Here is a 72089-nt window from a genome sequence, read left to right as displayed (position 1 = left end):
TAGGCGTCCGGCAGCTCATGATAGCAATAGGCGTCGGGCAGCTCATGATAGCAATAGGCGTCCGGCAGCTCATGATAGCAATAGGTGTCGGGCAGCTCATGAAAGCAATAGGGGTCAGGCAGCTCATGATAGCAATAGGCGTCGGGCAGCTCATGTTAGCATTAGGCGTCAGGCAGCTCATAATAGCAATAGGCGTCAGGCAGCTCATGATAGCAATAGGCGTCGGGCAGCTCATGATAGCATTAGGCGTCGGGCAGCTCATGATAGCATTAGGCGTCGGGCAGCTCATGAAAGCAATAGGCGTCAGGCAGCTCATGATAGCATTAGGCGTCAGGCAGCTCATGATAGCAATAGGCGTCAGGCAGCTCATGATAGCAATAGGCGTCGGGCAGCTCATGATAGCAATAGGCGTCGGGCAGCTCATGATAGCATTAGGCGTCAGGCAGCTCATGATAGCAATAGGCGTCAGGCAGCTCATGAAAGTAATAGGCGTCGGGCAGCTCATGATAGCAATAGGCGTCGGGCAGCTCATGATAGCATTAGGCGTCGGGCAGCTCATGAAAGCAATAGGCGTCGGGCAGCTCATGATAGCAATAGGCGTCGGGCAGCTCATGATAGCAATAGGCGTCAGGCAGCTCATGATAGCATTAGGCGTCGGGCAGCTCATGATAGCATTAGGCGTCGGGCAGCTCATGATAGCAATAGGCGTCGGGCAGCTCATGATAGCAATAGGCGTCGGGCAGCTCATGATAGCAATAGGCGTCAGGCAGCTCATGAAAGCAATAGGCGTCGGGCAGCTCATGATAGCAATAGGCGTCGGGCAGCTCATGATAGCAATAGGCGTCAGGCAGCTCATGATAGCAATAGGCGTCAGGCAGCTCATGATAGCAATAGGCGTCGGGCAGCTCATGATAGCAATAGGCGTCAGGCAGCTCATGATAGCAATAGGCGTCGGGCAGCTCATGATAGCATTAGGCGTCTGGAACCTCATGATAGCAATAGGCGTCGGGCAGCTCATGATAGCAATAGGCGTCGGGCAGCTCATGATAGCAATAGGCTTCGGGCAGCTCATGATAGCATTAGGCGTCTGGAACCTCATGATAGCAATAGGCGTCGGGCAGCTCATGATAGCAATAGGCGTCCGGCAGCTCATGAAAGCAATAGGCGTCGGGCAGCTCATGATAGCAATAGGCGTCCGGCAGCTCATGATAGCAATAGGCGTCCGGCAGCTCATGATAGCAATAGGCGTCCGGCAGCTCATGAAAGCAATAGGCTTCGGGCAGCTCGTGATAGCAATAGGCGTCGGGCAGCTCATGATAGCAATAGGCGTCCGGCAGCTCATGATAGCAATAGGCGTCAGGCAGCTCATGAAAGCAATAGGCGTCGGGCAGCTCATGATAGCAATAGGCGTCTGGAACCTCATGATAGCAATAGGCGTCGGGCAGCTCATGATAGCAATAGGCGTCGGGCAGCTCATGATAGCAATAGGCGTCGGGTAGCTCATGATAGCAATAGGCGTCCGGCAGCTCATGAAAGCAATAGGCGTCGGGCAGCTCATGATAGCAATAGGCGTCTGGAACCTCATGATAGCAATAGGCGTCGGGCAGCTCATGAAAGCAATAGGCGTCGGGCAGCTCATGAAAGCAATAGGCGTCGGGCAGCTCATGATAGCAATCGGCGTCCGGCAGCTCATGAAAGCAATAGGCGTCGGGCAGCTCATGATAGCAATAGGCGTCTTGAACCTCATGATAGCAATAGGCGTCGGGCAGCTCATGATACCAATAGGCTTCAGGCAGCTCATGATAGCAATAGGCGTCGGGTAGCTCAGGATAGCAATAGGCGTCGGGCAGCTCATGATAACTGCATTGTGCTTCTTATTCTGCCTGAATTCAATCTCGCGTGTGCTAGTAAATGTTTGGATATCATTGCAGGGAATTCACATGGAATTTATTGTGACACAAAAAATAAACAAGAGGGCCATGGGCCCTAAGGCGCTCACCTGAGACCCAAAGGAACTAAACTATTCTGGGAAGGTGGAGTTCAAAATAACAAGGGCTGTTTGTAAAACATGCATGCCTCCCTATATGGGCTATAAGTTGTAGTAGCAGCCATTTTGTGAATACGTTTTTTGTCACTGTGAATGGTGGTGATGGTGGTGATGGTGGTGGTGGTGGTGGTGGTGGTGGTGGTGGTGGTGGTGGTGGTGGTGGTGGTGGTGGCAGAAGAAATAGTAGTAGTAGTAGTAGTAGTAGTAGTAGTAGTAGTAGTAGTAGTAGAAGTAGTAGTAGTAGTAGTAGAAGTAGTAGTAGAAGTAGTAGTAGTAGTAGTAGTAGTAGTAGTAGTAGTAGTAGTAGTAGTAGTAGTAGTAGAGCAGTAGTAGAAGTAGTAGTAGTAGTAGTAGTAGTAGTAGTAGTAGTAGTAGTAGTAGTAGTAGAGCAGTAGTAGTAGTAGTAGTAGTAGTAGTAGTAGTAGTAGTAGTAGTAGTAGTAGCAGTAGAAGTAGTAGTAGTAGTAGTAGTAGTAGTAGTAGTAGAAGTAGTAGTAGTAGTAGTAGCAGCAGCAGCAGCAGCAGCAGCAGTAGTAGTAGTAGTAGTAGTAGTAGTAGTAGTAGTAGTATGCATTACAAAAATGCAGTTAGCCTTACATTTGGTAAAATTTAAATATATTACAAGGGAGGCAAATCTGTAACAATAAATTTAAACTTATTGCATTTGTTTCCCCTGTAGTGTATTACCTCCCCTGTCCTGCTTATATTTATATTAATTAACAAAAATAAACATTAACACAATATTTAACATACAAATTATACAAAAAATCTCATATTCTGATAATATTTTTACTGATTCACTGTATTTTACTAAAAGGATGATGTTTCATTGGACTGATAATTATAGATTTAGGATTACAGACCAGTTGCTTCAGTAATATTGTTCAGAGTGTGCCCTGTTGGCTGCGTATGCATTCTTAAATTATCATCCAAATGAAAGTTTTCACAAAATAGGCAAAAACGAATAAACATGCAAAGTTCAACGAGCTCCTGCGGCCATGTTTTTTGACGAATCAAATTTCTTTGAACAACTTTTTCAGGGGAGCCTTCAAAGGTCATCCCTGTGAATTTTTTTGAAAATCTGATGAGCCGTTTCTGAGAAGAAGATTTTTTAAGGTTTTTACCATATATGGTCATGGCGGCCATCTTGGTTATGTGATCAAATTTTTTTTAACAATTCTTTTGTCCCATGACCTAGGGATGATCCACATGAAATTTAGTTGAAATTGGCTCAATGGTTTAGTAGAAGAAGATGTTTACAAATTGTTTACAGACAGACGGACGGACGGACTCCGGACGCTGAGTGATCACAATAGCTCACCCCGAGCTATCGCTCAGGTGAGCTAAAAATGAGTATTTTGTATCTCGTTAAATCTTTATCATACCACATCTAGAGTTGACATTTTGGCTATTGCTAAAAGGATCACTGATTTGTTTATGGGTCACCTTAATTTTGAGAAACATTCGTTGCTTTTGAGTATTTATGTAGCTTTAATAAGCCTTCCACTTGTCCTAAATATTCAGCAAAAAACAAGCTAATCAAGAAAACTTAAAGGGGCCGTCCAACAGATAAAGCTTCATGTGACGCGAAACAATATTTTGGGAGACTACGACGATTGCTTATATACTAGTACTCGAGTAGCTAACTTGTCGAATCCACCCAGGGGACTGGCTGTGGAGTGCGCGGTCGTTATCATTCCGGGCCCCGGTCCATTTGGTTAGGTATTTTGTTGTTTTGTCTTTATCACTTTCCTGTTCAGTGGGCTTGCGTCGATCTTATCGGCGCCCGTCGTCTTTCCGTGACTTTGCATATATATGTATTTATATATTTATATATATATATATATATTATATATATATATTATATATATATAATATGTATATATGTGAAAAGATCTTAATTTCCGTTTCTCATTTGTTACATATTCTCAATGAACGAAGGCTGTGTTTTTCTGAATCATAAAATTGAAAGCAGTGAATGTGTTTCTGATTTTAGAACGATATAGTACATGTAAAGCACTTTACATACATGTACATGACAACAAACAAATACAATGTTGAACAAATGATACACATATTACCGGTTTCAAAATGTCTTAAATTAAAAATCTATATCTTGCACGACTCATACATCGCTCAGGTGAAAATTAATATAAAACATAACTACGTAGCGACTTTCAATTAAGAATGCATCTTAAAACGAACACTATGCATAATGCTCAAATAGTGTGCGGTCAACTTTTAGATTGTTACAAAATAACTGATACCAGAGGTTTCAATATAGCAATAGGTGTCGGGCAGCTCATGATAGCAATAGGCGTCGGGCAGCTCATGATAGCATTAGGCGTCGGGCAGCTCATGATAGCAATAGGCGTCAGGCAGCTCATGATAGCAATAGGCGTCAGGCAGCTCATGATAGCATTAGGCGTCGGGCAGCGCATGATAGCAATAGGTGTCTGGCAGCTCATGATAACAATAGGCGTCGGGCAGCTCATGATAGCATTAGGCGTCAGGCAGCTCATGATAGCAATAGGCGTCAGGCAGCTCATGATAGCAATAGGCGTCGGGCAGCGCATGATAGCAATAGGCGTCAGGCAGCTCATGATAGCAATAGGCGTCGGGCAGCGCATGATAGCATTAGGTGTCGGGCAGCTCATGATAGCATTAGGCGTCGGGCAGCTCATGATAGCATTAGGCGTCGGGCAGCTCATGATAGCAATAGGTGTCGGGCAGCTCATGATAGCAATAGGCGTCGGGCAGCTCATGATAGCAATAGGCATCAGGCAGCTCATGATAGCATTAGGCGTCGGGCAGCTCATGATAGCATTAGGCGTCGGGCAGCTCATGAAAGCAATAGGCGTCAGGCAGCTCATGATAGCATTAGGCGTCGGGCAGATCATGATAGCATTAGGCGTCGGGCAGCTCATGATAGCATTAGGCGTCTGGAACCTCATGATAGCAATAGGCGTCCGGCAGCTCATGAAAGCAATAGGCGTCGGGCAGCTCATGATAGCAATAGGCGTCGGGCAGCTCATGATAGCAATAGGCGTCCGGCAGCTCATGAAAGCAATAGGCGTCGGGCAGCTCATGATAGCAATAGGTTTCGGGCAGCTCATGATAGCATTAGGCGTCGGGCAGCTCATGATAGCAATAGGCGTCGGGCAGCTCATGATAGCATTAGGCGTCTGGAAGCTCATGATAGCATTAGGCGTCCGGCAGCTCATGATAGCAATAGGCGTCGGGCACCTCATGATAGCAATAGGCGTCAGGCAGCTCATGAAAGCAATAGGCGTCGGGCAGCTCATGATAGCAAAAGGCGTCAGGCAGCTCATGATAGCAATAGGCATCAGGCAGCTCATGAAAGCAATAGGCGTCGGGCAGCTCATGATAGCAATAGGCGTCAGGCAGCTCATGAAAGCAATAGTCGTCGGGCAGCTCATGATAGCAATAGGCGTCAGGCAGCTCATGATAGCAATAGGCGTCAGGCAGCTCATGATAGCAATAGGCGTCAGGCAGCTCATGATAGCAATAGGCGTCGGGCAGCTCATGATAGCAATAGGCGTTGGGCAGCTCATGATAGCAATAGGCGTTGGGCAGCTCATGAAAGCAATAGGCGTTGGGCAGCTCATGATAGCAATAGGCGTCGGGCAGCTCATGATAGCAATAGGCGTCGGGCAGCTCATGATAGCAATAGGCGTCGGGCAGCTCATGATAGCAATAGGCGTCAGGCAGCTCATGATAGCAATAGGCGTCAGGCAGCTCATGATAGCAATAGGCGTTGGGCAGCTCATGAAAGCAATAGGCGTTGGGCAGCTCATGATAGCAATAGGCGTCAGGCAGCTCATGATAGCAATAGGCGTCAGGCAGCTCATGATAGCAATAGGCGTCAGGCAGCTCATGATAGCAATAGGCGTTGGGCAGCTCATGATAGCAATAGGCGTTGGGCAGCTCATGAAAGCAATAGGCGTTGGGCAGCTCATGATAGCAATAGGCGTCAGGCAGCTCATGATAGCAATAGGCGTCGGGCAGCTCATGAAAGCAATAGGCGTCAGGCAGCTCATGAAAGCAATAGGCGTCAGGCAGCTCATGATAGCAATAGGCGCCGGGCAGCTCGTGATAGCATTAGGCGTCGGGCAGCTCATAGTAGCAATAGGCGTCCGGCAGCTCATGATAGCAATAGGCGTCGGGCAGCTCATGAAAGCAATAGGCGTCAGGCAGCTCATGATAGCAATAGGCGTCGGGCAGCTCATGAAAGCAATAGGCGTCAGGCAGCTCATGATAGCAATAGGCGTCAGGAAGCTCATGATAGCAATAGGCGCCGGGCAGCTCATGATAACAATAGGCGTCGGGCAGCTCATGATAGCAATAGGCGTCGGGCAGCTTATGATAGCAATAGGCGTCTGGAACCTCATGATAGCAATAGGCGTCAGGCAGCTCATGATAGCATTAGGCGTCGGGCAGCTCATGATAGCAATAGGCGTCAGGCAGCTCATGATAGCAATAGGCGTCAGGCAGCTCATGATAGCAATAGGCGTCAGGCAGCTCATGATAGCATTAGGCGTCCGGCAGCTCATGATAGCAATAGGCGTCGGGCAGCTCATGATAGCAATAGGCGTCCGGCAGCTCATGATAGCAATAGGTGTCGGGCAGCTCATGAAAGCAATAGGGGTCAGGCAGCTCATGATAGCAATAGGCGTCGGGCAGCTCATGTTAGCATTAGGCGTCAGGCAGCTCATAATAGCAATAGGCGTCAGGCAGCTCATGATAGCAATAGGCGTCGGGCAGCTCATGATAGCATTAGGCGTCGGGCAGCTCATGATAGCATTAGGCGTCGGGCAGCTCATGAAAGCAATAGGCGTCAGGCAGCTCATGATAGCATTAGGCGTCAGGCAGCTCATGATAGCAATAGGCGTCAGGCAGCTCATGATAGCAATAGGCGTCGGGCAGCTCATGATAGCAATAGGCGTCGGGCAGCTCATGATAGCATTAGGCGTCAGGCAGCTCATGATAGCAATAGGCGTCAGGCAGCTCATGAAAGTAATAGGCGTCGGGCAGCTCATGATAGCAATAGGCGTCGGGCAGCTCATGATAGCATTAGGCGTCGGGCAGCTCATGAAAGCAATAGGCGTCGGGCAGCTCATGATAGCAATAGGCGTCGGGCAGCTCATGATAGCAATAGGCGTCAGGCAGCTCATGATAGCATTAGGCGTCGGGCAGCTCATGATAGCATTAGGCGTCGGGCAGCTCATGATAGCAATAGGCGTCGGGCAGCTCATGATAGCAATAGGCGTCGGGCAGCTCATGATAGCAATAGGCGTCAGGCAGCTCATGAAAGCAATAGGCGTCGGGCAGCTCATGATAGCAATAGGCGTCGGGCAGCTCATGATAGCAATAGGCGTCAGGCAGCTCATGATAGCAATAGGCGTCAGGCAGCTCATGATAGCAATAGGCGTCGGGCAGCTCATGATAGCAATAGGCGTCAGGCAGCTCATGATAGCAATAGGCGTCGGGCAGCTCATGATAGCATTAGGCGTCTGGAACCTCATGATAGCAATAGGCGTCGGGCAGCTCATGATAGCAATAGGCGTCGGGCAGCTCATGATAGCAATAGGCTTCGGGCAGCTCATGATAGCATTAGGCGTCTGGAACCTCATGATAGCAATAGGCGTCGGGCAGCTCATGATAGCAATAGGCGTCCGGCAGCTCATGAAAGCAATAGGCGTCGGGCAGCTCATGATAGCAATAGGCGTCCGGCAGCTCATGATAGCAATAGGCGTCCGGCAGCTCATGATAGCAATAGGCGTCCGGCAGCTCATGAAAGCAATAGGCTTCGGGCAGCTCGTGATAGCAATAGGCGTCGGGCAGCTCATGATAGCAATAGGCGTCCGGCAGCTCATGATAGCAATAGGCGTCAGGCAGCTCATGAAAGCAATAGGCGTCGGGCAGCTCATGATAGCAATAGGCGTCTGGAACCTCATGATAGCAATAGGCGTCGGGCAGCTCATGATAGCAATAGGCGTCGGGCAGCTCATGATAGCAATAGGCGTCGGGTAGCTCATGATAGCAATAGGCGTCCGGCAGCTCATGAAAGCAATAGGCGTCGGGCAGCTCATGATAGCAATAGGCGTCTGGAACCTCATGATAGCAATAGGCGTCGGGCAGCTCATGATAGCAATAGGCGTCGGGCAGCTCATGAAAGCAATAGGCGTCGGGCAGCTCATGATAGCAATCGGCGTCCGGCAGCTCATGAAAGCAATAGGCGTCGGGCAGCTCATGATAGCAATAGGCGTCTTGAACCTCATGATAGCAATAGGCGTCGGGCAGCTCATGATACCAATAGGCTTCAGGCAGCTCATGATAGCAATAGGCGTCGGGTAGCTCAGGATAGCAATAGGCGTCGGGCAGCTCATGATAACTGCATTGTGCTTCTTATTCTGCCTGAATTCAATCTCGCGTGTGCTAGTAAATGTTTGGATATCATTGCAGGGAATTCACATGGAATTTATTGTGACACAAAAAATAAACAAGAGGGCCATGGGCCCTAAGGCGCTCACCTGAGACCCAAAGGAACTAAACTATTCTGGGAAGGTGGAGTTCAAAATAACAAGGGCTGTTTGTAAAACATGCATGCCTCCCTATATGGGCTATAAGTTGTAGTAGCAGCCATTTTGTGAATACGTTTTTTGTCACTGTGAATGGTGGTGATGGTGGTGATGGTGGTGGTGGTGGTGGTGGTGGTGGTGGTGGTGGTGGTGGTGGTGGTGGTGGTGGCAGAAGAAATAGTAGTAGTAGTAGTAGTAGTAGTAGTAGTAGTAGTAGTAGTAGTAGAAGTAGTAGTAGTAGTAGTAGAAGTAGTAGTAGAAGTAGTAGTAGTAGTAGTAGTAGTAGTAGTAGTAGTAGTAGTAGTAGTAGTAGTAGTAGTAGAGCAGTAGTAGAAGTAGTAGTAGTAGTAGTAGTAGTAGTAGTAGTAGTAGTAGTAGTAGTAGTAGAGCAGTAGTAGTAGTAGTAGTAGTAGTAGTAGTAGTAGTAGTAGTAGTAGTAGTAGCAGTAGAAGTAGTAGTAGTAGTAGTAGTAGTAGTAGTAGTAGAAGTAGTAGTAGTAGTAGTAGCAGCAGCAGCAGCAGCAGCAGCAGTAGTAGTAGTAGTAGTAGTAGTAGTAGTAGTAGTATGCATTACAAAAATGCAGTTAGCCTTACATTTGGTAAAATTTAAATATATTACAAGGGAGGCAAATCTGTAACAATAAATTTAAACTTATTGCATTTGTTTCCCCTGTAGTGTATTACCTCCCCTGTCCTGCTTATATTTATATTAATTAACAAAAATAAACATTAACACAATATTTAACATACAAATTATACAAAAAATCTCATATTCTGATAATATTTTTACTGATTCACTGTATTTTACTAAAAGGATGATGTTTCATTGGACTGATAATTATAGATTTAGGATTACAGACCAGTTGCTTCAGTAATATTGTTCAGAGTGTGCCCTGTTGGCTGCGTATGCATTCTTAAATTATCATCCAAATGAAAGTTTTCACAAAATAGGCAAAAACGAATAAACATGCAAAGTTCAACGAGCTCCTGCGGCCATGTTTTTTGACGAATCAAATTTCTTTGAACAACTTTTTCAGGGGAGCCTTCAAAGGTCATCCCTGTGAATTTTTTTGAAAATCTGATGAGCCGTTTCTGAGAAGAAGATTTTTTAAGGTTTTTACCATATATGGTCATGGCGGCCATCTTGGTTATGTGATCAAATTTTTTTTAACAATTCTTTTGTCCCATGACCTAGGGATGATCCACATGAAATTTAGTTGAAATTGGCTCAATGGTTTAGTAGAAGAAGATGTTTACAAATTGTTTACAGACAGACGGACGGACGGACTCCGGACGCTGAGTGATCACAATAGCTCACCCCGAGCTATCGCTCAGGTGAGCTAAAAATGAGTATTTTGTATCTCGTTAAATCTTTATCATACCACATCTAGAGTTGACATTTTGGCTATTGCTAAAAGGATCACTGATTTGTTTATGGGTCACCTTAATTTTGAGAAACATTCGTTGCTTTTGAGTATTTATGTAGCTTTAATAAGCCTTCCACTTGTCCTAAATATTCAGCAAAAAACAAGCTAATCAAGAAAACTTAAAGGGGCCGTCCAACAGATAAAGCTTCATGTGACGCGAAACAATATTTTGGGAGACTACGACGATTGCTTATATACTAGTACTCGAGTAGCTAACTTGTCGAATCCACCCAGGGGACTGGCTGTGGAGTGCGCGGTCGTTATCATTCCGGGCCCCGGTCCATTTGGTTAGGTATTTTGTTGTTTTGTCTTTATCACTTTCCTGTTCAGTGGGCTTGCGTCGATCTTATCGGCGCCCGTCGTCTTTCCGTGACTTTGCAGCTAATCGTATGTCAATGCGGAGGCTGGGTTTTAGAATGTATCGATTTTTCTCGAACAATAACCCACCCATGTACCTTTAAAAATGAATAATATATTCTTTATTTCCTCCGATATCGAAGATTCGAACAACATAGTTATACAATTATCACAAATAATCACAAGGCATGTTTAACAAAGCAAGGGTGGCATGATTTACAAAACATGTAATCATGAGTAAATATACATAATAAAAACTTAATGATATCATTTCACCTGTTGTTAAGTTTACAATATCACATACCAAAGTCGAAAGCGAAAGTTGGTGTATTATTTGTTAACTTATAAAGCTATTTTCTCATAAGAAGTTATTTATCTAATACCAAATAGTAGGTAAATAAACATCAAGTATTCGATTACCCCACTATTTTACTGTTATTGATAACATAATATACTTTACCTTAAACGAAAACGAAAATTTACGCTAAAATTAGGTTATCAATAATATATTGACAATTTTATCCTGTCAATTTCATGCCATTACAAAGAAACATTAAAGTCGATTTCAAGCGAATGTATCATAATCAAGTTAAAACAAATCACATATAAGTTTGAGTAAAACGAAATTCCTAAAGAGGTCATCTTCATTTACTGTTAGTGCAAGACACACTAGATGTCTACTCATTGCCATTACTGGAAGAATCATAATTTGCATAAATTTGCAGTGCCCAGTCACTTTGTACAATTCAACAATAAGATTTATATTTCATCGATACAATCTGTTATTTCAATACACGCGAAATCAGGATTTGATTTTAATGGAAATGACGAACATTCGATTTGCATAACTAGTTTTATTTGCATGGTTTAACTAATATGTCTACAGTAGATATAATTTGTCGGTCACACTTAATTTATTGAAGCCATACTAAATAGCCACTGAATGACGTAAACAGACTACCCCAGATACTATCATCTGCACGGTAAACATTTAGAACCGCAGCTTCATCCCCAGCATTCATCTTTATGACAGCAGTCTGACTGCCCTGATCGTGTCCATTGGCACCTTGGCAGTACATGCGCGTGACGGGGTTTCCGTTATGAACAATTTCAGCAAGGACCTCCTTCCCATTTGGGAAACACATAATGGACGACGAGAAGACGTAAACGCCGGATTGTGGAGCAATGAAGACACCGTGATTTTGATGGTACCCGCCTCCGTCATTTGTAAGAACCTGCTCGAAGATGATGTTCTGATTAATGCCAACATGCTCTTGGTGAGCTACTTTCATTGCAGAAAACGCAACAGTCCCTTCTGCAACAAATCTTTTTTGTTTCGATTGAAGTACTGAAACAAAAGTATAATAGCATCAAACATCAGTTGTGAAATATACTAAAGGATTTTAATCAGTCAACTTTCACTAACATTTATTTTGTAATTTTCATATTTCATTAATAGTCTGAGGCTAAGAAACACAAAATATTTAAACAAAAGCTATGTACATTTACACAGATAATATGGAGTTAAACTAAATTTGAAACGAACATTCGTATGCTTTATTGAAACGTAATAGTAGATGTAAAATACAAATATCAAAAGTTACCAGCAATATCAACCGCAGCAGAGTAACTATCATCTTTACCACTCCGGTTGGGTGATGCTGCATATTCGTTCACGAGCGTGGCGATTTTTCTGTCATAGGCAGACAGAGTCTTTTCGTATTCATTTGTTGTGGTGGTTGCGTCAGGCAGTATCTTGTCGGTTTTAAGCGCGACTTTGTCTGCATACAGTTTCTTTATAATATCATCTTGTCGTCTGTTACATAAAGCATTTTTTCGTTCAAGCGAAGCGACTCTTTTGTCGGACAATATCTTGTATTTTTCTAATTCGGCGATTCTTTTTTGTGACAACTTATTTTCCGTTTCAAGATAAGCTTGTTTTTCTTCGAGCACGGAAAGCCTGGCAAGCAGTGATTGAAAATCCTCATCTGTTACGGCTTCAACGTGTATAAACACAAATAAAAACCAACATGCCGAAATTGACAATATTGTCTTCATTTTGGAAATGAACGCGTTCTTCGAGAATGCCAACGTTTTCACCTCTACAATATGTCAGGCAGATAGCATATCTCTTTGTTCTGACATAATTTTAACACGAAAAACGTGTGTCCATAGTTGTTCACTAGTTTCTGTATCGTTTAACCGCATCGATAACGTATATAGGAGCATAATTTAGTATAGCAGTTTGAGTCCAATAAACATGTTAACCGCTATCTTTCCATTTCTGATGCCCTGTTGACAGATGATAGGATCTAAAACGACTTTTTTGGATATGGAACGGGGCTGATGGCTTGGTCAATTGCACAAGAAACGCTTATACACGTACGTAAGCCACAGCGCGTAGTGCATAGTCACTATTTCAATGTGTTTACTAGTAAGTCTAACGGCGCACGTGTTCTCTGCGACCAACGTTCGCAGCAACAACATAGGCAGGCAATAATAGAACTACCTGGGCCCCACTGAATGTGACCAATCGTATCTATGTCTGCTCTATTGCGATTGCTACTATCAATCGGTTATCAGCGAAAGCAACCATTTCGTGTACCTTTATGGGGTATCCTTTTGAATAATCTGCCGGAATTCCTGATAAAAAGTATAATTTACTATTGCAGTTGGATTATCTAGCACTTGAGTGACATTTTGAACAAGTGAGTTGTTTTCGGACGAGATTTATAAAATTTGGCGTCGGAAACTTTATGTAGAAATTAATAAAACACAATCGGTTATACCAAAGACCTATCAATATACGTTAATGTATATTGATAGGTCGTTGGTTATACTAAAAACAAAATGTACTTGACAGCAACACTATTCTATCTTTGTTTAGGATATGTTTAACAAGAAATATCTTTTAAAATTATATACGCCGTTGTTGGTTGGTGTTGGTTAAAGATTATCAGTTATTTCAATGAGATCAATGATCGCGAATGTGAGTCTTGACATGCGCAGTTCTTTGCAGCATTGCACCGACATCAATTACGGAGTGTTGCACCAGTGTTTGTGACTTATTTCTCAGTATAAGATACTTTTGATAATGTATCTATACATAAATATTACGTGAAAATGAAATAAAAACAAAGAACTGTAACCGGGCAAACGCGAATCATTATAAATGTTTCAAATATTTATACGCACGTTCTTCGAAAAGACCTATTTAGTGGTTTGCCTAACGCAGCTATTTGACTCGAGTATTTATATGATCGTGAATATTAGCGATCATTCTTAATATATTGGTTTATTGAATAAGTGTTATCAAAATTGACATGTGTGCATGCAATTTATTGAATGCGTAAATATCTTCCCTGAAGAGAATTCTGGTCCAAGAATAATTATCGTTTCGCCTTAGTAAAAGTAAAAGCGATAAAACTAAGATGTAACTGTAAAGAGAAGCTGACAACGCAGTGACTAGGATACCGTGCGAGATGGAATATTCATAAACAGGCTGCAGGATCACGTGACTTTGTGGGGTTCACAATTAAACGTTAATGGATGTAAACAGACCGGTAAAATCATTTTTTCTTAAGAATATCAACTAGTGCATAAAGATAGATTTTATGCTGCTTATGGCAATGTGAAATACATCAGAATTACTTTATTTAATAACACTGTGTTCTTGTTCAAAAATGCATTGTGTACTGCACGATTATACTTCATGCAACGTGATTTTTTGCACCGATTTCAGACGTATCCAATGATATATTCGTGTACTTTGCTATTTCGCTCAGTTTTGATATTTTTCACAAAAACGAAAATTCCATTTATTTATTTAGGCCTACTAGCGGGATTTTTGTTCAATATTTCATAAGACAATAAAAAAGGTCTACAAGTCAAAACCTAGGTTAGACAGCTATGCCGAAAAACGTACGGAAACTATTGATTCAATACATCCTAAGCGGTGTATAAAATGCTGCATGTATGGATGCAAACAAATAAAAAATCTGCGGTGTGTATCGCCATGATAATTTATAAGTGTATTGTTTAAATTAGAGAAAGTAAATAAAACGACCGACGGTTCATGCAAACATTATATTATGTTATTTTGAGGTCTACCTTGTAAGCCTACTAAATATTTACTATTACTGTTACTGCAACTTCAACTACCAAAGTCACTAAATACAGGTTATTCATATTAAAGTATAAACTTGCAATTGTCTTTCTTTTACCTTTGGACATTCTCTCTCTCTCTCTCTCTCTCTCTCTCTCTCTCTCTCTCTCTATATATATATATATATATATATATATATGAACCGCGGTCTGTAAAAAGGGGGCTTAATGCCTGTGCGTATCAGGGACGACACTCTCAGCTTCTATGATATTTTTCGTCTAATGAAAGTCTTTTTAAGCAAAAATCCACATGCATTAAGCCCCTTTTTCACAGAGCACGCCCCATATATATGTATTTATATATTTATATATATATATATATATTATATATATATTATATATATATATAATATGTATATATGTGAAAAGATCTTAATTTCCGTTTCTCATTTGTTACATATTCTCAATGAACGAAGGCTGTGTTTTTCTGAATCATAAAATTGAAAGCAGTGAATGTGTTTCTGATTTTAGAACGATATAGTACATGTAAAGCACTTTACATACATGTACATGACAACAAACAAATACAATGTTGAACAAATGATACACATATTACCGGTTTCAAAATGTCTTAAATTAAAAATCTATATCTTGCACGACTCATACATCGCTCAGGTGAAAATTAATATAAAACATAACTACGTAGCGACTTTCAATTAAGAATGCATCTTAAAACGAACACTATGCATAATGCTCAAATAGTGTGCGGTCAACTTTTAGATTGTTACAAAATAACTGATACCAGAGGTTTCAATATTTATGTAACATGTAGCAGTTTGATTTGAACATTTATAAAACAATTTACAAAATTGAACTATGCTTGTTAGCAGATGTATAATTTAATTTATACTTTTATATTATCAACCTTAGATCTAAAATTGACACCAAAGATGTATATTGGTATGAAGGGAGGGTAACAAAAGGAATATAGAGAAGCAAAGATATTTTGTAGAAATTCAGGATCTCCCACTTTGACGTCAAAGACAAATATGCTTGGCACATATAAAATGGTCAAATCCAGATGGAAACTAAATCTAACAAGATACAGATACACTCACGTCGATCGTTTAATAAGACCTATGGATCGGCCCTCTATCAGTTGCCAATTCTCCAACATGTAGTAAGGACCTGAGATAGTGGTAGAAGCAACTGGCATAGTAAGCGAAAGCTTGCTAATGTCAGGATCCAGACCCGGCAGTTTGGAAAGGTCCAAACCGGTAGTCGGGTCGGGTACAGGAGACTTTTAACCGCCATCAAGCGGTTTAGGCTCAATCAGGTCCTTAGGGGCTTACCATGGCGATGGAGCAGGCTTATGTGTTGCGTTCCAGTGACTGGAAAACATACATTGGCCTCAACGTTAGACTCCGAGCCCGCTTCAGCCGAAACATCTGCAAGACCAGTGGTCTGCATGTAGCTGGCTGAGACAGTAGTAGGAATACCAGATGGAGGTATTTCATAAGCTTCTAGCATCAGTGGTTCATTATCCAGCACCAGAATGGAAATAGCTGGGGAGGAATGTCGACCAGAGACCAAGTCAGCCGAGTTGACTTTGGAAACCTGCGGTAGCCGGTAGAGTATCAGTATTGACAGGCACAAAGTGTCCTGGAGACTGCTGAGTGGCAGCCGGGGGTATACGACTAGGTAACGTAGAAGATACCCGTGGGGCTAAAAAAGGTAGCCGTAGTGGCGAGGTGAACCCCTGACCTTGGAGCCTGAGAGTTAAGAACTTGTGTTCGTAGACAACTAAAGCCCAGTGGCTGTGGAAGCGGCTGAAAATTGTGTGGAGACCAATAACGACAACGACACACGTGGAAGGGAGTCCTGAGATTCCGTCAAGGAAAAAGAGGGGGACCACCAAGGGAACCGGAGGGTCAGAGAGCACCTACGTGAGGAGCGGCGATATCCATTATCCCTGCGATGCCGAGACAATGTTCGGCTACGCTGGGAATCAGGTCTCCTTTAGTAGCGTCTCCCCGAGCGTATGCGTGATAGCTTACGAGAGGATAAACGCAGAGAACTGCTCGGAAAAAGGAGAGCGTGCCAGCTGTCCAATCCGGTAGCGATGAGGGCTCGTTGAAGCAGACAATGAGTCCCGCGATGATAAGTCAGAGGAGAAGGAATATCATTATATGACCGTTGACGTCACATGGTAATATCCGGTGACCGGTGCCCGAACTGGACCGGTCATTAACCGGTGACCGGACGGGTCAATAACCGGTGACCGGACCTGTCATTGACCGGTGAACGGACGTATACGTAACCACGTAACTGGGTAACACCTGGTGACCAGTGCCCGGACCGGACCGTTCAATGACCGGTGACCGGACCGGTAATAATATGACCGGTGACATCACCGGGTAATACCCGTTGATCGGTGCCCGAATCGGACCTGTCAATGACCGGTGACCAGTGCTCGGACCGGCCCGGTCAATGACCGATGACCATTGAATGGAACGGTCATTTTATGACCGGTGACGTTACCGGATAAAGAATGAAGTATGGCGGGAGCAATATGGTCTGACGTCGACCGACGCATGACCGAAGCCACGTGGTCTTTCTTATGACCGGTCAATGACCGATGACCGGACCGGTCAATGACCGGTGACCGGACCGGTCATAATATGAACGGTGAGGTCACCGGTTAATATCCGGTGTCCGGTGCCCGGACCGGTCAAAGATCGGTGACGTCGATCGACGCATGGCCGAAGCCACGTGGCCAACGTCAACGGGCAAAGCCGAAATATGGCGGGAGCCATATGGTCTTCAGTCGACCGACGCATGGCCGAAGCCATGTGGTCGAGGTCCTGACCGGACAAAGATCCACAGGAACAGAATCTTCTTTGGTACGTCTTCACGTGGTCGACGTCACCGGGCAAAGATCGACGTATGGCGGAAGCCACATGGTCTTCAGTCAACCGACGTATGACCGAAGCCACGTGTTCGGCGTCTTGCACGGTACCGGGCAAAGACCAAAGTATGGCGGGAGCCATATAGTCTTCAGTCGACCGACGCATGGCCGAAGCCATGCTTCTTCGTCTTGCCGGTACACAGATCGACAGGAACAGGATCTTCTCTGGTACGTCTTCAAATGGTCGACGTCACCTCGCAAAGACTGACGTATGGCGGGAGCCATATAATCTTCTGTCGACCGACGTATGGCCGAAGCCACATGGTGGACGTCTTGCCCGGTACCGGGCAAAGACCGAAATATGGCGGGAGCCATATAGTCTTCAGTCGACCGATGCATGGCCGAAGCCATGTAGTCGTAGTCGACGTCTTGCCCGGTACAAAGATCCACAGGAACAGGATCTTCTCTGGTACGTTATTCTGTTCGTAGCCTACGCCTAGTACCAGAATAATACATATGAAACAATTAACTGGTCATCTACCAGATGTCATACGGCACATTAAAATCATTATTTGCAAATTAAGCAAATGATTAAAATTCTTCAAGTGTATTATTGTAAAAGAGAACGCCACGTGCACGCTTGAATACACACTGCCCTTGGGCATAAATTAAACAAAAGTTTAATACAATATAATATGAAATAACATGGATACTACGTTGCTAGACAAATACCAAAACTTGTCTAAACATTAACCCACAAATACACAAAAAACAAATAGAAACTTAATTTTCAAAGCCCACAAAATGGACGGTGTTTATCTGAACTCATCCGGAAGAAGATTGAAGTGTAGGGTATCGTTTTGGCCTAGGTTACATTACACTATGTTCCGACCTAGTCTAATTTGCGTATATACTAGTAGCTAAAAAATACATCACCTCTAAGCAAGAGCATGGATGGTTGAGTGGTCTAGGCGGGAGACTTTTTACTCCAGGACTCCAGGGGTCAGTGGTTAGAGCCCTGTTGAGGGTTACTTTTTATGCCCCCGAATCGAAAGATCGGGGTCATATTGTTTTTGGCCTGTCTGTCTGTCTGTCATTCATTGTGTGTCACAAACTTTAACCTTGGTTAAACTTTTGCAATAACTTTTTGAATATTGAACTTGATATTTGGCATGCATGTGTATCTCATGAAGCTTCACATTTTGAGTGGTGAAAGGTCAAGGTCAAAAGTCAAAAAATACAATCCAAGGGAAGTAACAAGCTTTAAAATTGAGATAATTTCTAAACCTGCCAAATGATATATTGAAATTTTATTTCAAAGCGGCGCAATAGGGGGCATTGTGTTTCTGAAAAACACATCTTTGGTTTTCCTTTTTTTTAAATTGTATTCTTGTTGTTTTACTGGAGATTTTTAGTTCAAATTGATCAATATAAAGCATTTAATGACATGCTTCAATACATGCCAAAATATATGCCAAAATCTGTTGGACAGCCCCTTTGAGGGTCACTAAATTGCTAAAGCTTATCAATCGGTTACAAGTGGCAATTGATGACAGTTCAGACAAATACTGAAATAGCCATTTGTTGATAATATTTAATGCATTTGCAATTGCAATAAGTTACTGGTTCATGCGGTATTAATATTTTGTATTTACACTCAGAAAACAGAATGCAGTAAGATTTATAAACAAGAGGGCCAAGATGTCCCTCGTTCGCTCACCTGAGAGGAGTCGGTTCATTCAATCTTAACCAAATGTCAAACTTGACCTAGATATTGTCCAGACAAACATCCTGGTCAAGTTTTATCATTATTTCATCTGCGAGTCATGATCAATGTACCTATGAAGTTTCATGATCCTAGGCGTAAGCATTTTTGAGTTATCATCCGGAAACCATTTTACTATTTCATGTCACCTTGACCTTTGACCTAGTGACCTGAAAATCAATAGCGGTCATCTGCGAGTCATGATCATTTTACCTATGAAGTTTCATGATCCTAGGCATAAATGTTCTTGAGTTATCATCCAGAAACCATTTTACTATTTCAGGTCACCGTGACCTTGACCTTTGTTCTAGTGACCTGAAAATCAATAGGGGTCATCTTTGAGTCATGATCAATGTACCTATGACGTTTCATGATCCTAGGCATAAGCGTTCTTGAGTTATCATCTGGAAACCATGTAACTATTTCGGGTCACCGTGACCTTGACCTTTGACCTAGTGACCTGAATATCAATAGGGGTCATCTACGAGTCATGATCAATGTACCTATGAAGTTTCATGATCCTAGGCCTAAGCCTTCTTGAGTTATCATTCGGAAACCATTTTACGATTTCGGGTCATCGCGACCTTGACTTTTGACCTAGTGACCTGAAAATCAATAGGGGTCATCTACGAGTTATGATCAATGTACCTATGAAGTTTCATGATCCTAGGCCCAAGCGTTCTTGAGTTATCATCTGGAAACCATTTTACTATTTCAGGTCATCGTGACCTTGACCTTTGACCTAGTGACCTGAAATTCTGTAGGGTTTATCTGCAAGTCATGATCAATGTATCTATGAAGTTTCATGATCCTAGGCATAAGCGTGCTTGAGTTATCATCCGGAAACCATTTTACTGCTTTGGGTCACCGTGACCTTGACCTTTGACCTAGGGACCCGAAAATCAATAGGAGTCATCTGCGAGTCATGATCAATGTACCTATGAAGTTTCATGATCCTTGGCATAAGCGCTCTTGAGTTATCATGCGGAAACCATCTGGTGGATGGACGGACCGACATGAGCAAAACAATATACCCTCTCTTCTTCGAAAGGGGGGGGGGCATAATGAGAAAACTGCCCCCTCCCAGCAGTCATGTTATTCAACTGACCGGAACCATTTTTTAACTCAACTCTCGTATCAAGGAAACAAATGTTCTGAGCAAATTTCATGAAAATTGGGCCAAAATGTGACTTCTACTGTGTTCACATGTTTTCTATGGTCGAGATCGGTGAAAAAACATGGCCGCCAGTGGGCAGGGCATTTTTCTCTATACATATAGAGAAAAATGCCCTGCCCACTGGCGGCCATGTTTTTTCACCGATCCTTACCATTTTCAAACTCGTCCAAGATATCAATAATACCAATGTTTTGACAAACTTTCATGATGATTGGGCAAAAATTGTGACTTCTAGAGTGTTTACAAGGTTTCTCTATAGCCAAATAGGGAAAACTGCCACTATATACATATAGAGAAAAATGCCCCGCCCACTGGCGGCCATGTTTTTTCACCGATCTCGACCATTTTCGAACTCGTCCGAGACATCAAATGAACCAATGTTTTGACAAACTTTCATGATGATTGGGCAAAAATTGTGACTTCTAGTGTTTATAAAGTTTCTCTATAGCCAAATAAAAAAAACTGCCCCGCCCACTGGCAGCCATGTTTTTCAACGGATCGGAACCACTTTTGAACTCAACCAAGATATCATTAAAGCAAACATTTTGACAAAGTTACATGAAGATTGGGCATGAAATGTGACTTCTACAGTGTTTACAATGTTTTTCTTTTTTTAGACCTAGTGACCTAGTTTTTGACCTGGCACAACCCAGTTTCGAACTCGGCCGAGATTTTATTGAGACAAAGCTTCTGACCAAGTTTCATGAAGATGGGACAAGAAATGTGGCCTCTAGTGTTTAGGAGCAAATGTTAACGGACGGACGGACATACGACGAACAAAGACCGGTCACAAAAGCTGAACTGAGCAATCAGGTGAGCTAAAAACATCAAAATATATGGTTTAATGCTTGCATTGTATTATTAGCTCAACTTTTAAATGTTAATGCATATTATTGTCTAATAAATTACTTTTAAGCAAAAATTATGAATTTATATATCTGCATAATTGTGTAACTATATGCTGCCACAGCAGATTTGCAAAACCAGCCAATTTTCCATACAACAATTACATGGACCTTATCGAGTTTGCAATGTAAAGAAAGATTGATTTATTTTGGATTCAAAATAAGTTGCATTGTGTGTTCATTGTTGATAATTTGTTTTGTAATATAGTAAATCAAATACAGTACAATATATTGATTTTTACCCTTAAATTGCATCACTCACTGTTTTAACCCATCATAAGCCCACCCAGATCGGGTCCAACATTATTTAATACTTTTCTATGGGAAATCCGGCTCATAACAGATGTGTGTTATCAGCAATTTTTTTTCTTTGCTATACAGTTTAACCATTAAAAGTACTTTCCCAATTGAGAAAAAATCTAAATTGCCATCTGAAAATTTCCTAAAAGAAAAGAAAGTTGGGTGAATTTTGTGCAAAAGCGCATTATCTGCAAGTTGACAACAAAATAAAAAACTGACACTGAACTTTTCAAGCAAAAAGGCATGTAAAAATAATATTTTAATGGGTTTGTACGATCAAATACCAAGAAATGAATTAGACACATCATTCCCAATCTGAAGAATTTCACGATGTGAATTTTCCCAATTTTAGTTTTTTTCACGCTAATTTTCCCAAATGGCCTGGAAACGTTACTTTTCCAAAATGGGGTAAAAAATCACTGATAATATAGATCTTAAGGGTTTGGATCCCTACAGTGACACCTAACCCAAATATATAAACCATAACACGTATATATAACAATTTTTTTTAAGGTTCCTGTGGACTGTGTGATATAAAGGGGGAAGAAGACTCAATTATACACACAGAATTTTTTTGCACATGTGTCATGACAAAATTTGAAATTCATGCCCCTCGCTATGATTTCAGTTTCAGTTAGCAATGGACAGTTCTTGCTGAGCGTAGACAATATGCATAGACTAATGTATGGACTGGTTTGTTATCTAAACCTCCGGTAGGTTGCTGCTAAATAACAGCTTTATAAACTGCAGTGGTGCAGCTGTATGCTATATTACATTAAACCAGTGAAAGGTCTAGAATCACAATGTACAGGGTACTGCCTTTGATGGGCAGTCAGCAATAGAGAAATGCCTATGACCTTATCTATTAATTTAATAAATTTATGCATTTCTTCGTCTAACTCTTGTAAATAGGGTTTGCAAGCAATTTCTTTTCATTTGCCATTGGCTATTTGTCTAAATATACTTAATTTTAACAGATTTTAACAGTTTGGTTTTGGTTACCATTGTAAATGGGCAAGAGAGAGAACCACATAGGAGCAGCAGATTGCTTTTTCACTCTGCATCTTTAAGTAATGGTTTATAGAAGGACAAGTGCAAAGCAAACAGGTTTCTCGGAAGTGGGTCATAATTAAGACGGTATCAAATTCCTGAAATGATTTCAACTTTTATTTTTCATTCATGACAGCATTACATGTATAATAATAAATACATATAAATTAAAAAGGAATCGAAACCTGAAATTATTTTCCACTTTAAGTAAACAAGCGGGCAAGATGGCCCTGGGTTGCTCAGTTGATTTTAAGTGTTCATATGCATTATCAAGATATACAATGTAGTAATGTACTGGTAACAAATTATAATTCTAGAATTATAACTGCCACAATTTTAAGAAAAAATAATTTCCATAATTGTTTAACAGACAAACAATCAATCTTTGAAAGTATCTCTAAATCAAAACCCTTGGTTACATGTAAGCAGTTCAAGATTTTGACAGATGGCAGCAACACTGACTGACCAGGATAACTCACCCTTGAGCACAAACACCTCAAGTGAGCAAAAATTCAAAGTCAACAAAATTTCATACAGTCATAAATATATCAAGCCATATTGGTTTAATTGCATAAAAGTATTAATTTTTAAAGCGAGAATATATGATCTTGTTACTTTTTGCATAAGAGATTAAACGATGATGAATAAAAAAACACTAGAATAAAGTTCTGAAAAAGTAGCAATTTTCTGCTGTGCAGTTGAAAACTACTTCATGTACGCTATTGGGAAAACCAAATTAATGATTATCTGTACAGATTGGTTCATACAACACATGAAAACAATTTTGGTTCTTCAAAAAATTAAAAAGTTTCAGTATCTTCGTAAACTTGTTTGTTTAAAATTTCATTAAAGTAAACAATATTTGATTGATGGTGCAATAGAAAGGTTGTTAATTAATATTTTACAATATTCCTTGTTGATATTCAAATGTTTGTCTAAAATTGCAAGAATTAATGCAAATGTTGACATTGAAATTGTATATACTCGCTTTAACAGTCACTTATAAACATTAAAAGGCAATAGCAGCCTTAATAGCAAAATCACAGCATAAAACGTTTATACCATTTATGCCTAGCGTCTAGAAAAAAAGGCCTTGGCAAACAGCATAGACCCAGATGAGACGCCGCATGATGCAGCGTCTCATCAGGGTCTACGCTGTTTACTTAAAGGAATTTCTGTAAGAAATATTCTAAATAAAGAAATAAATATACTAGACATCCCTAATTTTGGAAATAAATTGATCCATTTTAGAAGTATGGGAGAGTCCACTAGGCATAAATGGGTTAAATGTTTAAGGCCTTTGAGTTCCAAATATAATACTCTGCTCTACTTTTGCTTTTTGAAGCGCTAACATCATGTTATCCAAAAAGTTACCATACTCTTTAAAACTTTCGAATTGTAAAGCTTTTCTCCGCAAAGCGTTCTCAAACTGGGCAATTTCTCCTGGGAAATTTGAATCCGGTACAGTCAAAAGGAATTCATCGGGCTTTGAAGAGTTGTTGCTTAATCGTGAATAATTTGTCTCACCATTGGCAACAAACGCTTCATGGGGACGTGTGTATACAGATCTGTCACTAGTAGGTACAGACCTTATGTTTCCTTTATTACTAAAAATCTCGGAGTTACTATCGCTAACTAAATTCCGCGAGGCGGTATTCTGTCTGGGAATGTTTGCATTAACTTGCGAGTTTTCGTATCTTAAAGCTTCATTATTATTATTTATATTATATTGACCACAACTAGAATTTGGGTTAGGTGTCACTAAATGTGAACGAAAATTGTGTACATCATCTCTATAAACATGCTTGCCAGAGCAGTCGGGGTTAGGTGTCACTAAATTTTCATGCTTATCATCAACATCATCACTTTCAACTACACCATAGCTTTCTTCAATTTCCATTTCTGACTCCACTACTTCTAGGTATTCCTGCCCTTCCACCATGTACGTCTCCACATTCTCATCTTGGTTCACAATAAGAACAATCTTGTCGCCATTTTCAGCATTTATCCCGAAAACATTTCCCACGTTATTAGAAGCCGTTGAATCTACGATTTCTTCGTAAACATCCCTAATTTGGTCACATTCTACTCTTTGGAATTGTAGCATATTTTCAGATACCGATTCCTTATTTGCCACCTTAGAATTAGGAACCAAAACAAACAGTTCTTCGTTGTCTTTTATTGTTCCCACCATGTCCGGCTTTTTTACGATGTAACAAGATTGCCCATTGTTGCCATAGACGCTATTTTGGCTGTTCACCAAATTTTGTAACTTGTTTATAACATCAACACCACTGTTCCTGGTTACATGTTTAGAAGCATCAGTTGATGCCTCCTTAGTTTTATTTCTATTTTCGCTATTATTTTCATCAGTTGAAACACCTTTCATCTGCATTGGAGCTTCCGTATTATCCTCTAGCAATGGTTTCATAGTCTTAGAACCAAGCAAAAGATCCTTTACGTTGCTTCCCCTTTCCTCAACTGCCATTCCAGACGTTTTACCTAAACTTGCATTCGACGATATCTTAAATGCGTTCACGATTTCTCTTGCCTCTGCGTCAGTAATTTCCTTCTCAGCACCTTTCCTGACAGTCACATACACGTCTATTTCTTCATCCTTGTAATACACGCGATACTGCTCCTTATCATTGACATCGTCCTCTTTCTGAACTTCACAATGTTCTTCATTTATTATTACAATCTGACCTATATCCTTGGCTTGAATGACTCTTTCTGCATCCTCTTTATCTAGACCATGTTGATTCACAAGATGCTCTGATAGCACCCCCTCATTGTAAAACGTCCTTTTACACAGACTACATTCCACTTTGTTATCACATGAAAACTTAGTAGCGTGTAACCTTCCCCTACTAGCAAGCTTTTCCCTGTGTGCTGTGAACTTGTGAGACACCAAGACTCGCTTGTTTTTGAATGTCTGGTCGCAATGTTCGCACTTGTACACCGTAGCGTGCGACATGTAGTGGTGCTTCTTTAAAGACTTTATGGAGTCGTAGTAGAGGTTACACAGCGAGCACAGAAAGTCGGTCTTGGCCTCGTGGTACTTTTTGTGGGCCTTCAGCTGCCTCAAGTTGTTGAAGCTGTGAAAGCGAGCATACATATTTAACAAGATAACTTACATACTATCAAACCATTAATATCATTGGGATGAGCAAATGCAGCAGTTTGTTGTAAGTAAACATTTTGCTGGCACTTTCATTTGTGGAATTTTCTTTTTTTCCTTAATTTTATAAATCAAGAAATATCATGCTGCTGTGTTTGTCAGTAATTTGTCAGTAGTTTGTCAGTATGTTTCAGTAATAAATGGGACTTTTTGTGGCATTTGTACCCTATTATTAGTTGGTCAATCAAGAAAACAATTCATGGACTCGTATTAATTTTTTTTTACCATTAAAGTATTATTTAAAAACACAAAGAGGCTAATTACTAATTAAGCAGCGTACAGTGAAAACAGGGCTAAATGCATGTGTGTACAGTTTTGTCCCAGATAAGCCTGTGCAGACACTTGCCGCTTTTATTGAATTTTTCATTCAATTTTTCATTTTTCTCTTCCAAATGAAAATCAGAAAGTGCCATCCCTGATTAGCCTGTGCATACTTAAAACATACCTAACAATGCATGCAACTTTAAGTTATCAAAGGACAAAGGCCCATGGTGAATCCAGTATACCACGTTCAACTTTATTGCAAGGGTTGAAATGCACCCTGCACGACTCAGGACAACATATGCCTGATATCATAAGGGTGATAAAAATTGCTAACTTTCAGCCTTTTCAATATTAGCCCCAAATTGGACAAAGAAAACAAAAACAAGGGACAAAATTGTCACAAAACCAGGTTTTCAATTTGAAAAAACAAGAGATGTGTTTGTCAGAAACACAATGCCCCTATTGCGCCACTTTGAAGCCATAACTTTGATCTTGACGAATGACCTTGACCTTTCACCACTCAAAATGTGCAGCTCCATGAGATACACATGCATGCCAATTATCAAGTTGCTATCTTCAATAATGCAAAAGTTATTATGTGCAGCTCCATGAGATACACATGCATGCCAATTATCAAGTTGCTATCTTCAATAATGCAAAAGTTATTAAATATTGCAAAACTTTAACCAAGGTTAAAGTTTTAGGTTAAAGTTTTGGGACAGAATGACAGACAGACAGACAGAATGACAGATAGACAGGCCAAAAACAATATACCCCTGATCATTCGATCCGGGAGCATAAAAAGTCTGATAAAGAAAGACAATTCAAAATGTGCATAGTTACCCCCTTGTGTAAGATTCAATCTATTTTTACTTGTGGCGACCTTGATTTCAATTTGAAAAAAGTGTGATATAGGGATACCAACGCAAATGTGCATTGTTACTGATCAAAGTTACCCCTCTTGTTTCAAAATAAATATATTTTTAGCCGTTGCGACCTTTACCTTGGAGATATTGACGTAATTCTTTTGCGCGACACACAGTCCAATGATGGTGAATAAATGTGCAAAATAATTTTAGAATCTCACAATGAATGACATAGTTATGGCCCGGACAAGCTCATTTATGGCCTTTTTTGACCTTTGACCTCAAAGTGTGACTTTGACCTTGGAGATATTGACGTAATTATTGTGCGCGACACACCGTCGAATGATGGTGAACAAATGTGCCAAATGATTTTAATATCTCACAATGAACGACAAAGTTATGGCCCGGACAAACTTGTTCCGCCCGCCAGCCGACATTCGCCAATCTAATAACCAGTTTTATCCTTCAGAAAACCTGGTTAAAAACTCACTGATAATCTCACCAGAAATATCCTTTTTTACCCATATATATGCTTAGATACTCGTTTTGACCCTTTTGTTGTCCCTTAGAAAATCAAATTAAGTTAAAAACCTTTCTGAAAATTCTTAATAGATCCAAGGTTTAAAAGCTTCATTTCAAACTCTAAGATATTAATAAGCAGATGAGCAAAAAAATAAAAATACATAAGCATACTGTGAGTTACATGCAGGATGTTCTGGTTTTATGCTTGTTTCATGTAGCCTTTTAACATTGATTGTGAGTGGGAAAAGGGTTAATAAAGAATGAATATGCTAGTTCACATACCCTTTTCCGCACACCTCACAGAATACAGGCTTGATGCCCTTGTGTCTCATCAAGTGTTCTTGCAGACTCTGTTGATATGGGAAGGACTTGCCGCATTCCTCACACTTGAATGGCTTAATACCTGCAAACAGAACATTTGAGATAGATTTTTGTGGGCTTAGTATTTATTCAGCCCCGTTGTGAGAAAAAGGGGCCTAATGCATGTGCATAAAGTGTTGTCCCAGATGAGCCTGTGCAATCAACACAAAGAAGCTAAAAGAGTCAGCCCAGATTAGCCTGTGCAGACTGCATTTAGCCCAGTTTTCCCAGAATAAGGCTTAATTAATATACAAGCGATTGCTTAAATTACTGTGAAGGCATTCTTATTCAAATTTACAATGGCAGCTTACTACATAGGAATGATATTGTGGACTCATATGTTATTTTATGTCATGTAGTTATTCATGTTTCAAAATTGTGAAAAAATAAGTCACAAACGTTTCAATATTGTAATAAAGTGAGTCACAACTTTCTGTTAATTGTGAAAACTTGAGGCGCGAAATTCACAAAATTGTCATGGTTGCGAACGTCTCTAAATTGTGAAAAACGGCTATTCCCTAAGAAGGACAGGACGAAAAGCCCCTTTTTATATCACCTTCATGAACGCTGACATGTTTCCGGAGATACGTGGCGGTGATAAAGCTCTTGCCACACTTGTCACAGACGTGCCGCCTCTCACCGTGGTACTTCATGTGCTCGTCTCTAACTGCCTTCGTCTTGAACCACTTGGAACACACCTCGCACTGGTACTGTCGCACTTCTGAAAATGAAACAGGGTACCGGTATGCTTGGTTTTAACGCTTTGCAAGCTGGGAAATTTGTCGTCTGCTAAAATGTCGTCTGCTGAATTTTTAAAAATAGCATTTTCTTTGATTTCTTTTCAAAGAATACTATCAGAATAGCAAACAGTTTGGATCCTGATGAGATGCCACGTTCTGTGGCATCTCATCTGGATCCAAACTGTTTGTAAAGGCCTTCAAAATTCGGTTCCAACACTGAAAGAGTTAATATTTGCATTTTAAGAATCTTTAATAATATGTCAAGACTAAAAAAAAGTTTCAAAGGCAAAGATGGCTAGGATCAATTACATGACTAATGTTTTACATTTGGATGGAGTCTAAGAGGCAAAATAGAAAAAGTTATGTGTGTGGATATTTGATAGGCACAAATATTGCTTTTGAGTAACTTCAGTCCCTTTTCATCAACCAATTCTTAGACTTATGTCTAACAAGAGCACCACATAAGCGGTGCCACGCTCGGCTGCGGGTGCAGTTTTGAATAGATGAAAGCTTGTCAGATTTTTTTTTTTTTAGAGGTCACAGTGACCTTGACCTTTGACCTAGTGACCCAAAAATGGGTGTGGCATGTAGAACACATCAAGGTGCAGCTACATATGAAGTTGCAAAGTTGTAGGTTGAAACACTTTGATTTTAGAGCCAATGTTCAAGACCTTGACAAAATGTTAAGGTTTTAGCACGACACGGACGCGATGACGGACACGACGCGACACGACGAGCTGGCTATGACAATACCTCGGGTTTTCTCCGAAAACAGCCGAGCTAAAAATAAAGAATATTTGTGAAACTGTTTTTTATAATAGTATAATACATTTCAAAAAGACATGAAATGTAATACATTACCTGTTACTACACTTTTCTTGAACAATTTATTTATGAATAAGAAAAAAACTTACTTCTCTATTTATTCCTTTATTCTTAAGTCAAGGAATGGGTTGGTGAATACGGACCCAGCTTAAATTCTTACCAAGATAATTGAAGTACATAGTGAAAAGTAGAAAACTAGGCTAAAGTGTGACGTGCTACATGTTGGAAACTCAACAAATAGCGGACATGAATGTACATGTATCAACCATTATTACCTCTCAATTGGTGGTTGTCAGCTCAGGTATTCTGAGGTATTCTATAATGTAACCCGGGTACAGAAAACACCCTAACAGACACCCGGCCATACTTGGGGGTACTTATAAGTATATTTTCTTTACCTGCGCTGACAAGGACCATGCAAGCATTATTACCGGTATGAGAAATCATGTGACTTGAAAGGTTGGATTGTCTAAAGAACGTGGCACTGCAGACGTCACACTTGTACTTCCTGTCTGTCGTGTGGCAGACCATGTGATTGACCAGGTACTCTCGTATCGGGAACCTCGCATCACATATGACACAGCGGAACGGTTTTATACCTGAACACATCAGAGAGCACATAACTGATGGAAAAATGAAGAAAATGTACATGTATTCTTTTTTTCATTAAAATAAGTGTCTCATTTCTTCTTTTTGTGAATATGTTCATTAAACTTTGTAAACTAGAAATTTTCCACAATGAAAATTAAGGTTAAATGAAAGATCATACAAATTTTGATATCATCAATGTATATCAAAATTTGTTGGGCTTTCGTTTAAATCTCAAATATTACAGAAAAGTGGCATATTCTCACACTGTGTTAACTCTTTCAGTGCTGGAACCGAATTAAAGGCCTTTGCAAACAGTTTGGATCCAGATGAGACGCCACAGAATATGGCGTCTCATCAGGATCCAAACTGTTTGCTATTCTGATAGTATTCTTTGAAAAAAATCGAAGAAAATGCTAATTTTAGAAATTCAGCAGACAACATTTTAGCAGACAACAAATTTTTCCAGCATGCAAAGGGTTAACCTTGTTACAAGACACACTACCATTGATTTGAGAGACCACTTGCCTGACATCAGCAGTAGTGATCAATTAAATTTGTTAGCTTGATTGAAATGTATGGAAATGCAGTTTTTCTTTTCATCTGTGAGCCAAATTGTGACGGGGCCCTTCGAATGGAGAATTTTAGATAAGCATAATGACATGTTTATATTCTATGTTGTTTAATTATAAAACATTAATCAAATGCTTTGCTACAAATGCTTAATTCTTCAATGATTAAACTTGGCTGATGAAAATTGCTGGAACTATTTACAAAAAAGCATATAAATCAATAAGTCAATTTTTGTCCAATGTTAGTCATCTTTAAAAAAACAAACTGTTATTTTCAGGTGATACTAGTGTACCAGTGATTTTTTTTGCTTTAATTTGTTACAGCCTGTGCCTTTTGAATTGGGAAAATAAACGCGATAAACCGTGAAATTGGGAAAAATAGCGCGATAAACCATGAAATTGGGAAAAGTGAAGCATTATAAATAGGATTATAAGTAACAGAAGTGATATTGTTTTTAAGTGCATGTTCTGGTCAAATTGTTTTTTTTAATCAATAAAAGTGGCAAGTTTGGGAATGATTTATGGACAAAAATGACTAAATTCAAGTTACATATTTTGTAAGATGTTTAAAAAATAAAGTTGAGACCTAGATTAAAGAAATCATTAATTTTTTATTTTTTTTTTTATTTTTTTTTTATTTTTATTTTTTTTTGGAAGTTGGGCTTTTTTTGGGAAATTTTGGTCAGAATTTTGGGAAAAACGTGTATTTTTGCGATTGGGAAGCAGCTGAAATTCGGCTGTAAATTTGAGCAAAAAAAATTACTGTGTACAAATAAATACCTTTTGAGAAGGGATATTTAACAAAGTTTTTGCCCTAATTTGGCCCTATAAAAATCACTGGAATGCTAAATGTACAAACAATCTATTTTGTTTCAAACAAGCGTACCAGTACCTGAATGTATTGCCACGTGTTTCTTGTATATGTACTTGTTAGCCAGCATTTTCTGGCATATGTCACAGAACAGGGACTCAGTGCTGGGGCCATCAAGTTCAGACTCAGTATCATATAATTCTTCAACCTGAAAAAAATTAAATTAACCTTGCTCTGAGAAAACAGGGCTAAATGCACGTGCTTTAAGTGTCATCCCCAATTAGTCCCCACAGGCTAATCAGGGACAACATTTTCCACCTAAACATGATTTTTAATAAGAAGAGACTACCAGTACTTTAAATGAAAAAGACCAGAAAAGCAGAAAGTATCATCCCAGATTAGCCTGTGCAGTCTGCACAGGCTAATCTGGGATGATACTTTAAGCACATGAGCTAAGCCCCGTTTTCTCAGATCGAGGCTAAAATGTATTAATAATGGGTACATCTAGTGATTCCAGTAAGGTATTACATGTATGTGGTAATTACCTTCATAATTTGACTTTTAAACAGAATGTTACCAAATAAACAACTGTCATGCTGTCACAATTCTGACTTGCGCTGGATTTACATGTAATAAGTATATATTTTAGATATAAGTGTACTAACTTAGGACTTAAATTAAAGTATACACTGTATACAATTCATACAGTCCATTAAAACGTACCCTTTTATGTTATTTAAGCATTGAACATTTCTTAAAAAACACCAACCATCTATACAAGATTTGCTAACAAAAAACATTCCATTTAAGATTTTAAGTTGACTACCATCAGAATCATCTATTTGTAATGACAAAGGAAACTCAACAGGTGTAGACAGTACCTTAATTGTTTGTTCTGTCAGGTCATCGCACTTAGATTCTGCATCATCTTTTTCATCTGCAACATCATGCGCTTGTTGGATTTTATTATGCCTTCCAAGCCCAATACTACACCTCTTTTTGTCAACATTTTCTATCATCTTATCAGTTTCCACAATGCATGAATCATCCAGTGAAGTTATTGCAATGCCAGAATTTGCTGTTTCGCAGACTGTTTTAGTTGTTGAAATTGAACTGCCTTCAATTTCAGCAGTTTTAACTAATTTTTTAGCTTTTGGGTCAATAACATGTACCACATTTCCTGTACCATCTGTAATATTAGCATTTTTTAATTGAAGGCGTTTAATTGGAACATTTCGGGCTACAGCAATGTTATTAGGTCGATTGCTTTTTCTTCCAACATTGAGTGAACCGCAAACTTTTTCATCGTCTAGTGTGAGCTGGTTTCGAGTATCATTTTGTAATAATTCTTTATTGTGGTTTCTAAATTCTGTTCTTGAGTTTTTCTTTAAGCCGTTTCTTGAACCTGCAGTCTTAAGATGATCCTCATCAGGGTCTAATGCAGTAGATAGAAGACCTAACTCTTTCATTTTGAAGGTGGGTTTTACTGTCCTTGTTGATCTGCGGGCGATACCTTGGCTGTCGCTCATTTTTATGAATCTAACTGCAACATCTGAAACATCAACCAATAAATTTAGGTCGCCGTGGTGTAGTTGATATGGTGACCGCCTAGCAATCAGGAGGTCACGGGTTTGATCCCCACTGTGGGAGCGTTCTTTACATTTTCCCCATTCACGCCAAGTACTATTACTATTTAAATTGTTTAACCCTTCCCACTCAGAAACCAAGTAAAAATGACTATGTGCAAACAGCATACCCAAAACCAGAACAGCCTTTGAGTAACTCACAGTCTGTTCAGGTTTTATGCTGTTTGCTGCTCATCAGTACCTAAGGGTTTGAACAGAAACCTTTAAAACTTGTATATGAGAACATACATGTATGTACAGCTCAAAGTTCTTCCTTGTAAAAGCAAAAACCATGTTGAAAAAATATGTCCAACAAATGACTATAAAATTAAGTTCAATCAACTTAATGCTTCGTAACAAAAACAATACCTTTTATCATATCAAATTGCGTGTCTTTTGTGGACAAATGCCAAAAACAAAAAAATTATTAAAGATGCGTTATAAAACAGAGACTAGATGTTTTCAATTGATGGTTTTAGCAAAGGAAAGTCACAGGTTACACAGTAATAATGTATTTCACCCAAGTGTCTGATGGTCTGATGTTATGCTGTCAGTTGAAAGTTTCTAGTGTATAAAAATGTTATTTGAATCAGGACACATTCATAGAGCCGTGGTATCGTTGCTGTATGTTTAATGTTACATGATGTCAACACACCAAACGCAATTTGCGTAAAAAAACTTACATATTTCAAAATTTAAATAACTCTTATGTATTTGCATAATTGTTTTCAAATTCAGAATATCTTGGCATTTTCCACTGAAACATGTAAACAATTTCTTGATTAGTTGTGTGTTAGAAAATTGATTTAATATAATAATTCTTCAAGCACACCATATTATCATGTAAGTTGTTTTAATTTATACAAAAGAGACATATTCATGATATGTGTGTGTATATTTTTGCCAGAAAACAATTTACTTGGCTCATATTACCTAGTACAATTCACTCTGAATTACATGTGGCAATTTAACATAAAAAGCCTTTGCAACTCCCAGCAACCTGCAGGGTGACAGCCGGAGTTGGATTAGTGTAACTAATATTTAGATAATATTTACATTAAATGATAAGGTCGCCAATTAACGGTCATCCAGGATACATGTAAACGAGTTATGGACGTTTCGTGGCACTATTATTTGTGTTAAAAAGGGGTTGACGTTTCGTCCCACTGATAATATAAAGGCGGATAGGCGTGAATAATGCCGTTTAGGTGTGAGTGATATTGGGGTGTATATTAATGTAGTAAATTACAAAAGTGTTAACAATTATAATTATATATTATAACAAGAGGGCCTGAAAGGCCCAAAGTCGCTCACCTGAGATAACAAAATATTATTGGGACAAATATGCTGACCAAGTTTCATGAAGATCGGAAAATAAATGTGGCCTCTTGAGTGTAAACAAAGTTTTACTATAGCCATGTAAAGAAAAATGCCCCGCCCCCTGGCAGCCATGTTTTTAAACCAACTGCATCATTTTAGAACTCTTCCAAGATATTATCGAGATGAATCTTCTGACTAAGTTTCATGAAGATCGGACAGTAAATGTGGCCTCTAGAGTGTTAACAAGATTTTACTATAGCCATATAAGGAAAAATGCCCCGCCACTTGGAAGCCATGTTTTTAAAGCAACCAAAACCATTTTTGAACTCATCCAAGATATCATTGGGACAAATCTTCTGACCAAGTTTCATGATGATCGGAAAATAAATGTGACCTCTAGAGTGTTAACAAAGTTTTACTATAGCCACATAAGGAAAAATGCCCCGCCCCAAAGATGGCCATGTTTTTCAACCAACCAGCATTATTTTTGAACTCGTCCATGATATTATTGGGATGAATCTTCTGACCAAGTTTCATGCAGATCGGACTATAAATGTGGCCTCTAGAGTGTTAACAAGATTTTAATATAGCCATATATAGCCATATAAGGAAAAATGCCCCGCCCCTTGGCAGCCATCTTTTTCAAGCAAACGTAACCATTTTCGAATATTCTGACCATATTTCATGAAGATTGGACAATAAATGTGGCCTCCATAGTGTTAACAATGTTTTACTATAGCCATATAAGGAAAAATGCCCCGCCCCATGGCGGCCATGTTTTTCAACCAAAAGGCATCATTTCTGAACTTGTCCAAGATATTATTGGGATGAATCTTCTGAGCAAGTTTCATGAAGATTGGAAAATAAATGTGGCCTCTAGAGTGTTTACAAGGTTTTACTAAAGCCAAGGAAAAATGCCCTGCCCCCTGGCCCGGGTGGCCATGTTTTTCAAACAACGGGCATCATTTTCGAACTCGTCAAAGATATTATTGGTCTGAATCTTCTGACCAAGTTTCACGAAGATCAGACAATAAATATGGCCTCTTGAGTGTTAACAAGATTTTAGTATAGCCATTTTAGGAAAAATGCCCCACCCCTTGGCAGTCATGTTTTTCAAGCAAACATAACCATTTTCGAACTCATCCAAGATATCATTGAGACTAATCTTCTGACCAAATTTCATGAAGATTGGACAATAAATGTTGCCCCTAGAGAGTTAACAAGGCAAATGTTAACGTCGCACGATGGACGACAGACAAAAAGCAAGCACAAAAGCTCACCATGAGCATATGTTGTGCTCAGGTGAGCTAAAAATAAAATGATTTATTGTTGGTATAAAAACATTTGTGCATAGTTCATTATGTTTAATAAATATAAAACATGAATCCAGGCCTATTCCGCTCCATTTTGGGAAAACGCCACACTGGAATTTTGGGAATTTCTCGTCGTGAAAAACCCAATTTTTGGGAGAAAAAGAATCGCAAAACTGGTGTATTGGGAAAAATAATCGCATGTAAATAGTGTTTCTTATATTTCAAAGGATGTTAACTGCAGGTAAATAACAACTATTTTGATAACATATTATTTAAAAAATAACAACAAAATATTATGAACATGTGTGGTAAGTGCAGGTTTTTTTTATCTGATTTTGGAGAAAGGGCCTGGCCTTTTTTTAGGGGAAAAAAATTGCGCGAAACGCCAGATTTTGGGGAAAATAAGGAAAGTCTTAAATAATCAATTTAACATATTTTACTTTTTTTAAATAAATTCAAGGCAACAGATAATTTAATTATGCAATATTTTTCTATTTTCTACACTGGATCAGGTGAAAGTGATATTATGGGCATTTTTCACTGTTGAATTGAGCTGAAAGTATTAACAGGTCAAAAGAGTTAGTTAAAATGTGGTTACTAACCAATTATCTGCAACTCATCTTGCTACCAGTTGTTTATAAAAATATATTTTATATTCAATATTTTACGTGACTCACCCAGTCCTGTAAGTCTAAATGATCCGTAAAACAAAATGGTGTCTTTGTTTCGTATGAATGAATGTGCACTAAAACTAAATTTAGGTTCACATCGTACATGCATGATCAGTTGTCAAACGAAAGTACGGTTGATATTAAAATGCATTATTTTTCTCTTTCCGGGATATTGTTTTAGTATGTTGGTGCTGCATTAACAAATATAAGTGTATATGAAGTGGAAACACCAAAAATAAACAACGGTTGCGATAGACACCTATAAACTGTTAGATGCCCATTATATCACTTTAACTTATATATTTAAAGTTTTTTTTTCAATTGGGATAAAAACCACCAGATTTGCATTGGGAATGGGGCCGATATTCGGACCCGTAGCAAACAATTAATTACAGACACGGGCCTTAATGTACCGACAGGCCTTTAATGGCCAATGAGTAACCAATTAGTACCAAGATCTATCCAAGGGCCACTTTGAAAGGATGTGTGTTTTATTGGAACCAGCGCCTGTACCGGAAGGTGGAGCACAAGGGCCTCGCCACGACTAATGCCGCAAAGGGCGACATGTTCCTCTTCTTTAGGAAACTGATGTTGTTGCCATATTTGAACAGCTGAAGCTGCCTGCTGAAGAGCAGGCTTTGCGAAATTGCCGGTCTGCTGGTCCTGACCAGACCAGCAGATTATCATTTGGTCCGGCAGGTTTAACAACAATGTCGGTCCCCGCAACCGGCAAAATGTGAAATAAATGCAAACAAATAAAATTTCTTTCAAAGTTGCAAATTTGAAGAGCAAACCCCTTACATCATGATAATGAAATGGCTCATTGTTTTGATGTTTGTAATGAGTTTGTTTCATACAATTAGCAAATCCAACTGGTTACACAGCTACTTCAAACGAAGTCGCAAAATTGGCAACTGCGTTCTAACAAAAAATATCTTGATAGCTTTAACATATTTTTCGAGTAGATAAGGACATACAAATATGAATTTCTTTATGAAGCATGGTTTTAAAAAGGTTGTTTATTTAATATAAACAATGGTCTAGTGATATCTTTATAACATGCACTCGTCATAGGTTTCCAAAAATGTTATCATTTTACATTGTACAAGTTAGTGTCCGTTGACAGCAATTTTAATTCCGATACTTCTTCTTACGTTAGTTAACGTTGTTATATTGCCTAAATGGATATCATCAGTCTGTTAAATATAGTTTGAAATTGAAGAAGATTGTCTAGACTATCAACGCAAATTGATTAACACCGAAAAACTGTTCTCTTATTAGGCTAAAGCATTGGCTGTGGATTGTTAAGCTAAAATAAAAAGTTAATGTTAATGTACATAGTTGTGTTGTGTTGTTTTTTTGGTCCGGCTAAATTTTCTCCGGATCTGCACATTTTGAAATGCCTGTCCGGAAGAGGTATGTATATTGTTGTTTATGAATGCATTTATTATACAAAAATATCGTTTAACTTATTGAGTTATTTCGACATACATTAATGATTAACAAATGGTGAACATATTGTCGTTACTAGTTAATAACAATAAACCATAATTTAGGTCAGAGGTCCTATACTGAATAAGGTACTGTAAATCTACATGGAATTGGAACAGACGTGGATCCGAGGGTTGATGTGGCCACCAGAACGCTAACAAAGGAAAGTCTGAATTGATAAACTGACCGCAGTAACGGTTGTATGACTAAAAACCGAAAGAAATTAAACAAAAACTAGGTGAGTCACAGTGAGTGTTGTAGGTCACTGTTGTTGTGTTGACAGAATTGTTTTTAGTATTGTTCGGAGACACGAATTACTTAAATCTACACACATTTTCCCAAATCTACCTAGTAATTCAACTCTCAGCTTTATAACCCAATCACAGGCAGCAGTATCATAAATTTGCCCCCCCCCCCTCCCCCGAGCTTACCCCAGGGGTTCCATATTGTTAAATGTACACCTATTGTGTTTGACTTTTCAACAACGAATATTGACAAAATATAGCAAGAAAGTCACATTTAATTGAATATTTAAGTTATTAGCCGAGCAGGAGATTCCACAATCTTTTAGCTATAGGCATATAGTGTGTTTCATACCTTGTGTATATATAATACATATACGAGGGGGGGAGGGGTGCAAAATTTAATCAACAATGCAATGGTTAAGGAACACTGAAACTGCAAGATCTTATCAACGTTTACCTGTCTAAACCACAAACTCATACGAATGGTACCATTAAAACAAAAAGTAATTGCTTTTTATTGACTTAGTTTTGCTTTGGTACTCTGTATCTGCCATATTGGAAAATTGACCCAATATTGGTTAGGTTGCAGTACACCAATATTTTGCATGTCGGGTTATGTGTTGGAGCCTACAAAGTCGATCACAATGTGTTATTCGATACAGAATACACTGTTTCAAATTTAAACATAAAACATGTCAGCGAGGAAAGTGTGTTGAAACATCGTCGTGTTTTTATAGGGTGCATGCAAAGTATAACATCCGTAGGTTGCCAATCAGGTAAATTTAACATGTTTATGAAGTTTATTCATTATTTTCCTCAATTTGTCTCGAACGACATCTGTTTAGTGAGGCGCACGGATTCTCTGAGCTGAACTGCACCCATGTTTATGAAGGGGTGAATATGGACTGCCAGAGCCGCCATAGCAAAAATTATCAAAGGCTCTGGCAGTCCGTTTATATCGACTAAAATCTACCCAAATCCGTATATTTTTACTTCAAAACATTATTGCATTTCAATTATTACAGATAAACCGATTTTTGCCGTTTCTTTTTTCACATTTATCATTAAATAAAGTTACAAAAGCGTTAAAAAAATGTTTTTACCCAAATTTAGCTTTGTAAAAAGTAGTTTGTTGTGTCTTTTCTTATGGCAAATTTATTACCAAGGGAGGTAACAGATACTTAAAAAAAAGTGTGTAACTCGTATCACATGCACAGGTTAAAGGTTATGTTTACATAAAACGGAACACAGCAAAAATGATTTAAACGGATGCTGAATCGCCCAAATATATGGACGAGCGGAGTTGAAATGTCAGCCATGAGTCAGGACGATGAGAAGCAAGCTTTATTAGGCAACACGGATGCATCAAAAGGTGAATATGTCATATAAGTTGTGACTTAGTTACTCTTGAACATGTTGAAAGCTTTGAGCAGTATGAGTATCTACATATCAGTCATTAGCTGCAATAATCCAAATCCCAGCTACTAAATACTAGTACTTACAATATAGAAAGTGTCCAAAGAGCTGCGGCTAGATATGTTTGTAACAACTATAACTGCCAAAAGTAGCATAGTGTTTAAATAATGATCTTGGTTGGCCCACCCTAGAAAGCTGCAGACTCCTTCAACCTCCCTCATCTTCCTCTATAAAATTCAGTATAACCTTGTTTACGTTGACCATGACCACCTCACCCCTACCCGTAACTTGAACTTCCTGATCCCTCATTCCCGTACACAGAACCACCAAAACTCCTTCTTCACCCTAACTTTCTAAGGCATTAAATAGTCTCCCATGCCAGGTCAAGTCCAGTCCCAGCCTAGATATCTTAAAAGATAGGCTGGTGACAGTTACAGTTTGGCCACTTTACTATGTTTTTAATCTTGCACACTTTAATCTTTGAACTTACATCTTTTAATCTGCACTAATATCTTATTTTTAACACAGTTTTCTTGACAGCGCCTCTCATTTATAGTCAGAATTGATTGCTCGGGAGTAACACGTAGACGTAGATCTGACATACGAATCCTCCGGGTGCTGCACGTATCTACTCATACAACCTCAAAGCAATCCTCCGGAAGCTGTACGTTTGTATTCATACAACCTCAAAGCATTCAAACAGAACTAATTAGTTCATATGTACATCCAAGAAACCCGGATTGTCACTTTCAGTAGCTGGGAGTTGTATTGTTGCATCTAGATTGTGACTCACCTTTGTTGGCATAAACGTTTAATAGAAACTATTAATAGTAGTTATCTGGATCTGGATCTGGATAGGTATTGCGAATATACCAATTCTGGCTTTTACTCGATGGAAGTGAGTGCCTGATTTGACACTATTGATGTTTGAATACACTGGTTTTGAAAGTTTCTATAGTTTGAGAATTCACGATATCGTCTCTAAGTTTAAATATTCCACTCAGGCATAGTTCTAACAAAGAAAGAGTCTTTAAAGGTACTAGTTGTTGCAGTAAATAGTTGAAAGCACTGAGAATTATTGTTCACTTGATCGCACACGATGTTCTGATGTATATAGTCCTAGTATTTCTTAGCCCTGATTGTACTTTTAGGCTTTTGAGTTATAAGGTAGTGTTCAGTTGGGATGGCTGGTACATGCCCTTTCACCACCTTTTTCAAGAGCGTCAGCCTGTGGGCTCGTCATTGGTCTTGGAGTGGTGGGATGTCCAGCTTTTGAAGAATGTCTGTGACACAGCTCAGTTGTCTGGAGTGGTAGTCCCTGGTGATGAACCTTGTGGCTGAACGCTGGACACGCTCTAGGCGGTCAATGTCTGTTTGGTGGAATGGATCCCATACCACACTGGCGTATTCAAGTTTTGATCGGACAAGTGCTAGATACGCGTTTCTGTGGCAGTTTAAAGGGCAGTGCCTGAGGTTTCTTCTGAGGAATCCAAGAGTTGAGTTGGATTTCTTTGTAATATTGGTTTTCCATTCCATGTGTTCTGATAAAGTAATACCAAGGTAGTGATTAGCTTAAACTCTTTTGAGGATTTCGTTATTCACACTGTCCCTTAAGGGACTCCAGAGCCAACTGGTACTTGTTGAGACTTATACCTGTCAACAACCACAACCATTTCTTGGCGGGTGAGGAAGTTTGATATCCGCGAGAGAAGGTTTTCCTAGTTCTAGAGTTATAGTAGCAAGCGTCTATGTTGGACCGTGTCGAAGGCCTTGCTGAAGTCCAGGATGATGGTATTGACTTGTTTGTTTTGGTCATAAAAGTTAATTAGTTCGTGAGTGGTTACTATAAGTTGGGTTTCGCAGGAATACCCAGAGCGGAATCCGTGATTAAGCGAGGTGAGGACTTTGTGTTTGTCAAGGTGGTTTAATATGTGGTGGCAGATGATGTGCTCGAGAAGTTTGGAGGTGACACTGGTAAGGGATACAGGACGGTAATTTTCCACTGCGTGACAGTCTCCCTTCTTGTAGACTGGTGCTATGTTGGCATCCCTCCAATCTTTCGGCAGTTCTCTGGAGTTGATGGATTGCTGGAAGATAGCAGCGATATATTGGGCTAGTTCCGTAGAACAGGTCTGGAGGACTATGTTAGGGCCTTCATCAGGACCACCAGCTTGGTTGACATTCAGGTTCTTTAGCTATTTGTGTACCCCTTCTTGACCAATCACTAGTGTAGGAATGTTTTCTGATACATGGCCTGAGAGTACTGGTGTCTGTTGATAGTTATTATCCTTGGTAAAAACTGATTGAAATTGATTCACTAAGATTTCAGCTCTGCTTTTGGAGTCAGTGACTAGATGACCATTGGAGTGGAGAGGTGCGATGCCGATATTATCCTGCTTCTTCCACTTAACATACGTCCACAAAGGTTTGGTGTTATTTGTCTGGAGACCTTTGTTGATTATTTTGTTTACGTGTTCCCATTCTGCATGCAGAAGCTTTTTATTGAATTCATTTTGAAATTTTCTGTAGTTTGACCAGTTGTTTGTGGGTTTGGCTTTCTTGTAAAGACGGGCTTTTTCTTGAGGGCTTCTTTGACTTTCCTGGGGATCCATGGAGTGGAATTTGTGTTTGTTTTAATTTTGGAAGGGATCTGTTCCTGAATAGCAGAAGTAAGATCAGTTTTAAAGGTATCCCTAAGTTTGTGGACTTATGTGTTGTTTTTGAGCAAGTAAGATGTGAATTTGCAAAAAAGATATGTTTTACAGTAAGTTACAATAATCAAACTCCTAAGCTACTAAATCTGGGAGCTGTTCATAAAAGCTCAAATCATTCAAGTCTTGAAAAAGAACAAGACATAACTATTTACTCATAAAAGCTCAAAGCATTCAAGAAGAAATAGACATAACTATGTACTCATAAAGCTCAAAGCATTTAAGGAGAACTAGACATGACTATGAACTCAAAAAAGCTCAAAGCATTCAAGTCTTGAAAAACAACTAGACTCTATAAATAAAGTTAGAATTATGTAACTCATAAATGCTCAAACCATTAAACAATTACTAGTTTTATGAAAAAGTTGTGAAAGGCAGAGTGGCAAAAACAAAGGCACATGTTTTCCTCATGTATCAGAGGATGAATTGGCAAGTGAAAATTTTATATACAGGAAAGTCAAAAATAGCGTTTTATAAGCCAAAATGAGATTTCACCATCCATCAAAGACAAGTGGGCATATTCGGCCACAGTCCACAAACCTCAGATATAAGAGTTACACCAGTGTTAACCATAGCTCTAAGCCAGTGAGGTCAAATAATAAAGCCATTACTTAGGTTTCATAGAAAATTGCCTAAGCTTAATAAGCCAAAGTCTGATATAGCCCACTCGTTATCTAAGTATTCGCCCTATTAAAGGGGCCTTTTCACAGATTTTGGCATATTTTTAAGTTTGTCATTAAATGCTTTATTTTGATAAATGTAAACATTAGATCTTAAAAGCTCCAGTAAAAAATCAAGAATAAAATTAAAAAAAGAAAAAAAAAAGTAGCCGGCACCAGGGCTCGAACCAGTGACCCCCAGAGTCCTGGAGTAAGTCTGAAGTAAAAACGCATAAGCCCTCTCGGCTATTCCGCTGTGTATATATAAGCAATCTTCGTAGTTTCGTTAATTCAAACGACAACAACAGAACTCTCCAAATTATTCAATCGTTTCGCGTTACAAAGCTTTATAATTTTTAAGTTTTTAAATCGTCAAAAGATGCATATAATGGCTATATTAGACCATATCAAATGTTCAGTAATACTGTTTCCTCACAAATATCATCACTAAACCGAAAATTTGCGAATCTGAAACAACTTTTTTCAATTTTGTCAATTTACCAAACCGTGAAAAAATCCCTTTAAATGAACATTTGCCTGCACAAAAGCTTTTATATTATATATTTTATGCAAGCACCTCTCCCTTGGAAGTAAGACTTTCAATGTTAAAGATGTCACTAAAACACCCATTGTTGCATCTTATGTATTAGAATCACAACACCATTGTGTCTGCTTAACACAATGGCTTAGACACATTGTATCTTACTTTAAAGATAGAATCACTTGAAAACCTATGGTTATTTCTATTTTAAAGGAGCCTTTTTAAGGTTTGGTAAATTGACAAACTTGAAAAAAGTTGTTTCATATTCGCAAATTTTCGTTTTAGTTATGATATTTGTGAGGAAACCTTAATACTGAACATTTACCATGCTCTAAAATAGCCTTTATATGCATCTTTTGACGATTTAAAAACCTGAAAATTATAAAGCGTTGCAACGCGAAATGATTGAATATTTTGGAGAGTTCTGTTGTTGTTGTGATATTTTGCGAAACTACGAGGATCGCTTATATGACGTAAAAAATACCTCGTTAATTGTAAATGGAAGGATGGCCGAGTGGTCTAAAGCGAAGACTTTTTACTCCAGTACTCCAGGGGTCAGTGGTTCGAGTCCTGCTGAGGGTTACCTTTTTTTTTTTTTTTTAAATTTTATTCTTGATTTGCTACTGGAGCTTTTTAGATCCAATGTTTACATTGATCGATATAAAGCATTAAATGACAAACTTCAAAACATGCCAAAATTTGTGAAAAGGCCTCTTTAATATAATCCCAATGCATTTAGCAGTGAGACTTTAGATTCACAAAAAGACCCTGGGTTGCCTCTATTACAGGTCATGTACTGTTTCTCACACTACAAGTTGGGTCCTCTGTGGTATAGTGGATAAACTGTCTATAGTGTCCGCCTGTTGGGACCAGAAGGTCAAGGTTTTGCTTCCCCACTGTTGGGGCGTTCCTTAGATCTACCTCATAGACACCAAGTTCTGGTTCTACACATGGAATGGACTCAAAAGTGGATCAATAAGCCTAAGGCTTTGGATGCAATCAAGTGAAAATAAATAGGTCTAAATTAACCCTAAAAAGCAAAGTGAAAATGGCTTTCGCAACCAGCATAAATCCAGAACAGCCTGCGAGTAACTCGCAGCCTGTTCAGGTTTTATGCTGTTTGCTGCTCATCAGTAACTCAGGCTTTGAAATGAAGCCTTTAAGACTTGATTTCAGTAAGAAAGGTTTTTAATTTAATGTAACTTTCTAAGGGACCACAAATGCGTCAAAATACTTATCTAAGGTTTAACGCTTATAGCGCTGGAACAGAATTTTGAAGGCCTTTGCAAACAGTTTGGATCAAGATCAGATGCCACAAAACGTGGCGTCTGATCTTGATCCAAACTGTTTGTTATTCTGATAGTGGTCTTTGAATAAAAGTGAAGAAAATGATGATTTTAGAAATTCAGCAGACAACAATTTAGCAGACGACAAATATCCCAGCATGCAAAGGGTTAAGATTGCCTCTGAAACTTGTCATTTTCTGTTACAGGTTGGGGATATCGCCACGCACTTGCCTTTCTTGCATTTCTGGGTTTCTTCAACGTGTACTGCATGCGGGTCAACCTGAGCGTAGCCATGGTAGATATGGTGAAGGAAGTGAACAACACCGACAACAAAACCATGAGCAATGAATGCCCTGAGGAGAATATGAGCAATTCAACAAAGACACGGGTATACTTAGTGGAACTTGATTGGTCAGTAAGGTTCTACTTGAAAGTACCTTGGAGTCGGGTACTCTAAAGAATACTTCAAAGTACTTGGGCTACGGAAAATATACTGAAAATTACCTGTTTGGCGGATAGCCTACGACATATTGTATGTACCTGGGATATATTGTAGTATACTTAAGCTCGATTGGTCATTGTCGGCTCTGGTACTACCGGTACTAACATGTACCCTGGGTACTCTTAAGTATACTTACATGTACCCCGGGCTACATGTGCAGGCTAATCTGGGACGACACCTTACGCACATGCATAGTTATTATTAACAAAAAATTGTTACTGGTAAGATTTTAGCTTCCTTTTCCCATTTTACTTGGCAAAATAACAATTTATACAAAATCTTCATAGCTTAGATTAAAAAAGTGTGCAATATGTAATACACAAAACAAAATAACACTCCTGTAAATTAAAACAGAGAATGTGTATTTGTAGGGCCCAGGCTCCTGATTTTCACATATTCTAACACATGAGTAGATTGGATCAAACATTTAACCCTTTTCATGCTTGGAAATTTGTCGTCTGCTAAAATGTCGTCGGCTGAATTTCTAAAATTAGCATTTTCTTCGATTTTTTTTTCCAAAGAATACTATCAGAATAGCAAACAGACGCCACAGAAGGTGGTGTCTCATCAGGATCCAAACTGTTTGCAAAGGCCTTCAAAATTGGGTTCCAGCACTATAAGAGTTTACCAGTGTCTCTGTTTCAGGATGGCGAGTTTGCCTGGAGTAAGGACCTCCAAGGTTACATCCTGGGCTCGTTCTTCTACGGTTACATAGTCACCCAGGTACCGGGTGGCTTTCTCGCAGAGAAATTTGGTGCAAAGTTCTTGTACGGTTTCGGAATTCTCATCACAGCCATTCTCACACTCCTGACCCCTCTGGCTGCGCGATGGAGCGTGGGGCCGGGGGCGTTCATAGCTTTGAGGGTGTTCGAGGGTATTGGAGAGGTGAGTTTGGATGGTATTTTATTGTCAAGCTTTTGATGGGGAGCTAATTTTAACGTGACACTTGTGAACCCTATAAATTTGTCATGTGTACTTCAATTGTGTCCTGTTTTTATACTCTGATTTGATCGAACATATATTTTTGCAAAATTAACCCTTTGCATGCTGGGAAATTTGTCGTCTGCTAAAATTTTGTCTGCTAAATTTCTAAAATTAGCATTTTCTTTGATTTTTTTTTCAAAGAATACTATCAGAATAGCAAACAGTTTGGATCCTGATGAGACGCCATGTTCTGTGGCGTCTCATCTGGATCCAAACTGTTTGCACAGGCCTTCAAAATTCGGTTCCCGCACTGAAAGGGTTAAGCAGATTCTTTCTGGTGAAACTGGACTTAATGCATGTTCATAAAGTTTTGTCCTAGATGAGCTTGTGAAGTCCGCACAGGCTGATCAGGGCCAAAACTTTCCGCTTCTATAGAATTTGTCTTTTTAAGGAAGTTCTTCTAAACAAAAATTGAGTTTAGGCAAAAAAATTGTCCTTAACCCTTTGCATGCTGGGAAATATGTTGTCTGCTAAAATGTTGTCTGCTGAATTTCTAAAATTAGCATTTTCTTCGATTTTTTTCAAAAAATACTATCAGAATAGCAAACAGTTTGGATCCTGATGGCGTCTCATCAAATTCGGTTCCAGCGCTGAAAGGGTTAATTAGACAGTGTTTGTACTGTGCAGGCTAATTTGGGACGACACCTTACGCACATGCATTAAGTCTATAGTTTTCCTAGAAAGAGGCTGTAAATGACAACACAAAAGAAAAACAAGCGATATTCTTTTACTTAATTAAACCGATTGCAGTACAATAAACAATATTTTTGTCAAAATAGTACTGTAATATATTCGTGCATAAAGGTCAGTTTCAGTTTGCTTGGTATTTGTGAGAATTATTTTTTTGAAAGTTTTGTTTTTTTGTTCACCTTTCAAATGAAAATATTTCTAGCCTGATTCATTACAAAATGATAAAATCATTTTTCACTGGTGAAATGTCAAATTTACTTACATAACCAGTACATACTATAGAATTTAAGTTATTGGAACATATTTTTTTTACCTTGGTTGTGAGGCTAGTTTTTAGCACAACACTGTTTATAAGTATTGCTAGATTGTAATAAATTATTATAACCACCATCATAATTGTCATGATCATCGATCATTTTATTTGCCACTTAATCAAAGGGTTCCTTTAAGACCGTACATGGGCTGCTTAATTACTCTACCATTTCGATAAAATATTCATTCGAAATATACCTAAAGTTCCCTGCACAAAAATCACCCGCCTTCTTTCAAACTTAATGACGTTCCTGAAATACTTGTATATTGTAATGATAGCTGTTGTATCAATATTTCACAGGGAGTCACATTTCCTGCTATACTTGTATAATGTAATGATAACTGTTGTATCCATACTTCACAAGGAGTCACATTTCCTGCTATACTTGTATATGGTAATGATTACTGTTGTATCAATATTTCACATGGGAGTCACATTTCCTGCTATACTTGTATATGGTACTGATTACTGTTGTATCAACATTTCACAGGGAGTCACATTGTTGTATCAACATTTCACAGGGAGTCACATTGTTGTATCAACATTTCACAGGGAGTCACATTGTTGTATCAACATTTCACAGGGAGTCACATTTCCTGCTATACTTGTTTATGGTACTGATGACTGTTGTATCAATATTTCACAGGGAGTCACATTTCCTGCTATGCACGCCATGTGGGGAAAATGGGCGCCGACTTACGAGCGGTCTAAGCTGGCAGGCTTCTCGTATGCAGGTTATATTCTACTAATAGACTTATAAAAGAGTAACAGAGCTTTTTTTGATGATTTTGTGGCCATCATTTAGTGATATGCATATTTGCAAATTCCGGAATTATAACATCATTTCGTTATCTGTGAATTTTGGTTGATTACACAATCAATTGCATTTAAAATGTGTAAACAAAGGGTGAATGTGTAATAAATTAAAATATTAATGACCTATATTCCTAGTTACAGCAACAAAACTTCAACAGACTGCTTAAAAGCGTCAAAATAGGGCTGTCGAGGATAAAGACCATTTTTATCAAAGCCATTTCGACAATTTACAACTAGAAAAATGCTGGTCTAAATATAACATTCTCGGTCAAAAACCATCAGACAGGCAATGGAACTTTTTTTGTTACGTACAGGAGCTCAGATGGGAACAGTGTTTGCTCTACCGATCTCAGGCTATCTGTGTGACAGTGGTTTCCTTGGCGGATGGCCTTCAGTGTTCTACGTATTTGGTAAGAACATTTGTACTGACTACTTTCTTACATTGCGTATCGTTATATAAGCACTTCTTCAGGAAATAAATGGTTGTTTAAATGAATATTTGTGATGATGTAAAGTTTAATATATCCCACTTATTGTAATTATAAAACTCATGTTTGTCTCAGATAACGAATCGAAAGTGTAGAAATATGTTTCATAAAGTGTCACAAGAATTTCGTAGATAACGATAAAAGTACTGTTAAAGCAGCTGTTAGTCTACAAAAATACAAACAAACACAAAGGTTGTATAACTTCTATGAATTTCCTTGGTGCCATGGCATATATGTGGCATGGATACTGATACATGGATACACAACAGGCTTTGTTTGATACACATTATGATACACTTAACGGCATTTTAAATGCTTGTTTTTCTCTTTTCATCCCAAAAATGTTCATTTTGCCCCGGTATTATATTTCCATGTTTTGACCCATTAGTCTATATCTTGCAGCTTTGTTATGCTGTTTCTTTTTCCACAAAAATGTTCCTTTTTGTATCATGGCATAGGCTTAAGGATAAAGTATTGGCTTAGTCCGTCTGTCTTTCAGTCTGTTTGTCCATCCGTCAGTCTGTCTGTCGCAAACTTGTCATGACTATATCTCAGAAACTATATAAGAATTTAACATGAATCATCCTGGGTGTATACATGTAGATATCAAAAAGGAGAAATTCCATGCTCAAGAGCCATAACCCTTCACTTTCTTAAATAAGAGTGATTGCCCATTGTTGTTTTTGTATGATGTAACTTTTCAGGGCTATATCTCAGATACTAAACAAGATATCAACATGAAACTGCACCCATACAAAAAATGGTGGGGTATAGCAATTAAACAAATTTATTTGTATGCCTAGGTTGCATAGCGTGCCTGTGGTTTGTTGCCTGGATACTACTGGTCCATAACACGCCTGCTGACCACCCTCACATCTCCAAGGAGGAGAGAGACTACATTGAGGGATCAGTCGGCAAGAAAGAGGTTAGAACTGCTTATCGGTATTCCATTCAGATATATGCAAGCTGGGCCTGTATTCCTGAAGACTAAAAAAAAAAAAAAAATGTATTCTTAAAACTGTCATTTACTTAAACCTTTCCCACTCAGAAGCAAAGTGCAAACAGTATAAAACCAGAACAACCTTCAAGTAACTCGCAGTCTGTTCAGGTTTTATGCTGTTTGCTGCTCATCAGTATCTAAGGGTTGGAAATGAAGCCTTTAAAACTTGAATCTAGTAATAAAGGTTTTTAATTTAGGTTAACTTTCTAAGGGACCACAAATGCATCAAAATATGTATCTAAGTGGTAAAGGGTTATTAAACTACTTGAACGTCATGTCTAGCATAGCACTTAAAGGGACTGTCAACCACGACGATGAAGAAAAGAAAAGTTGTAAAAATACTGTATTTTTTACAATTACATGTATTAGTTTATATTGATTAAAATATCACGACTGGTATTTACATTACTTGAAAATAGTTGTTAAGTTTTCATTTTTTCAGTATATTTGGTAATAAATTTTACTGGGTATGTCTACCAGGTAACTACGAGTAAACTACACTGCAACTCCAATATATCGCGGTTGAAGGGGTCCAAAAATCGCGACCGTGATATATCCGGCGCGCGATATAAATTGTCAGTTTATGTATGCATGTATATGTTTACATAAGCATCATTATGCAATCTCAAAACACGCTATTTACCAACCTTATTCAAGTTTGTGTTATATCCATATGTCATTAATTGGTATAACACAAAACATTATTCCATGTGAGTATTTTCAAATGCGTATAATTAAATTTTTAATCCGAAAAACATTGCCGAGTTTTATTGTTCAAGAAAGCATGCACAAATTAGACCCATGTACAAAATGACGTCATTCATTTCTCATGAAAAGCATGCACAGCATGGGGTTTAATAGTAGAGCATTGTGACTAACTGATCTATATTGTATACTGTATTTAACGCACACAGATTGTTGAGATAGGTCAGTATTGACTTGTGACATTTACTGTTATAATTGTGTACACCTTCATGTGTGCACTGGTGCGTTTCGGCAGTTCAAAACAAATTCAATAGAGAATTGTAACACCCGAAATGACCTGTCATGTTTGACAAATGGGTCTTTTGTTTATGGCAGTACACAGGTGTTAATGTGATGTATAATGTAAGCAAACAATCTGGTCCAAACTGGATTATGACTGTTGGATTAAAGTTGGTGAAAAAAAGGGGAAAATACTTGCTTGAAACGGATTTTAATGCATCAAATTCTCAGATAAAAACATTTTATTTAAGGATTATGCTCGTCAGATTTTTGGGAGCCATAGCCGATTCGCGATATATTGGACAACGCGATATAACGGACCGTGATGTATTGGAGTTGCAGTGTATAAATAATGCCAGTAGATTGCTTGTCATTGTCAAGTGGTAAACCCAGGAATGCAAATTGTGCATGCGTAGTGAATTGTATATATTTGATATATAAAATGATCAATGTACTTGGGTTATTAATAGTGTGTATATCGTTATGTCACCAATTTTTGCGCTGTACTTTCGATTTTACATCGCGAAATTTTATTACCAAATATACTGAAAATATTAACTTTTTTCAAGTAATGTAATATACCAGTCGTGATATTTCAATCAATATAAACTAATAATTCTAAACAAATACTGTATTTTACAACTTTTCTTTTCTTGGTCGTCGTGGTTGACAGTCCCTTTAACACATAGCATCATATTATTCTTTGTTTAGGACAATATGTTTATGATATAAGCACCATTTTAAGCCTGTATATCTACAAACTTGGCGGGATTTTGATTGAGTTTAAAACTCATCTTCATTTTTAGCTCAGCTGTTTTCGGAGAAAACCAGAGGTATTGTCATAGCCAGCTCGTCGTGTCTTGTCGTCCGTGTCGTGCTAAAACCTTAACATTTTGTTAAGGTTTTGAACAGTGGCTCTAAAATCAAATTGCTTCCACCAACAAATTTGAAACTTTATATGCAGCTGCATTTTGATGAGTCTTACTCCACACCCATTTTTGGGTCACTTGGTCAAAGGTCAAGGTCACTGTGACTCTTAAAAAAAAAATCTTCTGACAAACTTTCATTTATTCAAAACTGCACCAGCAGCCGAGCGTTGGCACCAGTCATGCAATGCCCTTGTTAAGTTTAAGAATGGGTTGGTGGATACCCCTGGGTCAAATTTGTAACAGAAATTACCATTCAATAATGATCAAATTGCCAATATGATTGAATTTAAATAAATCATTTGAAACGTTTATCGAACGATCAGCATTATTACAATACTGTACACGGGACCAATAATGAACAAACAATTTTTTGTCCTTTTTTACCTCTTCCCACTTAGAAACAAAGTGAAAATGGGTATAACTGGCAGTCTCTTCATGTTATATGCTGTGTGCTGCTTATCAGCACCTTAGGGTAGGAAATGTAGCCTTTAAAACATGAATTAAGTGAGAAAGGTCTTAAATTTAATTGGATTTTCTAAAGGACCACAGAAGTGTCAAAGTGCGTTTCAGGGGTGGTATTCCAGAAACACCTTAAGTCATTTCTTAAATAATTTCACTTAAGTTAAAAATTACAATGTTTTGTATTTCTTTACTAAATATGGAAACACATGTTTTTTTGGTATTCCTAAAATAACATTGGCATAATGATACTATTTAAATGTATATCTTGATGCCAATCTATTGCAATATGAAATGAGACAGTTAAGAAAATATCCCAATTTAAGGATAAGAATAAAATTTAACTTAAGATGCTTCTGGAATACGACCCCTGAGTGATAAAGGTTTAACTGCCATATAAGTACAAGCTATGCCACAACAAGCATATATATTTCAGCATCTTCCCACCCCTTGGTTGCATATTTTTCGATGTCGCGCGGTCTGGGCCATCAACGTTGCACATTTCGCCAACAACTGGGGTTTCTACACCTTGTTGACCACTCTGCCGAGCTACATGAAGAATGTCCTGAAATTCGACATACAAACTGTATGATTATGTATCATATGATTTGATGATTTAATTGTTTGTGTTTAACTTAGTTTAGTTGAAACCTATTTATTTAAGCTTCATTCGTTAAAAGCCTAAGTAGAAACAATTCTTGGTGTCCTTGTTTAAGTTATTAACCAGGTTTTCAACTATATTCATTGTCCTGGTTAATGTATTCCCAGGGTTATGGCAGGTGGTTGGTAATGCATACTGGCCGTTGTAGTCAAGCAGGTGGTTTCTTGCAACTTTTATTTGCAAGGACCAATCTTTACAAAATTCGGATAAAGCCAGCCTGCCTAAAGATCTAGATCGGGATGGTATTTTGTAGTACTGAGGTCAAGGTCGTTGTCACTAAAAATAGAAAAATGGCTTCCAATTAATAAATTTAATTTGAATGGATGCATTTTACTGGAAATGTGTTTGAAGGTAGCTTACATGCATACATAGCTTTGGTTTGCATTTGGGGCCAGTCTTGTAAAGGCCAATATAATTTTTGCTAAAAACAACTTCAGTTTTGTAGAAGCAATTTTACTGAAATTTTGTTTGAGACCAGCTTACATGCAGAACTGGCATGTTATCGCATCTGAAGCCAACTGAGTCAAGGGTCAATCCTTTTACTAAGAATTGAAGAATGGTTTTCTCTAAATAACTTTAAAAATAAGTTTGCATCAGAGTATTACACTCAAGCTGTGAGTGTGTAGATATCTTACATGCAGACCTGGCTATGAACTTCACATTTCAGTACAACTTGTACATTTCATGGATGAGAATCTTCCGCGATTTAGGGGATTTCCATGACTTTTAAGCTGCAATGGTTATTTTGAGATTTACTTGAATTTGAGTGGAAAACATTTGGTAGGAGGTATGGAACTCTTTTTCCAAGATACGGTCTAGGCTCCAACATTTTCAGCTAGAATTCAGGCTCTTAGTTTGACACAAAATGGAGCAGACTGGTTTTGCTTGTTGTAATTATTGTGCATTCACAATAAATCGTAACCAGTCTGGCATTAATTTTTCAGGCGTAGCATGGTAAACAAAACATAAATGCAGTGAACAATGACTCAAATAGTTAAAATCAAAATGTATCACTGCGTTACTTGCAAATAAATATTTGATTGACCAGTTATATGGACAAGTTTTTATAGGCTTACATGCATATTGGGAATGAAGTTAAAAGCAAGGATAAAACAGGAAGAACGTTAATCATAAAATTTTGACATTTGCTGGAAAAGTTAAATGCTCATTGCGTTACTTGCATTAAACTACTATGTTGGTATGGATAAGGTATGAATGTGTTCTTGAAGAAATACCGTTCAGACTTGGTACCATAGGCACATAGAATTTTTTTTATAAAGGCTACAGTATATAAACAATCTAGAGGCCTCCCGATGCCATAAATACTCATAGCCAGTCATAAGTCGGGAAAAGGGTAAATGATAATACAAACATTGTCATTTTTAGCGCATTATGGCTTGGGAGCGACATTTAATTTGTGATCCCTGCCTCTGTTTGTTTTCAGAACAGTCTTCTCTCAGCTTTGCCGTACCTTGGCTGTTGGTTCGGACAGAACGTGTCGGGAATCTTTGCAGACTTCCTACGACGTAATGGATACCTCTCAACAAGATCCACGAGGCGAACATTTACATTCTTCGGTGAGTTGAATGTGAAATAATGAGCCTCGTTCTGGGATAACGGGGCTTAACGCATGTGAGTAAAGTGTCGTTACAGATTAGCCTGTGCAGTCTGCGTAGGCTAAAATGATATGAAACTTTGGTAATTTGCTAAGAAGAGGCTTTGTTTTAATGAATAATACCATACAGAGTGTCGTCCCTGATTAGCGTGTGCAGACTGCACAGGTTAATCTGGGATAAGACTTTACGCACATGCGTTAAGCCCCACTTTCCCAGACTTGTGCTCTAATGCTTCTTCAAAGATATATTTGTTTATTGCCTGATAAACATTGACAACTCAAAAGTTATATCTTAGTAAACTGATGTATGGTATTGAAATGGAATCCATATGTAAAGGAATGGAACAAATTGTTTTAAAACTACACATACATTTTACTAGAGAGCTGTTTACTGCCTAAATGGCTACATGCAACTTACTTAGAGACTTCAATTTTGTAAATGTTCCTTCAAATGAGCTTTCTCTAAACAACACAAAAAAACAGGTTCTACTTAGCCAAGTTACTAACGCTTAATTTGTATTAGCAATTGCATTTCAGGTAATGTGGTAAAGTTAAAAGTTTCTGTCTTAAGGGACATATTTGGTAATTTCCTCAAAAATGCATAGCTATTCTAAAAATTTGACTATAATTATCCGTCATTTTGCAAGTGGCAAATGTTTAGGGATACTACATGTATTGTGGCATGATTAAAGTGCATCTGTTTATATGTTTAGTTTTCTTGCTATAAACTCCTTAACCCTTTCAGTGCGGGAACCGAATTTTGAAGGCCTTTGCAAACAGTTTGGATGCAGATGAGACGCCACAGAACGTGGCGTCTCATCAGGATCCAAACTGTTTGCTATTCTGATAATATTCTTTGAAAAAAAATCGAAGAAAATGCTAATTTTAGAAATTCACAGACGACATTTTAGCAGACGACAAATTTCCCAGCATGCAAAGGGTTAATCTCATGTTGCATTAGGTTAATAAGCATTGTTATAAATAGATTTGAGTCTTGCTTTGGGAAAATGGAGTATAATGCATGTGTGTAAAGGGTTGTCCCAGGTTACCCTATAAAGTGTGCACAGGCTAAATAGGGACCACACTTCCTGCTTATCTGCGCAGGCTAATTAGGGACCACACTTCCTGCTTTACCAGAAAGTCTCTTCCTAGCAAAAATCAGGTATATACAGAAAGTGTCCTCCCTGATAAGCCTGTGCAATCTGCACAGACTAATCTGGGACAACACTTACCCCACATTCTTTAAGCCCCGCTTTATAAGAGCGATATTTAAATACAATTATTTCTACCATAATTGTGTACATTAAGAATTGGTGTATATAAAACAATGATTTTAATTCTATAGGACTGGCCACCCCAGGCGTGATAATGATTTGCATCCAGTTTGCGGGCTGTAACCACGCTGCCATTGTTGTCATGCTGTGCCTGTGTCTGACCGCGGGCGGGTTCACCATGGGGGGCTTCCAGGTGAACCACATTGACCTCTCACCAAACTTTGCCGGTAAATTATTGTATTTACTGCTATCATCAATGACTCAGTGCATGATATTTTCTTGGCACATTTTCTATTTCTAAAGAATCTGATCTCATGATTTCAACTGAACAAAAAGACTTCCACAGTCAGTCTAATCCAATGGTGAAAAATAAAATTAAGCCACCGATTAACAAAACGAACATCCACATAATAATACTTAAAAGTAACAAACAATGTGAATAATTAAATGTTGTAAATTTGATTACAGCTTAAACAGTTATAGATTAGATTAATGACACTTCTAATTCAAGAGGAGTTTGCATTTTATTTAATAAATGTTTGACAAATCTGAATGTTAAAGTGCACAATCAAGAACAAGATATAAAGGGAAATTTATTAATTCTAGACTTAACAATAGATAACCATAGATTTACTCTGTGCACTCTTTATGGACCAAATACTGATACTCCTTTGTTTTATAGTAAACTTTTTAATATAATAGAGACCATAGGTAATGAGTCTTATATTTTATGTGGAGATTTTAATCTAGTACTTGACGTGAATATTGATTATGCCAACTATAAAACTTTGAATAATAATAAGAAGTCAAGGGAATTGTTATCTTCTGTAATCAATGATAAAAATCTAATAGACACTTTTAGAGTTATAAACGGGGATACAAAATGTTTCACTTGGCGAAAGCCTAACACTGTCCAACAAGCTAGATTGGACTTTTTTCTAACAACTAATGATTTTAGTCAGTATATTAGGAAATCTGATATACATGCTAGCTACAAATCAGATCACTCCCCTATCACTTTGGAATTTAATTTTAGCAAAATAGAACATGGAAAGGGCCTGTGGAAATTTAATAATTCATTACTTTATGACCTAGAATATATTCAATGTATAAAACAAAAAATTGAAGAAATTAAGCAACAATATGTCTTACCTGTGTATAACATTGAATATCTTAACACTATAGAAAATGATTTAATACAGTTTACTATAAATGATCAACTGTTTTTAGAAACTTTATTAATGGAAATCAGAGGTAAAACTATATCATATTCGAGCTTCAAATCCAAAAAGAGAAAAGAAAGAGAATATTATATTTTAAAAGCAATTGAAGACATTGAAAAACAGTTAACAAATGAAAACATTGAAGAGCTCAATCTTTTGCAACAAGAACTCATAGGCATTCGAAACTTGAAAATGAAAGGCGCTTTCATTAGAGCTAAGGCGAAGTGGATTGATGAAGGCGAAAAACCCTCAAAATATTTTTGTAATTTGGAAGCACAATATGCATCTAATAAAAACATTCCTTTCATTGAAAACGATGAAGGTCAGCGGCTATTTGATAATCCTAGTATTTTAAAAGAAGCTGCCCAATTTTACAAAACATTGTATACAAAGTCTGTCTTTAATGACTCTTATAATGTACATGATGACCTTAAAGAAATAAACACAATTAAATTAAACACTGAACAATCTCAATCATTAGAAGGCCTTCTTACACTTAAGGAAATATTAATTACTTTAAAAAATATGAAGCATGACAAAAGCCCAGGATCAGATGGTTTTACAGCAGAATTTTTTAAAGTTTTTTGGAAAGATTTAGGCCACTTTATAGTGAGAAGCCTCAACTATGGTTTTACCTCTGGAACCATGTCAATTACTCAAAAACAAGGTATAATCACATGTATACCTAAAGATAATAAACCCAGACATTTTTTGAAAAACCTAAGGCCATTAACACTTTTAAATGTAGTTTACAAGCTTGCATCTGGGACTATTGCTAACAGATTAAAAACTATCCTTGATACTCTTATTTCTAAAGATCAGACAGGATTTATTAAAGGCAGATATATTGGTGAGAATACCAGACTTTTATATGACATTATGCAATATACAGAAGATAACAATATCCCTGGACTCTTGATGACCATCGACTTTGAAAAGGCGTTCGATACCCTTGAATTTGATTTTATAGAAAAAACATTAGATTATTTTAATTTTGGTACAACATTGAAAAAATGGATTTCACTTTTCCTACATAATACCTTGACGGCAATTCAAATCAATGGGTTTTTGTCAGAATTTATAACAATTCAAAGAGGTTGCAGACAAGGAGATCCAATAAGTTCCTATATCTTCATTCTGTGTGCTGAAATTTTGGCAATTAAAATAAGAAATTGTAATGAAATTAAAGGAATAGTGATAGAAAATATTGAATATAAAATTTCTCAGTTTGCTGATGATACATCTCTTTTTCTGGATGGCACAGATGTTTCCCTTTATGCTACCCTCGATCTTTTAAATAACTTTGCCTTATGTTCTGGATTGAAAATCAATTATGACAAAACAAACCTTATATGGATTGGCTCCAAAAAGTTTAGCATACAATCAATAAAAACTAAATATAAACTAGTCTGGGGCACAACAAACTTTAAAGTTTTAGGAATATTATTTGATGTTGATTTAAAGAAAATAATAGAAATAAACTTCACGAGTAAACTGGAAAAGCTGCACAATATCATAAATTTTTGGAAAAGAAGAAATTTAACACCCCTAGGAAAGATAACAGTTGTTAAATCACTACTACTTCCCCTTTTTACACACCTGTTTGTAGCTCTTCCTAGCCCAGGAGAAAAAGTTTTAAAACAAATAAATAGCCTTTTTTCCAATTTTATATGGGATGGACCAGCAAAAATTAAACAAACTATTGCTATTAAATCATATGATGATGGAGGAGTTGCCATGACTGATATATATGCTTTTGAAAAAACTATGAAAATGACATGGTTAAGGAAAATTGTATCAAGTAATGGAAAATGTTTCCAACTTGTATATTCTATGTTTGATGTGAAGAAAATGTTTAATTTGGGAAAAAAATACATAGAAAAAATTATGATAAGTTTAAAAAATTGTTTTTGGAGAGATGTCCTTACATGTTACATTGAGTATATTAATAAACAAAATGTCAGTAAGTGTGAAGATATCCTTGATATGCCGTTATTTTATAACCACAATTTTAAGATAGGTGGGAATATTATATATAACAAAAAAATGTATGATAGGGGAATTAGATATGTAAGAGATATAATGTGCACTTCTGGAGAATTTTTAAAACAATCTGTATTAGAAACTCTCATTGGCGTTAAAATTAACTTTCTTTTTTATGAAGGTTTAATTAGAACTGTGAATGCATTTATCAGACTATCAGGACTTCCATTTATTAAAAAGCCAAATATACAATGTGCATTTATATCATTTTACTTGAATAACATTGTATTTGGATATAATCAAAACAAACTTGTCTATAAATGTTTTAGCTATAATACAGATATACCCACTTGCCATTTAAAATGGAATACACTTTTTAATAACGTTGAATGGACAAAAGTGCATGCACTTGTTTTTATTATATCTAAAGACACTTACACTCAGTGGTTCCAGACAAGAATTGTTCACAGAATCCTAGGAACCAAATCTTTGTTATTTAAAATGAACATTGTTCATGACAATTTATGTTCTTTCTGTAAAGAAAATGAAGAAACCCTATTACATATATTCTGGGACTGCACTTTCACAAAGAGAATTGTTAATTATGTTGTAGACTTTTTAAGATCCCATAATGTGCAAAAATGTACTGATATTTCATGTCAAACAATGTTATTTGGTTGTACAAGTATTAACATGACTGATATTAATATTCTTATTCTTGAAATTAAAAAGTATATATTTGTATGCCAGAGAAAGGGTCTATTACCTTCAATAAGGGGGCTGAATAATTATCTTTGCGTAGCATGGGAGATTCAATCTAATACTAAATGTAAAGAAAAGAAACTACTTAACTGGTCAATTGTAAAACTTTTTGTAGATCAATAGAACAGTGTTATTGTAAATTGTGTTGTTTACTTAAAATATTTAATACCATGGTCGTTTGATTAATGTTTTTAATTGTCTGAAGTCAAAACGTTTGATTAAAGCTTATGTTTTTCTGAAGTCCAAACAATTGTTGTTTTTTTTTGTTTCATAACATCGCATGTATGTGTCTGTGTATGTGTGAACTGTAGGATTGTGTCTATATAATGGAATGCATGGATTTTATATACCTCTATTATATTATTCATTTGAATTGTTAAACAACTATATTATATACTAACAGAATAACATGACAACTAATGATACACTTTGTAATGTATGGAGGTGAATAAACGCTATAAATTCAAAAAAAAAAAAAAAGATTAATGACACTACAGTCAAAACACGATGGCTCAAACTCGCTTGGCTCAAATTTCCGGTTGTCTCGAACTCTCATCAAAGCACTGATTTTGTATTGCTTTACATTCATATAAAATTTTGTCGGATGCAGCAAATTCGTGAGTCCATTGGTGTGTTTTCTATGATGTATGTCTTTACTACTCTCAAGTGACCAGTAGGGTCTACGATATGCTGTGCCACAATCCCTGGGTATGTTTTCTATAATATATGACTTTACTACTCTCAATAGACCTGTTGTGTCTACCATATGCTGTTCCATCATCCCTGTGTATGTTTTCTATGATGTATGTCTTTACTACTCTCAACTGACATGTTGTATCTACTATTTGCTTTGCAACAATCCCTGGGTATGTTTTCTATGACACATGTCTTTACTACTCTCAAGTGACCTGCTGTGTCTACCATATACTGTGCCACAATCCCTGGGTATGTTTTCTATAATAAATGTCTTTACTACTCTCAATAGACATGTTGTGTCTACCATATGCTGTACCAGAATAGCTGGGTATGTTTTCTATAATATATGTCTTTACTACTCTCAATAGACCTACTGTGTCTACCATATGCTGTGCCACAATCCCTGGGTATGTTTTCTATTATAAATGTCTATATACTCTCATTAGACCTTTTGTGTCTACCCTATACTGTGCCACAATCCCTGGGTATGTTTTCTATGATGCATGTCTTTACTACTCTCAATAGACCTGTTGTGTCTACCATATGCTGTACCAGAATAGCTGGGTATGTTTTCTATGATGCATGTCTTTACTTCTCTCAAGTTACCTGCTGTGTCTATCATATGCTGAGTCACAATCCCTGGGTATGTTTTCTATGATGCATGTCTTTACTTCTCTCAAGTTACCCGTTGTGTCTACCATATGCTGAGTCACAATCCCTGGGTATGTTTTCTATGATGCATGTCTTTACTTATCTCAAGTGACCCATTGTGTCTACCATATGCTGTGCCACAATCCCTGGGTATGTTTTCTCCTTTACCACTCTCAAGTGACTTGTTGTGTTAACCATATGCTTTGCCACAATCCCGGATATGTTTTCGATGATGAATGTCTTTACTACTTTCAGGTGTCCTGATGGGGTTTTCTAACACATTTGGCACAATCCCTGGTTTTTTGGGTCCAGAGGTCGTGGGATGGCTAACAGCCAAACAAGTGAGTGTCCCAGTCTATTAAGGTTAATTTAGTTTAAACCTATTTATTTGAGCTCGATTGCATCAAAAGCCGTAGGCTTATTAGGCTTATGCTTTCAAGTCCTTTTCTTGGGTAGAACCAGTACTTGTTGTCTCTGGGTGAAATCAAAAGAATGCTCCCACGCTGGGCATTCAACCCATGACCTCCCAGTTGCTAGACGGACACCATATCCATTGTGCCACAATAGGACAATCGGGATATTTCATCAATCAAAATTATCACAAATAATAAATGTTACAGTACATTATATAATCTGTTGGGATTGTCTGACAAACATGTTTGGTATTCAATATGATATGTATATATTAATCATGATTAATGCATGTTTATTTCAATTACAAAAGTAGTAAGTTTAATCTTTTTAAAGCCATACAAAATGTTCTGAATAGGGTCTAGAAAAAACATTTGTTCCATTTTATTTATTAATTTATTAAACACATTTTTTAACAATTTTACATTAATTTATTATGCATTATTTGGAATAATTGTATAATGTAAAAAAAACGTTTTTAGTAAAAACTGTGTCAACATTTCTTTAACATAATTTTTAACAATTTGGTATTATTTTCCTATACACCATTTGTTATAATGGTATGTTAAGTTCTTATACATCAATTGTAACGATTGTATATTAATGTATTGTATACCATTTTTAACAATCGCATATTAATTTCTTACACACTTGTAACAATGGTATATTAATTCATCATTTGTAACAACTGCATAAACTTTTCTTCAAATTCTTTTTATTTTTATTTTATATTATTCACTTTCAGGACACACGCGCTCAATGGCAGATTATCTTCTACATCGCAGCAGCTATTTACCTCACTGGGGCCTTTGTCTACATTTTATTTTCCAGCAGTACCGAGCAACCCTGGAATAATCTGGTGGCGGGGAAAGGTGCATCGTTTAAGAATCGTACGGAAATTTCTGTAAACGTACCACCGCGGGAAAACCATGCAATTGATTGATCGATTATCAAGAACAGTATTTTAGCAGTTGTACATATAGTGGGAAAATGTTGAAATTGAGCACAGAGTTGATAAGCGCTTTTACTTTTGGTATAAATACATATATCTTTTACACGTTCATTAATCAAACTTTAGTTGAAATTCTTATGATTAAGGAAAATACAACAAACTCCATCTTTTGTGTTGAAAAAAAAAGCAATTTCAAGATGTTGCATACCAATAACTTTTGTGCTGTGTATGTAAGAACTACCAGAACCATAGTTTGCCATCTGCATGTTATATACCATACTCATGTTCGATGCTCGCAAGATATGAGCAGCAAATTATGAGTAAAATTTTTACAAGTTGCAGCCACGGTTTATGACTGGTTTGAATTGTACAAGGTAAATTACTTCATTAATGGGTTCAAATTTTAACTAGGTTTTCAATGAAGTTTTGATTCAACTTTTGAAGTAGCAAACTTGCATGGAGACCTACCTTAGGACTGTATTTTGGGAATGTTGCTTTAACTAAGATTAAGATAACTGCCTCTTAACCCTTTGTCACTTAGATAATGTATTTTAACGTGTTTGTAGTCACTTATAAAGTTAAATGTAATTAAAGACCTTTCTTACTAGATTCAAGTTTTTAAGGCTTCATCTCCAACCCTAAGATACTGATGAGCAGCAAACAGCACAAAACCTGAACAGACTGCGAGTTACTCACAGGCTGTTCTGGTTTTATGCTGTTTGTACATAGCCATTTTCACGTTGCTTCCGAATGGGAAAGTGTTTAATTATACAAGCTGCTGCAGCTTAACACCTTGAGTTTGGATGAAGATATTACACTGAAATTGTGTGTGTATGTAGCTAAGTCTGCTTTCATGAAAATTTAGCTCGAGATTGATTTTGGGACCAGCTACATCAAGTTCACTGTTACTAAAAATAGGAAAACCTCAAACAGGTTGTTTTTGATTAAAAACTTTGATTTTATTTGACAAATCTTGATGAAACATAGGATATAGGATTGGAAATATACCTGGGATCAGTTGGGTCAATTTTAACGTCTCTGTTCATAAAAATGGAAAAAAACTATTCCCGCTGAATATCTGTAGTTTTTGTGCGAGTATTGTATAACGGTACAATTGTTGTATATGGGAAGCGTACATGCAGTTTTTAGCTCGAGACTGCACAATTAATTAAATTGTATTAAAGGGACCTTTTTATGTTTTGGTATATTGAATTAATAAAAAAAATTGTTTCAGATTCACAAAATTGATGTTCGTTGTAGTTATGATATTTGTGAGGAAACAGTAATACTGAACATTTCCCGTTGCTCTAAAATATCCATTACATGCATCTTTTGATTTTTAAACTTGAAAATTATAAAGCGTTGCAACTCGAATATATTGAATAATTTGGAGAGTTCTGGGGTTGTATTCCAGAAGCATCTTAAGTTAAATTTTATTCTTATCATTAAATTGGGAAATTTTCTTAAGTGTTTCATGTCATATTGCAATATATTGGCATCAAGATATACATTTAAATAACATCATAATGCCAATGTTATTTTATGAATACCAAAAAAACATGTGTTTCCTTATTTAGTAAAGAAATACAAAACATTGAAATTTTGAACTTAAGTGAAATTATTTCAGAAATGACTTAAGATGTTTCTGGAGTACCACCCCAGGCTATTGTCATAATATTTTGTGACACTAGGAGGATATGGGTACGGATGGCCGAATGGTCTAAGCATTAGACTTTTACTCTAGGGGTCAGTGGTTCGAGCCCAGTTAGGGTTACTTATTTCTTTCTTTAATTTTATTCTTGTTTTTTATCCAATGTTTACATTTATCAATATAAAGCATTTAATGACAAACTTTAAAATTTGCCAAAATCTGTGAAAAGGTACCTTTAGAAACTAAACGTTTTAAAATGTTGAAACCTGGTTGTGTGACATATTGCCATGTTTCTTGTTTATTTATGACGACATTTGGCGCATATCAGGGTTCATAAATCCAAACTAAAAAATCCATGTGTGTTTATTTATTTGTGTTTTTTTTTGTTATAAGAAATTATTTAATGTTTAGTGTATTGTTTGTTTCACAAAAATATTTTAATACATACAAGTTTACAATTTGCTTTTATTTATTGCAGGCAAATTTTATGTAAATTTTACATTATTGTTGTTAACAGCTTTATAATAACTATAGACATGTGGTAGAATCAGAGGTCAAAACATTTTTCTTTTGTTAATTGATATGCTGTTTTATTTAAACCAAGGATTTGTACCATGAAGACCATGGAATATTTTAGGCTTTCCTGTGGCTAATTGGGAAAGTCAGTGTTTATAGCTTCTAACTCACCGTTGCATACAGTGTACAAAATATTGTTCATAATTCTAACTGTTAAACCGTTTTATAACATATTTACCTGTACTTTAATGTTATGATGTTTTAAGAACCGCACATTTCTCTATGTTATTTCTGTTTTAAATGTGCACAATGGGTGAAGAAGCATGTAATGAAAATTCAAACTTATCTTTTTTTTAAATATTTAATTTGTTTAACAACTTGTTTACTCACAATCATAGATAATAAATAATTATTGGCTAAGTTTTTAAATAATGTAACATACGGGAAGTATCCATTATAAGTTACAAAATATCACTGTGTTACATTTTCAGATCAGCATTTATATAATGGATGAAATAATTCTGTCCTAGGTAGTATAATGGTGACATATGTGATTAATTTAAACCTCTCCAATACTCAAGACATTAGAAACTGAGATAGAATATATGAGCTTTTTTACTGCAAACATTTATTGAAAATATAATGTTTTTTAATATGAATCAATTATTGTTCTAAGGGTTTATGAATGTAAATTGTAATGCTTTTATTATCTTGTTCTCCTGTGCGTTATTTGCCAAACATATTTTTCCCTAAGTAAAGTCCCGAAAATTCCCAACGGATGGTATTTTCATGTTTGCTGCACTATGTAATTCCCGATTCATGACATACTGTGCAATATTTTAATTGCAGAAAGGTTTGCCATGATATTGAGTGCGTTACTGTTATCTTTTCAAAATACTCATTTATTCTTATAATGTGTGTTTGTTATTTATATATCATAAAGCGATTTCCAATCCATTTACTTTAAATGTTATGTGCTTTTATACAAGTAAAATCTAAATACACCAAGGGCTATGAACACTTAGGAATCGATATACACACAGTTTCGCTGCACACTTTTTATATCATGCCCAAGTAGCATCAGATGTACACATAAGTTTAGCTGTACACTTTGTACATCATTCACACTTAGAATCAGATGCACATCAAAGTTTTGCTGTACACTTTGTTTATCATTCGCATTTATGATCTAATGTACACTTCAGTTTGGTTGTACACTTTGTTTATCATTCGGGTTTAGAATCAAATGTACACTTAAATTTAGCTGAATACTTTGTATATCGTGCACACTACAGATCAAATGTACAATTAAGTTTGGCTGTATACTAGAACTTGGAATATGATGTACTAAGTACGCTTATGATCATATTATTGTTTGAGTTGGATGCAAAATCAGGATTGAAGGTTTGGATGTACACTTACTTAGGATCAGATGGAGACTTAGGATTGGATATACGCTTGAAATGAAATACATGGCATAGTAAATTTAGGTATAAATAAGAAACATATTTTATCTATCCCAATTAGAATATATCAGAATCTGGTGGTTACAAGGTAGAAATCTGTCTTTTTTGCGCTTTAAAACTTAAAAATAATCGCGTTTGTCGAAATGGACGTATACGTCTAGAAATCCTACTTACAGTTTTAAAAGCGTTACCGTTTGAAAAATAAAAAATCACTTGCCAACTAGGCTATAGATTTAATTTTATCTATGCCAATTAGAATATATCTGGTGGTTACAAGGTAAAAATCCATCTTTTTTGCGCTTTAAAACTTAAATATAATCGCGTTTATAATCGCGTTTGTCAAAATGGACGCGTTTATAATCGCGTTTGTCAAAATGGACGTATACATATAGAAATCCTACTTTTGGTTTTAAAATTAAAAAATAAATAAAAATTACTTGCTAACAAGGCTATAGATTTAATGACAATTTTGCACACTTTGAAATTCCATCTATATGTATTGATTAACATGTATTTCATTTCAAGGTGTGTGGCTTTAAATTTGTACTTGGAATCAAATGTTCACTTAGGATTTCAGCATGTACCATTATTATGCCTCTTGTCAGGAAAATGAATTGTTTGTATAGCTCCAGAGTATGAACGGACAAGTGATATTTGACAGAAATCGCTACATGTATATAATTCCTTAACAGTGGTGTCAAAAAGCTTGTTCAAAAGTGGAGAAGGAAGCCAAAATGAGATTTTGCCGAGCCTTCTTTTTCAGTTTGAAATGTGTCCATGTTAAAACCTATAAATTTGTGTTTGCTTATTGAGACATTCTCAATTCGTCTCTGTTGTGGTAGAAGAGCCGCCTAGCTCAGTAAGTACAGGGGAGGACTAAAAATCTAAGGATTGTGGTTGCCATTTGTGGCCTGGCAACATAACTTGTGTCATGATTGGTCATGAAATTATTTCATTCTCCCCCTATCACAGACTCAAATGGGCAGTTGACAGTTACTGGAATAAGTACAGGGCTTCCCACAGATCAAAAATTTCTTTAGGCAAATTCTCTCTGCTATGGCAACATTCTCTTATTTGTGAAAATTTTAAAGTTTTAATGCAGAAAACTTGTAGCCGTAAGAAATTTTCTTTAGCCAAAAAAGGTCAATTTGTAGCCTTTGGCAGAGTAAGTCCTGAAGTATGGGCACTTTAATGCAGGTTAACCTGCTATCCCAAGAAATAAAAATTAACCCTTTGCATGCTGGGAAATTTTCGTCTGCTAAAATGTTGTCTGCTGAAATTCTAAATTAGCATTTTTCTTCGATTTTTTTTTCAAAGAATACTATAAGAACAGCAAACAGTTTAAATCCAGATGAGACGCCACAGAACTGTTTGCAAAGGCCCTCAAAAATTCGGTTCCAGCACTGAAAGGGTTAACTGAGTGTGTGTGTATTTTAAAGTTGATTAGATCCTTCAGCGCAGGAGGATCCATTATTTGAGGACCTGGAGTGCCACCCGGCAATCCTTCCTTATTAACTATTTGACTCATGAAAGATGGGACAAATTTGAATTCTATCTGCAATTTCCAGCCATTTTGTATTTTACTGAAATATATATTTAAATTATTAGTGTTATTGTGTGGTAGGGGAGCCATAGTGCCCAGAGGAAACCTCAGTGTCTGGTATGGTGACCAAACTCACATGTGGCTTGGGAACAGGAAATGAACTGTATTGATCTAGGTGAGAATGCGCGTGTTCCAACCACTGCACAAAATAGTTAGCCTAAAATAGTATATCTGTAAGTTAATTGACCATTGTGATATGAGGAACTTCAATACTTTTGAAAACCATTAACAATCCAAACAAACAAACAAATGAAAATATGTTCGCTAGCACCTGTTCCCCATGTTTTTAGAGATGATCTTAAAAATGCTGCAAGCGTGGGGAACCAATCCGGGCCTCCAGAAACATGAATACCATGTGTAATAATACATTATCAGAGCTTCACCCATGACCACTTAGATACGCACTTTGACCACTTAGATACGCACTTTGACCACTTAGATACGCACTTTGACGCATTTGATATTCCAAAGCAAATTAAATTAAAGACATTGCTTACTAGATTAAGTTTTAAAGGCTTCATTTCCAACGGTAGGATAGGTGATAAGAAGCAAACAGCATAAAACATGAACAAACGGCAATTACTGGCAGAATGTTCTGGTTTGATGCTGGTAGCATATTGAAATGTTCTGGTTTGATGCTGGTAGCTATATTGAATGTTCTGGTTTGATGCTGGTAGCATATTGAAATGTTCTGCTTTGAGGCTGGTAGCATATTGAAATGTTCTGGTTTGAGTCTGGTAGCATATTGAAATGTTCTGGTTTGAGGCTGGTAGCATATTGAAATGTTCTGGTTTGAGGCTGGTAGCATATTGAAATGTTCTGGTTTGAGGCTGGTAGCATATTAAAATGTTCTGGTTTGAGGCTGGTAGCATATTGAAATGTTCTGGTTTGAGACTGGTAGCATATTGAAATGTTCTGGTTTGAGACTGGTAGCATATTGAAATGTTCTGGTTTGATGCTGGTAGCATATTGAAATGTTCTGGTTTGAGGCTGGTAGCATATTGAAATGTTCTGGTTTGAGGCTGGTAGCATATTGAAATGTTCTGGTTTGAGGCTGGTAGCATATTGAAATGTTCCAGTTTGAGGCTGGTAGCATATTGAAATGTTCTGGTTTGATGCTGGTAGCATATTGAAATGTTCTGGTTTGAGGCTGGTAGCATATTGAAATGTTCTGGTTTGAGGCTGGTAGCATATTGAAATGTTCTGGTTTGATGCTGGTAGCATATTGAAATGTTCTGGTTTGAGGCTGGTAGCCTATTGAAATGTTCTGGTTTGAGGCTGGTAGCCTATTGAAATGTTCTGGTTTGAGGCTGGTAGCCTATTGAAATGTTCTGGTTTGAGGCTGGTAGCATATTGAAATGTTCTGGTTTGAGGCTGGTAGCATATTGAAATGTTCTGGTTTTATGCTGGTAGCCTCCTGAAATGTTCTGGTTTGAGGCTGGTAGCATATTGAAATGTTCTGGTTTGAGGCTGGTAGCATATTGAAATGTTCTGGTTTGAGGCTGGTAGCATATTGAAATGTTCTGGTTTGAGGCTGGTAGCATATTGAAATGTTCTGGTTTGAGGCTGGTAGCATATTGAAATGTTCTAGTTTGAGGCTGGTAGCATATTGAAATGTTCTGGTTTGATGCTGGTAGCATATTGAAATGTTCTGGTTTGAGGCTGGTAGCATATTGAAATGTTCTGGTTTGAGGCTGGTAGCATATTGAAATGTTCTGGTTTGAGGCTGGTAGCATATTGAAATGTTCTGGTTTGAGGCTGGTAGCATATTGAAATGTTCTGGTTTGATGCTGGTAGCATATTGAAATGTTCTGGTTTGAGGCTGGTAGCATATTGAAATGTTCTGGTTTGAGGCTGGTAGCATATTGAAATGTTCTGGTTTGAGGCTGGTAGCATATTGAAATGTTCTGGTTTGAGGCTGGTAGCATATTGAAATGTTCTGGTTTGAGGCTGGTAGCCTATTGAAATGTTCTGGTTTGAGGCTGGTAGCCTATTGAAATGTTCTGGTTTGAGGCTGGTAGCCTATTGAAATGTTCTGGTTTGAGGCTGGTAGCATATTGAAATGTTCTGGTTTGATGCTGGTAGCATATTGAAATGTTCTGGTTTGATGCTGGTAGCATATTGAAATGTTTTGGTTTGATGCTGGTAGCATATTGAAATGTTCTGGTTTGAGGCTGGTAGCATATTGAAATGTTCTGGTTTGATGCTGCTAGCATATTGAAATGTTCTGGTTTGATGCTGCTAGCATATTGAAATGTTCTGGTTTGAGGCTGGTAGCATATTGAAATGTTCTGGTTTGAGGCTGGTAGCATATTGAAATGTTCTGGTTTGATGCTGGTAGCATATTGAAATGTTCTGGTTTGAGGCTGGTAGCATATTGAAATGTTCTGGTTTGAGGCTGGTAGCATATTGAAATGTTCTGGTTTGAGGCTGGTAGCATATTGAAATGTTCTGGTTTGATGCTGGTAGCATATTGAAATGTTCTGGTTTGAGGCTGGTAGCCTATTGAAATGTTCTGGTTTGAGGCTGGTAGCATATTGAAATGTTCTGGTTTGATGCTGGTAGCATATTGAAATGTTCTGGTTTGAGGCTGGTAGGCTGGTAGCATATTGAAATGTTCTGGTTTGAGGCTGGTAGCATATTGAAATGTTCTGGTTTGAGGCTGGTAGCATATTGAAATGTTCTGGTTTGAGGCTGGTAGCCTATTGAAATGTTCTGGTTTGAGGCTGGTAGCCTATTGAAATGTTCTGGTTTGAGGCTGGTAGCCTATTGAAATGTTCTGGTTTGAGGCTGGAAGCCTATTGAAATGTTCTGGTTTGAGGCTGGTAGCATATTGAAATGTTCTGGTTTGAGACTGGTAGCATATTGAAATGTTCTGGTTTGATGCTGGTAGCATATTGAAATGTTCTGGTTTGAGGCTGGTAGCATATTGAAATGTTCTGGTTTGAGGCTGGTAGCATATTGAAATGTTCTGGTTTGAGGCTGGTAGCATATTGAAATGTTCTGGTTTGAGGCTGGTAGCCTATTGAAATGTTCTGGTTTGAGGCTGGTAGGCTGTTGAAATGTTCTGGTTTGAGGCTGGTAGCATATTGAAATGTTCTGGTTTGATGCTGGTAGCATATTGAAATGTTTCTGGTTTGAGGCTGGTAGCATATTGAAATGTTCTGGTTTGATGCTGGTAGCATATTGAAATGTTCTGGTTTGATGCTGGTAGCATATTGAAATGTTCTGGTTTGAGGCTGGTAGCATATTGAAATGTTCTGGTTTGAGGCTGGTAGCATATTGAAATGTTCTGGTTTGAGGCTGGTAGCATATTGAAATGTCTGGTTTGAGGCTGGTAGCATATTGAAATGTTCAATTTCTTCTGAGAAAGGAGGGTAAATAAAAAACCTACAAGAAAACATCCAGTCTAAGAATAATGCTTTATTGTGTATGATATATGTTGGCTATACTCCAAAAACAGACAAGCAAATCAAGCAAACATCAAGCATTTATATTGATTTCAAACAAAACAATCAAAATCTGCATGTTACACATGTAAATATATAAATGAGTTATGGACAAATGATTCCTACATAGGTCATGTCAAAAGAAAATCATAATCTTAACATAAAATCAAATGAAAAATTGTGGCACATATTTAATACCAGTTATAATTCCACATTTGCATATTTTGAAGATACGCATAATGCGCATGTCTTGTCCTTGAGATGCATATTTAGTATGACCTAGTAATACCTACCATTGCATTTACTACAAATGTAAATGTTATTTTAAAGAATTCACATTGTTTAATCGAATAACTTACACAAATACAGGTATATGCATAACTCTTCATAAGTAATTTTCCTAAGTAATTATATGCAATATGGATGAAAATAAGTTGCTTTGTTGATGATGACAATAAAATACACAAATTGTAAACATATTTGTCAAACTAAAAAATGGTCCTGACGTAATTTTTATTGAAGTTGTGTAGTTTGAATATAAAATTTGACCTTCGATTAAAATATTAATCCTTTCACTATACAAACACATTTTATACAAAAAAAAACATTCTTCAATCACCTAGGATCACATATGCTTTCACTAACAGGTTAAAATATACTAAATCAACAAACAAGCACACTGACATCACAAATAACAATGATACAAAATATTCCTGAGAAAAGGGGGGAAGCAATTTGTGTGTGATTTTCATACTTTGGAAAATACGCTCTGCGTAAGACTGACAGCAATAAAAAATACTTTTATTTCTCAGCACAAAATTGCACAAATCTTTTACTCATCACAATGCTAAATAAAACAAAAATTATTCACAGGAAAGTGCTTATAAAAGTTGAAGTGAAGATAAAAAAATTGAAGTATTAACAAGTTTAACAAACTTGCGTTATCTGATTAACAGGGCAAGACATTTGGATAAGAAAATGAATCATAATGAACAGTTTAATGTTTAAAAATATTTCCAAGAAATAAATAATCTGTAAAATATTAGTACCAGTAACAATTTTCCATTGTTTATTGACATGCGCAAAAAGGCAGATTTCAGAAATAAATTTAGCACAGGTACAATAATTTATATTTGTGTTTAAAGTGTTAAGGTTCTGAACTGCAGGACACAAGATGTTAATTCATAACACAATAGAAGCAGCATTCAGATCTCAATTCTTGTAATTATAGACCAATTTATTTTTAACTTTAGAAAAGATATAATGTTATTTTATTTTATCAAATCTACCACAAAATCTAGGCATATATATATATGACAAAGTACTGAGTGACTTATTTATTAAATAAAAATAAAACTTACTAA

General features: G+C 37.4%; 3 protein-coding genes across 4 annotated transcripts; 1 reads left to right on the top strand and 2 right to left on the bottom strand.

Annotated features, from left to right (window-relative positions):
* Positions 1-10526: 10526 nt before the first annotated feature.
* Positions 10527-12615, bottom strand: LOC127843067 (uncharacterized). Its single transcript, XM_052372872.1, has 2 exons — positions 12036-12615; positions 10527-11779 (listed from the first exon to the last, which is right to left on the bottom strand). Exons 1-2 carry the CDS (start codon positions 12487-12489, stop codon positions 11346-11348), a joined length of 888 nt encoding a protein of 295 aa, XP_052228832.1. The 5' UTR covers positions 12490-12615; the 3' UTR covers positions 10527-11345.
* A 10158-nt stretch (positions 12616-22773) lies between these two features.
* Positions 22774-39209, bottom strand: LOC127843060 (uncharacterized). The gene is made up of 7 exons (XM_052372860.1): positions 39138-39209; positions 32251-32921; positions 31451-31577; positions 29830-29997; positions 28390-28554; positions 27756-27876; positions 22774-25738 (listed from the first exon to the last, which is right to left on the bottom strand). The coding sequence occupies exons 2-7, from the start codon at positions 32896-32898 to the stop codon at positions 23932-23934; spliced, it is 3036 nt and encodes a 1011-aa protein (XP_052228820.1). The 5' UTR covers positions 32899-32921; positions 39138-39209; the 3' UTR covers positions 22774-23931.
* Positions 39210-39242: 33 nt separating this feature from the next.
* LOC127843065 (sialin-like) lies at positions 39243-65121 on the top strand. Of its 2 annotated transcripts, none has more exons than XM_052372867.1 (11): positions 39243-39406; positions 44854-45035; positions 45795-46034; positions 47783-47870; positions 48267-48362; positions 49244-49365; positions 52249-52398; positions 53918-54050; positions 55434-55589; positions 60933-61018; positions 61920-65121. In XM_052372867.1, the coding sequence occupies exons 1-11, from the start codon at positions 39304-39306 to the stop codon at positions 61941-61943; spliced, it is 1380 nt and encodes a 459-aa protein (XP_052228827.1). In that variant the 5' UTR covers positions 39243-39303; the 3' UTR covers positions 61944-65121. The 2 variants fall into 2 exon arrangements, with proteins under 2 accessions (XP_052228827.1, XP_052228826.1); XM_052372866.1 differs by having other exon boundaries at positions 61834-65121.
* The last annotated feature ends 6968 nt before the right edge of the window (positions 65122-72089 follow it).

The sequence above is a fragment of the Dreissena polymorpha genome, chromosome 8, assembly GCF_020536995.1.
Source record: "Dreissena polymorpha isolate Duluth1 chromosome 8, UMN_Dpol_1.0, whole genome shotgun sequence".
Classification (NCBI taxonomy): Eukaryota; Metazoa; Mollusca; class Bivalvia; order Myida; family Dreissenidae; genus Dreissena; species Dreissena polymorpha.
The sequence above is the reverse complement of the archived record's forward strand: the minus strand, read 5'-3'. Positions and strand labels throughout refer to the sequence as shown.

Coding starts and splice junctions, on each gene's coding strand:
- LOC127843067 (XM_052372872.1), bottom strand. CDS start 12,489: ATGAAGACAATATTGTCAATTTCGGCATGTTGGTTTTTATTTGTGTTT. Junction 11,780..12,035: donor TGCTGCGGTTGATATTGCTG/GTAACTTTTGAT, acceptor CTTTTGTTTCAG/TACTTCAATCGAAACAAAAA.
- LOC127843060 (XM_052372860.1), bottom strand. CDS start 32,898: ATGAGCGACAGCCAAGGTATCGCCCGCAGATCAACAAGGACAGTAAAA. Junction 29,998..31,450: donor ACACGTGGCAATACATTCAG/GTACTGGTACGC, acceptor TGATGTGTTCAG/GTATAAAACCGTTCCGCTGT. Junction 28,555..29,829: donor TCACATGATTTCTCATACCG/GTAATAATGCTT, acceptor TTTCATTTTCAG/AAGTGCGACAGTACCAGTGC.
- LOC127843065 (XM_052372866.1), top strand. CDS start 39,304: ATGCTGAATCGCCCAAATATATGGACGAGCGGAGTTGAAATGTCAGCC. Junction 49,366..52,248: donor GATCAGTCGGCAAGAAAGAG/GTTAGAACTGCT, acceptor TATATATTTCAG/CATCTTCCCACCCCTTGGTT. Junction 61,019..61,833: donor GATGGCTAACAGCCAAACAA/GTGAGTGTCCCA, acceptor ATTCACTTTCAG/GACACACGCGCTCAATGGCA.